A 72,089-nucleotide genomic window follows, 5' to 3' on the forward strand; every position below is an offset into this window, starting at 1 on the left:
GGAAATATGCAGACTGAACCGGGCATAGTGGCACATATCCTAGTACTTGAGAGATAGCAGAAGGAAGGTGGCTACAAGTTAAAGACAAACTTGATCTAAATGGGGAGTTTCCAGGAGATGAGGGCTACATGCTGAGGCCCTGTTTCAATAAAATAAAAACAAAGTCTAAGATGAAAAGTCACACTAAAAAATTACAAACATAAACACATTTGATTTTAGCTATTTCTCTGTCTCTGATCCTAAATGTATTAGAAGAATAACTATATCTATAGTAATCTTTGAATTACATTAACCTGGTACGCTACATTTGTTCCACATATTAATTCATTTCATTACTATAAATTATGATAAGCACTGTTTGGAGGAGAAGCCACTGAGGCCCCATCTTTATCAATGGATTTTTTTAAAATGGTTGACTCCTGTGGAAGGGTCATTCACCTTTGGGGCTGTGGCTGCAGGTATGTTGTTCATGCCCTTAGTGGACAGCCATATACCCACGCACATAATGCAGCTCTAACTTGATTCCTGAGGTTATTAATAAGATCAGAAATAAAGGATCTGCTATTAGGAGGGAGACAGGGTTGGAAAAACTAAGAGGTAATGGGAGAGGTACTGGCAAATGATATGGTTTATATAATCATATTATATAAAAGTATGAAACATTCAAAGAATAAAAGTATTATGTAATATAAGAATCTTACTATGTCTTTTTACTTCTAACTTTTAAATTTTAGTACTTTTTTGTGTATGTGTATGTATGATATGTATGTGTGGTGTATGTGTTATGTGTGTTGTGATGTGTGTGCTGTTGTGTGTGTGTGTGTCCGTAGGCACTGCAGCACACATGTAGAGGTCAGAAGAAAACTTGCAAGAGTTGATTCTCTTCTTCCACAATGCAGTTCTCAGGGACTGACTTCAGGTCATCAGGTCTGACCACAAGTGCCGTTACTCAAAGTACCATCTCTCCAGACCCATGCTATGTCCTTCTAAGAATCATTGAACCTTTCAAAAATCATCCCATCTGTACTTTCTCTTAAATTCATTTTACACAATGAGTTAATTTTTGTAAACAGTATACAGTATTGTGTAGAATTGTTTCTATTCGTTTGTTTGTTTGTTTTAATTTTTAAAACAATCGTATCTTACATACCAATCCCAGTTCCCTCTTCCTCCTGTTCTCTCACTCCCCCTACCTTCTCCCCACCCCACACCTCAGAAAGGGTGAGGCCTCCCATGGGGAGTCAACAAATTCTGTCACATTACTTGAGGAAGGACCTTCCCACTGTGTCTAGGCTGAGCAAGGTGTTCCTTCATAGAAAACAGGCTCCAAAGAGCCAGTTCATGCACTAGTGGTAAATACTGGTTCCAATGCTAGTGGCCCCACAAACTGCCCATGCCACACAACTGCCACCCACATTTAGAGGACCTAGTTTGGTCTTATGGTGGTTCCCCAGCTGTCGTCTGGGGACAGTGAGCTCCCACTAGCTCAAATCAGTTGTTTCTGTGGGTATCCCCATCACAGTCTTGTCTCCTTTGTTCGTAATATTGCTTCTCCCTCTCTATGACTGGACTCCAGGAGTTCTGCCCAGTGCTTAGCTGTGGATCTCTGCCTCTACTTCCATCAGTTGCTGAATGAAGATTTTATGATGACAATTAAGGTAGTTATCAATCAGATTACAAGGGAAGGGCAGTTTAGGTACCCTCTCCACAATTGCTTAGATTCTTAGCTGGGGTCATCCGTGTGGTTTTCTGGAAGTTTTCATGGTTTCTCACTAGCCCCACAACGGCTCCCTTTCAAGGTTTCTCTTTTCTTGCTCTCCCTGTCTGTCGTTTCCGACCCAGCACCACTTGTTTACAGCCCTTTCTCGATTAGTTCACTGCTTCTGTGGGTCGACTTCTGGTATGAGCTATTGCGCTCTGCCGTGTTCTTTGACAAATACTGAAGTACTGAGCAGTGTGCTCAGCCCTCCAACGCTGTTCTCTTCCTTTAGTAGATTGGCTAAAATCCACTTGAAATAGTTAAAAGCTAAGTCCATCTCCCAGATTAATGCCTCCCCAATTTCTCGGGACTAATAGCACACCATTACACCTCAAGAGTCACTTGTCAGTTCCAATTGCCTGAAGGGAAAGAATTCCAAGCATCTGAGTAAGTCAGCTGATTCTGCCTGCTTGCTGTGGCTTCCTCTGATGCATGTTACTGTAATTTCATAACCTCTACTGCTCACCATGATCCCACAGCATCTGAGCAGGCCAGTACTGATTGGGGGAAGTGGAAAAGAAAAGGATTCTTTCTCCCTGGATCTTATTCAACCAATGTCAACTCATGGTGTCTCAGGCCATCAACTTGAAAGTCACTAACTATATTTTATTCACGAGGGCTCTACAGTCACACACACATGCACATGAACACACAGACAAACGCGCACACATACATGAGCAGGCTAGATGAACTCATATCACATCTACAGCAGCAACAGTTCTCTTCCTGTACCTACAGCCTTGCCTGATAATGTTTCTTTGGAGGAATTGGGTCAGGACAAGGGAGGTGGATGGGAGGGGGTGTTTATTTTACATCTGTAAATTCCACTCCTCTTTCCTTCTGAAAGATAACCTTAAACATGAAAATATGATTTCTTTTTGCATTTTTCCTTTTTAATACTCAAAAGGAGATAAATGGGCAGACACATTTATCACATACATGTCCCATGTTTTGTCATTTTCCTTACCATAATGAGTTCATATTGGCTATAAGCCTGCAGTTTTAGCTCCGCCTAATGCTTACAGAACAAACTTCTGTCCTTTGACCGTACTCTGTGTCTCACTCAAATAAATATCCTCTTTGAATCTTTGTAGCAATTAACTTAACCTCACTGTTGGAAATGTAAATACCAAGTGAGGTGCACAGTAGCTGAAGTGTCCCAGAGGAAAGTTTATTAGGTGTCCTTAGAGGCAACCTGAGTGAAGTAGCACCCTCTCTGCCAGCATGAGGAAATGTGACCATAGATCATGTGAAAATTTCACTATGATGGCTTTATAGTGCTGCAATAGCCTCTCTCCCATTTCCTTCTCTTCCTTTATGTCTCCTGAGAAAGTGGCCTGCAACTTATTTTACTGTCTTGGAAGAAAACTGTTAGAGGATAAAATATGGAAGTCATCTGTGCTTTCACTTTTATATGCCCTAAATTCTTAGAAAAAATTAGAAGGAAAAGAATAGGAGAAATAACGCAATCCCCAGTTGAAGGTCATGCTCTGTTGAAGCAGCAAAAAAAGGGCAATTCCTTTAATTTAAAAGCAGTGCTTCAAGCCTTGGTGAAGGGTAGCATCCTTTTGCTCAAGATCTGAGGAAGCTTGCATCCTACTGCAGCTTCAGCTTTGTTTTCAGACATCCAAGAGGAGTCTTCCTGTTCTGGACAGACAGATAGAAAACAAGGTAGAGAGACTTGCAGGGGACTTGCTCTGCAGATCTCAAGTGATTCAGTGGTGGCTATGGTGATTGCAGAAAGAACACGCATACCTAGACCAAGTGGAAGAGATCTTGTAATGAAAGCACCATTCTTCTCCTCCAGAGGCTCAGCATTGGGAATGCTGAAGAGACAGGACTCAGGAAGATGGGTAAAGTGTGCTCCTCTGGGGTATGCCTGTATTCCCTGTAGAGTGTGCAGCAAGTTTACAAACTAATTTGACATAAAGGAAAGAAAGGGAAAAAAAGAAATGCTTATGTTTATTTAACTCTGTGAATGTATAGTTTTACAGTTTAAATGACATACAGCTGGTTGGTGGAATATGATGGCTTGCTAACAACTTCTAACTTTATACAGGAAGTTGTGAATATATTGATGTACTTTACATTCCCAGGTTGACTAAGAATGTTACATTTGTGAAAATGGTGTGCACACGGAGCATACCCGGTGGCACAAATATTAAATAGTAAAATTTGATAGGAGTAGAGTTGAACAGATGTCAAGTTTCCCTTCAAATAACTTCAGAAAAGAATTTATTTTACAAAAGTAGTTACTACAAAATTAGAAACTTAAATGGAATACAATTTAAATATGGTATATAGAAAATGAGATACGCAATTAAATTAATTTAACATAGTCTATTTTAGAAAGTATTTTATAGAAGAAACAATACCAACATTGGCATAATTCTGATTACAAGACTTGCATTAACTAAAGCAGATATTAAGATTCAAATTTTAATTCAAAGAGGTATGACCTCTTATTTTGAATTGTTTGTTTCTGAATGACTAAAATGTATTATTCAAATTATGTCCTATAAAAAAGACATATTCTGTGATCATGTTCTCGTTTTACTTCTGAGTGCAATTCGGAAAATTACTGATTCATTTTGCTTTGTTTACTCAAAAGAAAGAAGAAAAATGATGATGGGGGAAGCAAAGAATGAAAAGAGACAGAAAAAACAGGTAAGTGCAAGGACAGAGATGAACAGACTGTAACAGACGGCTCTAGACCTGTTGGGTCGTTCAGGAGCAGTTTCGGTGATGCTGTGAGTGGGTCTGGTTCTGACTTTCTGGGAGAAACACAGGTACCAGAAGTAAAAGTCAAAGTGTGGCCTATGACTTCAAACTGCCTACTCAGAAGCCCAGCCAGGAAGCTCACAGCTCAGGCTGATACCTTAGCTTTATTGGGTCACTTTCAAGCTACATATTGACTACAGGATATCTTCTCTCTGCCGATTTTGTCTTGATATTTCTTCCAGTATTGCCGACTTATCAATTGAATTTTGCACTCTGAAACAACAACAACAACAACAAATTGATCCAAGTACTATCTGATTGATACTTGAGATGAATATGCAAGTGAAAACTCGTATTTGAACAATATGATTCAAAATGATGTCAAAAACTGTGATTAATGACAATTTTGCCCTTGTTTACAACTGTTGTATTCATAGATCTTGACCTTCCTGTTCTGCCGCTGCCCTATAAGTATGGATGAGCGCAGATTCAATCATCCTTGACTTTAAAGAAAAGTGTGAAACCTCTCAATTTTACTACCGATGCTAAATTTCCACAAATACATGTGTTTTTCAGAATTATGTAAAGTAGTCAAGGCTCGGTTTATGCTTTCGTCTAAGAATTAGCATAATTGAAATTATAACTGATTTTAGCTAAATGCTATGAACTTGTTTAGATGAAACAGAAAAGTGTGGAAGTGTGACAAGAAAGCCATAAGTGAGCTACTCATTAAACATTGAGTGAAAATATTAAAAAACAAGGAGGGCAACTGGATGACATTAGGAGAACAAAGAGGAAGATACTAGGTGGGAGCTAGGACAGCACAAGTTGGGAAACTTTGGCACTGCATAGTAAGATGGGTATGTAGGTGGGTATTATGTAGGAGCAAGTTTGACACAACTTGTTTTCACTAGTCTGAAAATGCCACTCAGTCACTAGTAACATTAAGAATTGTAGTGTCCAGTGCAGACAGTATACTAGGAAAATAAAACAGACTAGAGCATTTACACTTCGTTCTCCTGAAAACAATTGAAAATGATGGACAAAATGGAAAATCTAGACTCTTAACAGCATCAAACCCAGTTCAAATAATTAGGGATTATCTGTTCAAAATTAAGTGAAAACAGGGGCACAGAATCCAGATGGAGTACAAAACCCATGTTTTCCTGATGTAGTTACCAAAACAAAGACACAGAAACTCTGCCTGGGTAAGATTCTATTGTTTCTGGATGCTGCCTGCACATGCCTTTAAACTGCATTCAGGAAAGGCAAGTCTATCTCTGAGTTCAAGACCAGTCTGGTCTACAAAGTGAGTTCCAGGACAACCAAGGCTACACAGAAAAATCCTTTCTTGAAAATCAACAAAGCAAAGCAAAATAAAACAAACAAACAAAAATTATTTTGGACCAGAAAAAAAGCCCAGTAGCACCTGTGGGAAGCTAAGAGTTAACCTTCCTCCTGAGAGAAAGCAGATACAAAAGGCTGTACAAGTCCTGGTACTGGTCACTCAAACACACAACAAACTACCTTCCTGGCCAGTGATGCCTGTGAATAAATTTCCTTTGTTACTGAGCAGAACATGATGCACAAACAAAGGAATCACAAATTTACTGAAGCCTGCTTTTTCAGCCAAGAAAAGGGTTTATCTCGGGATTGTTTCTGTGCATTAGGATAGGCAGTGCAGAGTGCCTTATATATGTCTATTAAACTCAATTAGTGTACAGCGGCATTCAAGATTGCTATAGCCTTGCTAATTTACTGCTTGATTGGTCTACCAATTATAGTACAAGGGGTTGCCCAGCTTCAAATTTCCTTGTGGATTTGTCAATTTCTTTTATCAGTCACTCAGTCCTGCTGCATATGTAATGCTCTGTCTCTGAGAGGAAGGTTGTTAAGAACTGATATCGATTTATGTGGTTTATAGAGTGCTTATTCCTTTCCATTTCAAGCACTCTTTTACAAATCACAGATACCTCTTAACATAAAATCTTCTTTGACAGATAGTAATGTAAGCATCCCAGATTTCTTTGATTAAAATATGCATGGTCAACTTTTAACTATCTTCTTGCTTTTAACTATTTTTTATCTTTATTTATAATGAATTTTAAAAAAATAAAATGAATTTCTTATAGACATATAATTGGATTTTCTTTATTTGTTCAGTTCAAAAATCTTTGACTTAAAGTATATAGATCATTTGCATTTAATACAATTACCAGTGTGGATGAATTCAAGCTACAACTTTGCTATTTGGATTATAATTCTTGAAAAGAAGAAAACCAACAATCCTACAATGAGATAAAATACAGACAGAAAAATCAACCACAACCAATGTGTGATATCAAAAGGGCATAATTGCAGATATTCCAGGCTTTTAAATGATGAATACATTACAAACTCTTTAGTCCATATTTTGATCTAAATCATTTTGTATAATCATGAAGCAAAAATGGGTTTTATTTGCCAAAGTATTTCACAAACTAAGACACATTTAAAAGAAAGAAAGAAAAAAGGAAAAAAAACATACACACAACAAAGAATGCATGTCAAGAGAGCATTTATGGTCTCTAAAACTAAAATCGATATCTGATCCTTTTAGGAACAATTTTGCTGGTGTTGGAGGTCATTCTGTCTATGTGTTGCTTTCATTGGTTAATGAATAAAGAACTGCTTTGAGCTTATGGCAGAACTAGGCCAAGAAAGCTAGGCTGTATGCTGGGAGAAAGAAGGGTGGAGTCAGAGAGATGCCATGGAGCTGCTGCCAGAGTCAGACATGCCAAAACTTTGCTGGTAAGCCACTGCCATGTGACATTACACAGATTAATGGAGATGGGTTAAATTAATATATGAGTTAGTCAAGTGCTAATGGGCCAAGCAGTGATTTAATTAATACAGTTTCTGTGTCATTATTTTGGGGCAAAGAGGACAGGAACCAACAAGTCGCCTCCTACTACACTTTGCCCACTCTTTCTTTAGACCCATAAGTTTAAAAAAACATAGCCAGAGGAAAAATTGTGTGGAAATATTTCTCACCAAATTGAGGAGTGAAGATGAATTTATGTTTAAAGCCATTAACAGAATATTGATTGGTGCTGAGACATTCTCAATATATGCTTGGATTTTGTTCAGTTCCTGGATATACAATTCTTATAGTTTTTGGAATTTCTCAAGAAATAAGAGGATATTTGAGTTCTAACGTTAGGTTTAGTGGTCGTGACCTCAGAGAACTAAAAGGATGAGATTGCTTTGTGTACCAACCCTTGATGTTTTGGGGAGATGTGAGAGACTTGAGGTTTTATTTGATCATCCATGTGTATGAATTCAGAAGAATGACTGTGACCCATAGTGAAACCCAAAAGGTCTATGTTAGTGAGCTTTGAGAGTATTGAACCCATGGAGACTCCAGGAGATTGGCAGAATCCAAAGAGACTTGGAACCATGATCCCTTTATTCATACTTTACCTTATGGGAAAAATTTTTTCCATTCTTTGTAATACTGTTTATAACAAACACATTTAAGTGGTTATTGAGTTTTAGGAGTTACTCTAAAAAATTAATTGAATTCATTAATGTGGTTGTGGGAATTCCCAATTTATAGCCACTATATCAGAAGAGTACATGGCAGTGTACTTGTAGCCAGTGTGTGAAACAGAGATCTCTATAAGACTCAGTATTCAACCTGTGGAATTTGGTATTATCTATAGGTAGTGTCCCATTAAATTGAATTAAAAGATGGGCAGCCAATATCTGAAATACAGGTAGTTGCTTACTTAGTGTGGGAAAAATCTTACACACCTTTGTAACCACAGTATTTAGTAACAATTGTGTTGTGAGACTCTTATAAAACAACCATGTTTTGTTTCATCTTCAAATGCTCATAGATATTAAAATGCTTTCCTAGAACAAAATTTCTGGCCACAAAATCACAATACTTTAATAAAGATCAGAAATACATATTTATATGACAAAATTGACCTTAAACTTGTATCAATAAATCAAGATTTATACCAATGCAAATTATTCATATCTCTATCACCGAAATGACTGAAATCAGAGCATGGAGAGATGGCTCAGCAGTTAAGAGCATTGACTGCTCTTCCAAAAGATCCAGATTCAGTTCTTAGCCCTAGTGCCTACATAGTCCCTATCTGCACCTTCAGTTCTAGAAAATCTGATGCCCCTCTGACCTTTGGGGGTACTTCCCACACATGCATACAGACAAAACACTAATACACATAAAATAAAAATAAGTTTAAAATAAATAATTTTAAAAGACTGAAAGTAATACATATACAACATAGTATATAGCAATACAATACTGCATGGTGGATGCTGCTTAGAATTCTCTAGTTACCGAATATTTTCTTTTTTGCTAGTAGGTTAAAAGAAAGGAAACATGGTTCTTCAATACAAGTAAAGGAAAAGAATTTTGCTTTTTATTTATCAAAATAGAATGAAAAAAAATCTGTAATGTAAAAGACAAGTGTGATAAGATACAACTCCACTGTAATAGTAGGTGAGCTGGAACATTTTTAAGGAGCACAATGTCCATGAACATTTGAAATGTGCACATGCACGTGTGTATACACACACACACATCAGGAACATTTTTCTAAGAATGTATTATATGTAAGCAGATATATAACTTTCATTACATCACAATTTGATCACAAAATTTGAAGAATCACTAAGAGTGCATGTTACAACTACTAAAATTATTGAATGCATATTTATACAAGAAATTACTATACCATCTTCAAAACATTGAAGAAGCTGTATAGGTAAGGACCTCCTACCAATCCAGGCTGATGTCAGGACAGAAGGTCACCCTTTGAAAACTGACAGTGCAGCCCCATTGCCAAGGACAACTTGCACTAAGCTCATTGAATGTAGAGATGTTGAGCTGGTGCAGACCAGGGGCCTTTACCCCTGCGTTCGAGTCTCTTTGGAGGGAGAAGGTACTTTGGAGACTATGGAAAGAGAAACATGACACCAACCTAGCCACAAACCCTCCATGTGTAGTCTGTCACCTGCAAGAAGTGCTGGGGCAGTGGTGGATCAGGACATGTGGGAGTGGCAAGCCAATATCTAACTTAAACTGAGAGCCACATCACAAAACAGAATCCATGCCAGAAACTGCTTGGATGGCCAGAAACTAGAAACTGAATAGCCCAGAGACCTAGGGTAAAACCAAACATGATTGGTCTTAAAAATAATGAAATGATTTCTGATGAGATATTCTGCTATACTCATAGATCAGTGCCTTGTCCAGTTGTCATCAGAGAGGCTTCCCCCAGAAGCAGATGGGAGTGAATGTTGAGACCCACACCAGACAGTATGTGGAGAAAGTAGAAAATGAAGGTTTCTATTAGATCCCTCTCCTTAGAGGGGGAAGGAAAGACTGTAGGAGTCAGAGGGACGGACGACACCAGGAGAATACGGACCACCAAATCAACTAAGCAGAGCTTACTTGGACTCATAGAGACTGCAGTGGCAAGAATGGACCAGCAGGGGTCTCCACTAGGTCCTCTCTCTATATGTTATGGCTGTTAACCTAGTATTTTGTGAGACTCTTAACAGTGGGAGCAGGTGTATCTCTTTTTGCCTGCTCTTGAGACTTTTCCGCCTATGGCGCTGCCTTGTCCAACCTCAATATGTGGGTTTCCATCTTGTCTCACTGTACATTGTTTTTCCGTCTCTCTTATTATATTTTGAAGGTCTGCTCTTTTCTGAAAAAGAAATGGTGGTGGAGTGGATCTGGAGAAGGTAGGTGGGGAGGGGCTAGGCGAAGCGGAAGGAGAGGAAACTGTGGTTGTGATGTATTGTATGAGACATTAATCTATTTTCAATAAAATAAAATTAACAAAAGAAATAACTGACGGCATAAAACAAGATACAGAGCAACATGAATACTATTTATCTCTATTTATGCAATTCCTATTTATCTACCAATAAACCTACCTATGTCTTTCTACACATATATATCTGTGTCTATATATCATATGCATGTGTTTCCTGTCAGTGATTTTAATATTTCTTAATATTACAGACTATAGTAGTATTCTCTTATGAGACTTAAGTGACTAGGAGCAAGACAGAGAGTGTACTTTTCCATGTATATAATCTTTAAGCACTATACATCATACACTTACAAATAATGTAGTAATACAAAATAGTATGAAGCATGTCACTCGGTGGAAAAACAAATTTTGGAAAGTTCCTAAAATATTAAGCAACAAATTATCATCTGTAACATAAATAACCTGTCATGTGACTTGCCAAATATGAAAAACATGACAGATTTTTCTATAGAAAAAAATATATCCACACTAATAATGTGCAGCATTTAAAATTGTGGAGCATTATAGCTTGAGAAGAAAACATGAATTCTTGAAAGTAGAAAAATATGTAAAAATACAATAACATCTAATTACTGCAAGGAGACAATGTAAGCTTGGGGACAGTTCCTGGCAGTTACTAGCTGGCTCTCTCAGGAACAACGCTGACATGACTGCTGTTGTCATGTGTCCTTAAGGTGATAGGAATAAAACAAAATAAAGCTGCGGCACTCCTGTATTTGGTGCTATTTATAATTATTTTTTAGGTCGCTGACAGTCCAGTTAGCCAGCTCATTCCAATCACCCCAGCATAGATAAACAATAAACTTCCCTAACTCCTTTAGAGATAAAATCTAATTGTGGGGAGGAAAGCCATGCTGGCACACTTCAGAGCAGGCTGGCACCAGGTGACTGAGTCTATCACAGATGGTTCAGGAGTCAAACCATTGAGAACTTTAAATGAAACAGCAGCCTAGACAAGCATCAATATGGATAAGAATAAATGATTAATGTATTAACATGGGGAAATGCAATGAAGATATTTAAAAACAGTCAGAAATCTTAAATGATAATTGAAAAAAAGACTCAAATTTAAAATAATCTGTATTTTGAATATGGCAGAATTTATAGGATTACTACATATCAAATATTTTATGTGTCTATAATGATGCAGTATGGTATGGGATTTCTGTGGCTATTAATCTATGCAGGAACTATTTTTTATCATATTTCAAAAGGGTTGCATTTCCTTCAAGGTTGATAAATAGAAATATGAGTTTGTCTAACTTACAATATGTTCCATAAGGAAGCCTATGGTGAGCTTTGGTGTAGATTCCTTTAAAAATGTTTCCTAGGCTGTTACAATGTTTTAAAAATTTACTAATTGTAGACAATTGAAAGCAATTATCCAAAGGTTGCATGGTGGTAGGCAAGACGAAAACCCTCTAATTCTGAAAAGTAGTACAACACAATTAGAAATGGTAATCAGCCCACAAACCTGTTAGCTTGATAAGGATAGTGTGCAGGAAGTCACTCTCAGCTGCGTAAATGTCTTCTGTTCCAGATCCCATAATCCCTTTCACCCCACTAACCAAGCGGCTCTCTCCAGTACCTCAGGTACTTCTGAGCCGCCCTAAGAAACTGGGACAGCTCCAGCTCGTTTTCCAGACACCCTTTCCTTTCTTTTCACTTCAAGGACTATTGCTAATGTTCTATTTTTTTAAACGCTTTTATGTGAAGAAAGTTTGTCAAAATTAGTACCATTTTTAAATAACAATAAAGCATAAAAGTCACTTTTCTTGCTGAAATTTTTAAAAGCCCTGTCTCAGTTCATGTAACTGTGTGTTTTATGGTGATATTTAAAATAATTTGTCAAATAAAATGGTCTGTTTAACCTGGCTAGTCTTGGGACTGAAGAAATCAGATGAATTATGAAAACTTATATTAAAATAGATACACAATTTGAAAAACGTATAAACTTAGTAGGAACTATAACAATGAAATTTACTATATATACATATATGTATATACACACACAAAAACACACACATGTATTTAAATACACACTGACACACAAGTATAAAGTTCTGGAAGTCAGTAGGCAGACATTTCCTGTTTTCTTCAGGAGGTCCTTCCCTATACCCTACTTCCATACAGCACAATGAATTTCCCAGCCGAGAAGACCTACTATGGCCTATGAAGCGTAAGTTGCAGTCAATAAAGTAACTTCTTCCCTTGCAAAATGCTGTTAAAGATCTCTGTGAAGAATTCTTTGTTTTTCCTGTACCTTGTTTTCTATGTTGCTCAATGAATACACTGCAAAGTTCTTTGTTAGGTACAGGAACATAAGAGACAAAAAAGTAAAAATACTCCAAATGTTTGTGTTACTCAGGGATTATTTAGGGTTCTGGGTGCCACAATAAATTGTTATAGGAGGCCACTTGTTTATTCCTGGATGCTCTGCCTTGAAACCATAGTATCTGCAATACTGTTTGGCCAATAGCTTAAACGTATTTCTGGCTAACTCATGTCTTAAATTAACCCATCTCCATTAATCTGTGTATTGCCATGAGGCTGCGGTTTATGGGGTAAAGTTCTGGCATCTGTCTCTGGCAGGGCTACAAGGCTTCTTCTGACTCTGCCTTCTTTCTCCCAGCAATCAGTTTAGTTTTCCCCACCTACCTATATTCTTCCCTGTGCAGGTCTAAGACAGTTTGTTCATTAACCAATGGTATTCACAGCATACAGAGGGGAATGCCACATCAATAGATTATGAAAATGAAGATAGGACAAGCAAAATGGAGCGTCTGGACTACCCATGGAGACACACTGTCAACTCATGCTTAGTGCACAGCATATTAAAGTGAGAAAAATTATTCTCATAAATTCTAGTTGGTTTCTCTGATTTCTTCCCCATCCCTTTTATCATCTGTGTACAGGAGGGCTACTGATTTATTTGAGTTAATCTTGTATCCTGCTAAATTACTGAAAGTGTTTAAGAGTTGTAGAAGTTCCTTGGTAGAATTTTTGGGATCGCTTATGAAAACTATCATATCATCAGCAAACAGTGACAGTTTGACTTCTTCTTTTCCAATTTGTATCTCCTTGATCTCCTTTTGATGTCTTATTGCTCTAGCTAGGACCTCAAGAACTATACTGAATAGATATGGAGAGAGTAGACAACCTTGTCTTGTTTCTGATTTCAGTGGAATCGCTGGGAGTTTCTCTCTTTAGTTTGATGTTGGCTGTTGGCTTGCTGTATATTGGCTTTATTATGTTTAGGTATGTTCCTTGTATCTCTGCTCTCTCCAAGACCTTTATCATGAAGGGATGTTGTATTTTGTCGAAAGCCTTTTCGGCATCTAATGAGATGATCATGTGGTTTTTATTTTTCAGTTTGTTTTTATGTTGGATCACATTGACAGATTTTCGTATGGTGAACCATCCTTGCATTTCTGGGATGAGGCACTTTAGGAAATGTTCAACATCCTTAGTCATCAGAAAAATGCAGATCAAAACAACTCTGAGATTCTATCTTACACTTGTAAGTATGGCCAAGATCAAAAACACTGATGACAACTTATGCTGGAGAAGTTGTGAGGAAAAGGGAACACTCCTACATTGCTAGTGGGAATGAAAGCTGGTACAGCCCCTTTGGGTGTCAGTGTGTAGATTTCTCAGAAAATTAGGAAATAACCTTCCCCAAGACCCAAAAATACCACCTTTGCATATATATCCAAAAGATACTCAATCGTGCCACAAGAACATGTTCTTAACTATGTTCATAGCAACATTGTTTGTCATAGTCAGAACCTGGAAACAACCTAAATGCCCCTTGACCGAGGAATAGATAAGGAAAATGTGGTACATTTACACAATAGAGTACTACACAGCAGAAAAAAATAATGACATCTTGAATTTTGCAGGAAAATGGATGGAGCTAGAAAACATCATATTGAGTGAGGTAACTCAGAAACCGAAAGCCAATTATCACATGTACTCACTCATAGGTGGTTTTTAAACATTAAGAAAAGAAAACCAGTCTAAAACCACAACCACAGAAAACTTAGACAACAATGAGGACACTAAGAGAGACTTAGATACATGGGAAGTAGAAAAAGACAAGATCTTCTGAGAAAATTGGGAACATGGGGATATTGGAGGAGAATTGGAGGGGTGAGGGGAAAGGCAGCGAGGGGAGCAAAGAAAAATGTAGAGCTCAATAAAAATCAATAAAAAAGAGACAAGCCTCACAAAAATCTAGTTGGATTATGAGAGATCCAGAAGGTGATAATAATTTTAGCCTTCTTATTTTATATCAATTAAAAGAGATGCCTGAAAGATAGCTACTATTCCTAAAATTGCAAAATACTCATTTATACCACTAGAACTCAGCAGCTCCCAATGTATTCTGAATTAAAAGACCTGAGCTCTAGTCAGATTTTTGCAGCTGGATGAACTTGGATGAACTGATTGAATTCCCACAGAAGGTTTCACTAAGTTGAGAAAATGAGTGGAGAATTTTGTTTAATGTATTCCCTAACTTCAGGATAAATCAGTAGAAGTCAAATTAGTTAATATAGTAAAACGGACTTAAACATAACTACATGTCTGCAATAATTCTTAGTTCAGAAACACATTCTGGGGTGGAAAATAAATTGTTTCACAGTCACAAAATAAACCAAATAGGCATCAGGCCAGACAGTATAACTTATGCCCATACATTTGGGATCCCAAAACATAATTGTTTGAGAGGTGAGCATGACTGATTATAAACATTAGCCATGTATTCCTACGCATCCACTCATATATTTTCAAATAAATATTCAGCAGTTCTATTTTATTTCAATGCAATGAAAGATTAAATTATATAAGCCATATCTGTGAAGGAAGAAAGATGACTACTTAGATTATAAAAGGCAGAAATTCTGTAGGCTAAAACCAACTGTGGGGTTTAAATACAAAGAATGTGAATCATGTACAACTTCCTGACAAGAGATAAATGAGGCAAAAAAAAAGTTAATTAAATATGCAATACACAGGCAAAAGAAATCTGTGATCTCTGGTGACCCAAATCTAAATTCCTTCAGTCCACAACATTTATCATAACCTAATTCATTTCTATGTGAAGATGGTTCTCAGTCTTGTTTTCCACAAGCGACAGCTCCAGGCATGGCAGTAACCCCATGCTGAGCTCAGCAAATGGCCACTTGAAGGCTATCATTAGTAGATGACCCCAACCTCTTAACCCCACCCCAAATGTCTTCACTGGACTGAAGAGCACTTAGTATGCAATCAGTGTGTGTTTCTTACTTAAATGGGTCGATGGATAAATATTTTATTATAAACAAAGTTTATTAGGGTAAAGAATAGAAAATAATCACAGTAGGAACACTTCTTTTAAAAGTGATTAGAATAGAAATCCATGGTATCCATTGTAAAAATTTAGTTTCATAAGAAGTTATAAAAATTACATATAATAGGCAAGATATTTCAGTGATGAATAAAACATGAGTGTTTTAGTGCTAGCTGTATATATTTGGATCATAACACATTATTATAATCTATGAGAACACAAAGCAATACTAATACTTCAAGATATGCGAAGTAGTATATTATTTAAACTTGTGCTACCGGAATAACTAGTTTTAAATGAAAATAGAGATGTTCCACAGAGTCATTAAGAAAACAATGTAAATAACAAAAAAACACAATTAGGGTCTAGTACTATGAAAAATCAAATAAACAAACATACAAAAACATAACCAATTGGTGAAAGTCAAGCAGGTCACCAAATGTGTTCGCACAAACTTCTAATCTGGCATATGGGGAGTTGAAACAGAAGGATCATGAGCTTGAGGACATCCTGGACTAAGCTGTGAAATTCTGTCTTTGGAAGTGGGGAGGGACTAGGCAATAGATGCATAAATTTGTTTATGAGTATATGTGCATACTCCTATGTATATACACATATGCATAGAAGGCAGAGGTCAATGTTGGGTGTCTTAGCCAATTATTCACCACCTTATATATTAATATAGGGTCTCCTACTGAGCCTTGATCTCATCAGTTGACTACAGTGGTCACCAAAACCCAGAGATCCTCCTACAAACCACACTCCCCATCCTCCAGGTCCTCCAGCCACAGCTTGGATTACATGTAGGTATAGACCACACTCACTTTTTGTCTTAGAGATTATTTTTAAATATATGTGTCTGGGTGTTCTGCCTACATTTATGTGTGTATTATATGTATACCTGGTGCCTGCAGAGGTCAGAAGATAGTATCACAATTACTGGAACTGGAGCTATTTGTGAGCCAAATGTGGGTGCTAGGAACAGAATCTACATTCCTGCAAGAACAACAAGTGTTTTTAACTGCTAATCAATATCTCCAGCCGTAATACATAAATGTTTTGGCTTTTTGTTTGTTTGGTTGTCTTTTAAAGACTAAGCACCTCTCCATGCATCAATGTTGCATAAGATGACCCAATATGAGGAGTAGGGTCCCAAAAGGCAGGAAAAAAGTCAGAGCATTTTAATCAGGAATGACAAGCATGTACGGCCACCAACAGAAAGCTAACATATTTTACTACTTTAGTTACTTAGCTATCATAGTTATCTATGATTCAAAAGATCAAGTGATCAAATGAAAACTTGATGTAAGAGAGATGCTGGAAAAATAAGAACAGGGTGATTTCCTAAAGTTATTTGTAAGACAGAGTACCACTCAGGAGCCCTGCCATGAACAGGACAATAGATGGGTAATGCAGGTGTAATGTACAATGGATGGGAGGATAGAAAGTGGATGTGAATGAATTCTATTTGAAACATAAGAAACTGAAAACAATGATTATGTTAGAGAGGACTTTGATTTGTAATGATAAAAAATTAAGTATGAAAAAATTAAGTCTTACTTGAGGTATCTTATTCCTTGGAATTTCTACTGAGATCAACTCAGCTCAAAAACATTTTAAATCTCTACTGCACAGTAGAGATTATTTATTGCACAAAATTATAACAAGAAATTTGATGGATTCAAAACAATATTGGATGAAGAAAAGCCTCAATAATGTTCTTTCTTGCCAAGTTCTCTTAGCAAGGTGAACTACTCACATGTGCTTGTTTATTGAGCTATGAACTGAAAATCTCATCAAATGAATTTGGAGGAAATGAAAAGAATGGAGAGGTATAAAGACTCTGATTACCAAAATGATTCAAGCTATGACATGTTTTCTACAAAAATTACATTCTATTCTAAAGCAATATTATTCCCATGCACAGAGGCTCTGCAAACAGATCCTGATGTTAATAACATTATAGGTGGCTATGGAATCAGCATATAACCAAATAAGCATGCCTAATCTTACTAATGTTTCCCTCACTTAAAAATCAAAAATTACCCTGGGCCCCTGGGAGCCCCTCTAGAGTCAAGTCTCTTGCCAACCCTAAGATGGCTCCCTTAATTAAGATATGTGCTTCCCTGCTCCACTATCCAACCTTCCTTTATCCCAATCATCCCTTTTCCCCAAGTTCCCCCCATCCTCCCCTTCTCACTTTTCTCTCCCCATCTCCCCTTACCCCCATCCCACCCCACCCCCAAGATCCCAATTTTTTGCCCAGCAATCTTGTCTACTTCCCATAGCCAGGAGGATAACTATATGTTTTTCTTTGGGTTCACCTTCTTGATGTGGGAGTGTCATATATCAATCTGTTGATTTCATTGGTTAAGCAATAAAGAAACTGCTAGGCCCATTTGATAGGCCCACCCTTAGGTGGGTGGAGTAAACAGAACAGAAGGCTGAGAGAAAGAAGCTGAGTCAGGGAGTCGCCATGATTCTCCCATTCCAGACAGACGCAGGTTAAGATCATTCCTGGTAAGCCAGCTCGTGGGCTACAGCAGATTATTAGAAATGGGCTAGTCCAGGTGCAAGAGCTAGCCTAGAAGAGGCTAGATAGAAATGGGCCAAGTGGTATTTAAAAGAATACAGTTTCCGTGTAATTATTTTGGGGCATAACCTAGAGCTAGCCATGTGGGCAGCCGGGTGCTGGGGACGCAGCCCGGCCACTCCTATTTCAATACCTTCTTATTTAGCTTCTTTAGGATCACAAATAATAGACTCAATGTGCTTTATTTATGGCTAGAAACCAATTATGAGTGAGTACATTCAATGTTCATCTTTTTTGGATCTGGGTTACCTCACTCAGGATAATTTTTTCTATTTCCATCCATTTGCATGCAAAATTCAAGATGTCATTGTTTTTTTACCACTGAGTAGAACTGCGATGTCCCCAGTTAGTTCCTTGGGCAGCTGAGGATAGGGAACCAGAAATGGCCCTATCCTATAGCCATACTGATGAATATCTTGCATATCACCATAGAACCTTCATCTGGTGATGGATGGAGATAGAGACAGAGACCCACATTGGAGCACTGGACTGAGCTCCCAAGGTCCCAATGAGGAGAAGAAGGAGGGAGAACATGAGCAAGGAAGTCAGGACCACGAGGGCTGATCTATTGGGAGCTCACCAAGGCCAGCTGGACTGGGACTGAAAAAGCATGGGATGAAACCAGAATCTCTGAACATGGTGGAAATGAGGGCTGATGAGAATCCAAGGACAATGGCACTGGGTTTTGATCCTACTTCATGTTCTGGCTTTGTGGGAGTCTAGCCAGTTTGGATGCTCACCTTCCTAGACCTGAATGGAGTGGGGAGGACCTTGGACTTCCCACAGGGCAGGGAACCCTGACTGCTCTTCAGACTGGAGAGGAAGGGGGAGAGGAGTGCGGGGAGGGGGAGAGGATTGGGAGGAGGGGGAGGGAAATGGGAGGCTGGGAGGAGGCAGAATTTTTTTTTCAATAAAAAATAAAAAAAAGGAAAGAACAAAAGGAAAAATTAAACCCCTTTGAAACAAGAGCTGCAATAGCCCAAAAGAAACTGTAGATGAGAGGACTTCTGCTTTTAAAGTTTAAAGGGCCCTTGGATTTCATTTAAGAAAACTACTTATTTTATAGTAGAAAAAATAAAATTTGTTGATCATGGTTCAATCCCAGGAATAGCCTGAAATCTAGATAGTCTGACTTCTATTTTGATAAGATTCCTATTAAATCAAAAATTCAACTATTAAAAAAAGAAAAACATATTTTGTTTTGATGATGGTGTGTGTGTGTGTGTTTGTTTGTTTGTCCAAAAAAAAAAACAGTAAATTTTGTAATCTAGAATCATTCTGACAGACAAGATGAGTATTTCATTCCAGAAAGACAAATAAATTTTGTATAATAACAGGAAGAGGTTAGCTACAAATGCCACATTAAAAAAGGTATTAAGAGTATTCTTGAAACCACAGAGCCTTCCACAACACAGACAACAGAGAGATAGCTTGATGTTTGCAATAGATTGTGTTAACTAGTAAAGCATAATAAAAGCATATTTAAAATCTACCACTTTTTAAATTATTCACTAATTTTCAAAATTATTTGTATAATTAGATACTAGCATAGCATTAAATAAATACATTATACTTTACTTGATTTTAGAACATAAATTTATACATGTATCTTATTTTACAAGTAAAGTTACATTCCATAACATATTCAAATATTTAATGTGCTGTCATAAATATTTAAATTATTCTAATTAAGATGTTTAACTTTGAAAACAATCAAATCTATTGTTTAAGTACACTGTTGCTGTTTACCAAGATGCACCTGGAAAAATTTAAACATATGGTTTGTTGCTGTCGAACGTAGCTGCTTTTAAATCCTCTGCATTTCATTAAATTTCCATTGACTCTAGCTAGCCCAGCCTCCCTCTGTGGTAAAGTCTTGTTTCTCCATTTTTAATTTTGACAAAACACAATAAGGGGTAAGTGTTAACAGACACCTTTAACTCAGCACTTAAGAAGGCAGAAACAGGAGGACCTTTGTGAGTTAGAGACCAGCCTGGTTCATAAAGTTAGTTCCAGGTCAGTCATGGCTACATAGTAACACCCTTCCTTAAAAAAACACCCACCCCCCTGCAAAAACCAATAAATGTAAATGTTTAATAACTAACTTATAAACAAATAGAAAAAAAAGGAACAGGAATGTTATCTTTAGGAGCATTAACAAGTTTAAATAAAATTTGTGTATATTTGTTTAAAACAATAGCTGTGTCTTTTCATAGACATTGCCAGTTTGCTCACGACTTTAACTGGTTTAATCAACACATTTTTGGTTGACTCTAAGGTTTTGAATGTATGAGGGAGTTCATGCCTGTTCTGTGTAGTTGTTGAAGGCCCATAGCTGAAAGGTTGTAAGAGTGAAACTACCACTATTGCTTTGCTAGAAAGACATGTCATCACACCACATCTTTATCAATTGTGTTTATATTCGAAGGTTAGCAATTTCTTCAGCCTAAAAAGGAGCTTTTGTTTGTAGGGAACAGCAATTAATGCAGAAATGCATAACTGGTTAATATGCTAAGAACAGGTATTAATACGAAACAGACCATTCATATTACTCTCTCTAAGTCTTAAGGAGTATCACAAAAGAGGGAGAAGAGGAATATAGAAGAAAGATAATGGGTGCTAGAGCCAAGAAATACTGTATTAGAGGCATGAAATTTCCATAGAATTTATGAACTCAAAATACCTCAAAGATACTTGAATAGAACCTGAACAAGACTATTAGCATTCAGTCATAGATAGGGGAGAATCTAATGTCCTCCCAACATGAGAGAGTAAGGGCAGTCTAGTGCTACTGGTGTACAAAAGTCAACAGTCTTCAGTGATAGAGACAATGAGAAGTTACTCATGCTCCAGGAGACAGATTCCTACCCATTCCCACACCACTGGTACTGGTTAAATATCGTGGCTCACAAAGAAAAAAAAAGAAAAATTAAAAAGATGGGAAACTAGGATGGGAAACTAGGATGTGGGAGGAATAGTTGGTTGGAGTAGAAGAGGGACAAGAAGAGGGATGGGGGATAAATGTGACCAGAAAGTATAAAATACATCTATGATATTTCTAAGGAATAAGATTTTTTAAACAAAAACATGAAAGGTTTTAGTTAATATGACTCTTAACAGCTGTATAGTACAACAGCTCCACTTAGCATCTGTACAAAGAAAAGACTCATCCTTCAGTGCCTTGGTATGTTACCAAAATATTTTTGCCATTTGTCTCACCACAAATTCAGTGTTTATGAAGACACAAAGGGAAACAAGGGTTTTAACTGAAATAAAACAGAATACCTGGAGTGCACTCACTATTACCGTGAATGGAAAAGACTTGATTGTAGAAGGAGTGGCGGGCCACTTCCTGCTGCCTGGCTTCCGCCCGACTAGCTTTACACCTAAAATAACAACACACAAACTGTATTCATTTAAATACTGCCTGGCCCATTAGTTTTAGCCTCTTATGGGCTAATTCTCACATCTTGCTTTAACCTATATTTAGTAATCTGTGTAGCACCATGAGGTGGTGGCTTACCAGGAAGATTCTAATCTGCATCCATCTCAGAGAGGAGAGCTATGGTTTCTGCCTCGCTGCCTTCTTCCTCCCAGAATTCTGTTCTGTCTTCCCAACCTACTTATGTTATGATCTATCAGGCCAAGCAGTTTTCTTTATTAATTAAGCAATGAAAGCAACAGATAGAAAGAAGACCCACCTACATCTCATGATGAACCCTTCATGTGTTGAATCTTGCATGGGTTCAAGTATCACATACACTATGGTTTGAACTCAGGGATAGGTTTCTGTGGATCTGTAGGAATCTAGATGAGAATAAACTCTAAAGTCTGCACAGCATTTCAAGGAGTAGAAATAGGTTCTGCCATTTAGAAAGCTACCTAAAAGGATCTATGAAAACTAACCACAGGCTTAGTTTGTGACACAGATACCTTCCTCCTGAGAGAGGGTAGCATTTGTGAAGAATATTCTTTTAAAAAAACTCAAAAAAATGTTCATAAAAGCTACAGTCATATTGCCCCAAACTTCAATTTCGCTAAACAATAAGAATAAACAACTAAGATTCTACAGTGGAAATATTATACCTCAATAAAACGTTCTGTCAGAATCTGTACTCTGGATAAGGAAGTGGCCTTTGAGCTCAGTTCTTCACGCTCCACCAGTTACAAAGGAGTGCTTTGCTTCTGGATACATGTTGCCTTGTTTCTATATACTTCTTTTCATTTTTTTACTGTTATTAATTGAGGTATTGTTTCGTACAAGGTGAGGTAAGAGTTTCTCATGATCATGTACGTGACTAAAGGGGGGTTTCAGAGTTTAAGTAATGCTTTTTAGTCTGTATAAAAAGCCATACAAAATAAAGTTTGTTATGCAGTTGTTCACACTCTGCATCCTGTGTCCTGATTTACATGAGACCCTTACCCAGGGACCCCAATGCACTAGATGTTGACACAGGATGGAGAGGAAGTCATGAGAAACTTAGAGCAAACTGAGGAAAAGAGGTTTGGCATTTACATAGGCAAGGGAATTAGAGAACTATTGGCCTGGGGTACAGAAAGTGTGATGTCATAAGATGGGTATGGGGCTATGGATGCAAACAGCCCAACTGCCAGAGAAGATGAGACAAGTGAATTGCTGGAGCCCAGGAGTTTGAACAAAATGGACAGACCTTTTCTCAAAAATGAGGGTAGTGCTATAATTTGGGGACAGACTGGGATTCATTGAGAAGAAATATTGAATAAAGCATTGAGATTTTATAGAATCCTTACTGTTCTCTATAGTAATTGTGTAATTATGGTTGGTACTTTTGGTTAGAAATAAGGTGTTTTCATTTTCCAAAAAGTAACAAATATGATGTAAAATTTATTAAAGGAAAAATTTAAAAGATGGTTATTTATTTTCTGATGGGTAGCACTGGTATGTGTTACATTTGAGTGTTTAAAATGCACATAGAGTATGGGTTTTACTATATGTTGTAGTTTTCAAATAGCAGGAGTCCTGCTACACCTCTAGTTTATAAAAATTACATGGGGAGTTTTATTTATCTCAGTTCTGTGCACCAATATCTTTTCAATATCTATTTTTACTATCATTTTAACATTGTAATATTAAAAAAGCTTGTGTGTTTATTACAACCACATGTGAATTGTGTTAATCAAACTATCTTTAATAGTTTGTTGTGACAGATGCCTTACTATTATTTTAAGGTAGTTATTCATGCAGAATTGTTGGTCTTCTGAATACCACAAAAGACTCTGATATAATCAGAAACAAACATCAAAAGAGCCTTCAAGTATCAGAGTACAGTGGCTTGACAGACAAACATCTCGTCTAGATAGGAAAGATAAGATAGAAAATATCACATCTGACTGTGAAAAAACATTTGCTTCATGTTTATGTGAGCAGATTTTCTTTTAGAAATATGTCGATTTTGTCTTACCATTGGTAATATATATAAACTTGAATGATTTCCTCTGATCTTTTGTGATTAAAATATGAATTTTAGGTGGAGAATGTAGCAGTGTTTCCTCTATACATTTTTAAATGACAGACATTTGGTACACCCAAAAGTTCTTCTCTTTTACCTATTATAGACTGGATTGTATACCTCATTCCAAATTCAAGTATTCAGTCCCTAACCTCCAGTAGCTCAGCATGTGATTGTTTTTGTTTTGGGATCTTTAGAAACAAAATAAATTAGAATGAAGTCAACAGAATAATCCTAATTTAACCTGATTTGGGTCTTTATAAAAGGGGGAAAATAGGGCAGAGATACAGACAAATGTATCATGAAGAAACTAGAAGACGGCTGTCTACAAACCAAGGTAAGAGTTCACAGAAGAAACCAACCCTAAGAATAGCTGACTTCAGAATTCTAGACCCATCTGTATAAATCACCCAATCTGTGTTACGCGGTAGTATGAACTCTGGGAAATGAATATATCATCTTAGCACAAGGAAATATACCATCTCATTTCAAAAGAACACACCAGCAAAGAAAGTGTATCTCCTCTTTAGTTATGTGTTACACTAAGTCTTTTAATACAGCATTTGGTTACGTAGCTCAAGCTAGTCTCATCATGTAGCTCTAATTGCCTCAAAATTAATTGCTTTCTGTCTCAGCCTGCTCAGTGCTGACATTACAGCGAGGTTCATCGTGTCCACACAGAAATACTGATAATCTGTCTCTTCACACACTCATTGGAGGTTTCCCACACTGATCTAACCAGATTATATCAAGACTATCTGACCAACTAGAAACACTAAGCTACATCAAAGAGGAAGGCCAAGAAGCCACACTTCCTCTTGTGTTCTTACCGGTCTTCACAGTTCACAGCCACTCAGTACTTCCTCGGGAGACTGAGCTTTATTTTGCCATGTTTTTGGTTGGAGGAATCAGAAACCTATTGATGATCTGTGGTAAAATACTGAAATAAATGCAAGAATTTAGAGTAAAGGTAAAACGTATAAACCAAGAGAAGACAACAAAGAGAACACTGACCCAAACCTGAAATTGAGTTTCTGGTCCTCCTTAGGGCTGTCCAGTTAACAAAAGAATGACTTTGCTCAATTAGGGTGGTCACCATAACTGCCCCAGTGACTCAACAGTGTGAGTTCAGTTAGAATACCATGGAGAGTATTTTAAAGAGGCTAGAACCTATTCCTCCATTTGATTTTCAAGCCTGCCTCTGTATTAAAACAATCTGTCAAGCTTAAAAATGGTACCTACTTAGTGATCTCTAGTACCATATTGCAATTCTGTATACACATATGCATAAATATTTAGATTAAATAAGACATATTTACATATATTAATTACACAGAATTCATCTGCTGCCAATTCTGGTTTAATTGCCATAATGTAGCTGAGATATAACCTTGGTCTTGGGATACTTAGTAATGTGCCCCACTAGCGATCATAGTACTCATTGCCCTGAATAAGACAATTGAGTGGGTCTCAGGGGAGTCTAAACATTGGTATTTCTTTTGATCAGTCAGGTGAATTCAGTACAAATCAATCCCCTCGTTAACATAATGAATGATCTCTGGGTTATGCTCATTCACGTCACATGATAAAGGTCATTTACATTTACAATATTTAGTGCTTTTTATGCCTTTTTGATATACCTGGTAACTGTATGGCATTTTAAAGTGCACATACATTCATATATAGTTAAATAAGCTTGCTTTTTCATAGACTCCTTGATGAACTAGCATGTACTTTTAGCTCTGTGACTCAAATATATTTGAGGTTTTCCAGTGTGCCCAAAGCAACAGAGGCTGTGTGTGAAACTGGGCTATCATCCCAACCCCGGTGGTACAACGGCCGTAATTATTTCAGGAAGAAGAACGAGCACCATGATGGCACAAAGCGTAATTGCTTCTATGATAGTCATTTAGTTTCCAAGAGCATAGATTCAAACCAGCATCACCATTAGCCTAACAACAATTTCAAAGCGTTCCTTTTCATCCAAGTCTTGTAGGCTTTTCTTTTCTGACGCTTTCTAAAGGGTATTTGAGTGATCTAACATTAACCACCCACACACTGTATTTACCACTATTATTAGCACAGCAGATGATCTTTACAATTTAGTGAGACTACAAGGAGCATTATTAGAGATTTTTCTTTTAAAAGTGCTTCCAAACCATTTGCCATTTCTCCCCAATTTATAACCCAGGCAGAATTATTCTCAAGTGACCTTCAGTTATTTTTCTTACCTTTAGCTTAAAATGGCTACAATTAGGAAAATAGTGTAAGTGCTTGTTGACCCTTTGAATACACTTCCTTCTACATAAATTCAGGAATCTTCGAAGACACAAATCTGACAAGGTGAAGTGTAATAGAGAGGCAATGTCTTACTTTCATGCTCCCCAAATAACCATATGATTATCAGAAGTGGATGATTTGGAGCCACTCACAAGAAACCTAATTACATTTGGGTTGGTGGGAATGCATAGCCCCTATGAAAGTAAATTCAGTTTTAGTCTTTTTCAAAGTATGTCGAGCATGAAGCAGATAATCATTCTGAATCTTCACCCACTACTGATAAAGTCCTCCCTAGTGTTGTTAAGTACTGAAAAATCTTTCATTGAGTAAACACCATATTGTGCTACACAATAATAACCAAAGTGCATCCTGCAGGAAGTACGCAAGGTACTGTGTGTGCAACAGTTGAGAGGAAACTACAAATTAAATTACATTATATGCTCAAAATGCTGTACACAGACCTGCAGGTAGTTATCAGGAGGCGTAGTGAACACTGAAGTGAAGGGAACCTTCTCAGATTCTGCAGGAAGTTTGCTGAGACCATGAACACTGTGTTATTTATGTGAAATCTGAATGGTATTTGATAAGGGATCTATGAAAAGAAAACATGATATTGTAACAACTGTGTAGTCTGATGAAATACCAATTATATTTTGGAACTAATTATACATAAAAATCAACTGCTATCCTGCTATAGAGTTCTGCATTCTAAAACTATCAAATTCTGAAAATGTAAAAGCTTAAATTTCTGTAAATATTAATATATTTTTCTCTATACATTTTACTAATAGATTTTTTAAATTATTATTAAGTGATTTTTGTTTATGAAAAAAAGAGAATTTTAATTCCAAATTTTCTATCAGTAGAATATACCATGTTACTAATACACTGGTTCTTTCTAATCTTTAAATTACATTTTTAAATTTATTTTGTGTGTGCATGTTTCTACATGCATATGTATTCTCTAGAGAATACATGGAGAAGTCAATTCATAGAAGTTGTTTCTCTCTATCTACCATGTGAATTCTGGGACTCACACTCAGGTAAACAGGCTCAACAACAAGAGCTTTTACCCACTGAATCATCTCACCAGTCAAAACAACTGACCCTTATCTTCAATCAAGAGATAGCTGAGTGAATATAATTACCTGCTTTAAAAGGCCATGAACTTAACTTTCTAAGTATGGTAGTTTTCAAGAAAATGACCTGCAAAGGGAGTGTCACTAGTGGGAAGTGTGGTTTTGTTGGAGTAAGCCTTGTGCACTGTGGAGGTAGGCTTTGAGGTCTCAGAAATCCTCAAGCCGTGCCCAATATTTCAGTTCCTGCTGCCTGCAAGTCAAAATGCAGGACACTCAGCAACTTCTCTAGCATCATGTCTGCCTGCACACCACCATGTCACACCATGATTATAATGGACAAAACCTCTGAAAATGTAAGCCATCCAACTAAATGGCTTTCCTTTAGAAGAGTTGCCGTGGGCATGCTGTCTCTTCACAGCAATAGGAACCCTAACTAAGACAATAAGCCTCAAATAATCAATATTGATAAGGTGAAGCAGTATACAGTAATACATTTCATAAAACAGACAATGAGGACAGCCTGGTCTACAAGAGCTAGTTCCAGGAGAGGCTCCAAAGCTACAGAGAAACCCTGTCTCAAAAAACAAACAAACAAAAAAGACTTTACTACATTTAAATATTTAAGCTACAGATAGTTAAATTCTCTTCCAATATTTTCCAAGTGTCTAGAGAAGGAAAAACTAAAATTATATACAATATTAGTCAAAGAAGTATCAGTCCTAACTTGTATTCCTCACTCTTATTTTAGAAAAGTCTTGATTTGCTCTTGGTTTCTGGTTTCCTATGCACAGGTGCTTTATTAATTTTCCATCCCTTGAACAAAGCCTAAGTAGGTTGGGGAAAATTGTAGGCACACAAAAGAAAAACATTTAAGTAAGCCTTTTTCTTTCCTTACTCCAAGGGTTAAGATAGATGAACTATCCTTAATTTATATAAAGACTTTAGCTGAGGATGCTTTTAATGGACATGAATGTGTTGCTGAACAGATCACCTTTTCAATACAAGATTTCAAATATATAAATCAATAGAAGTGTTAGGCAAGCACAGTCATTAAAATTGAGGATGCTATAATATTATGGGACCTTGAAAAGCAGCTTCTATAAGATCATATTGGAAAAGAACCACTATATTACTATATACAGTGTACTTTAGATATGAATAAGTGGCTATCCTCACATATATGCCTTGTCTGTGTACTTGTTAAATACCAGCACCAGCTCTATTTCTATCCCATTCAGCTTACATCCAGATCCCCACACCCCCTGTCTCCCTCCCTCTCTCCCTCCTTTGGGGCATAGCGCCTCCCTGCCAAGCCTGCTAGGACGCTGGGACCGAATCCAAACCGGGAGGACAAAGGGGTGGCCAGTAGCTCCTTTGTTCCCATAGCCTGCCCGCAGCGAGCAGGGTGGGCCCTTTGTTCGCGAGCTAACCAAGCAGTGCGGAGTTTCGATCTGGGCACCTAGTGAAACATCATTGTTGTGAGTGAGTGCTGCGGCAGCTGGGAACATACCTCAGCCCGCCCACACTTCCAGGCCATCCTACAGGGGCTATACTGCCCAAACCGACTCTCTATTTCTATCCCATTCAGCTTACATCCAGATCCCCACACCCCCTGTCTCCCTCCCTCTCTCCCTCCTTTGGGGTATAGCGCCTCCCTGCCCAGCCTGCTAGGACGCTGGGACCGAATCCAAACCAGGAGGACAAAGGGGTGGCCAGTAGCTCCTTTGTTCCCATAGCCTGCCCCAGCGAGCAGGGTGGGCCCTTTGTTCGCAAGCTAACCAAGCAGCGCGGAGTTTCGATCTGGGCACCGAGTGAAACATCATTGTGGAGAAACATCTCTGGGGAGTGACATCACTGGGAAGGTACATCAGTGGGCAAGAAGACCTGATCCTGTAAAAGAAGATCAAAAGGGGAGTATTGGGAGGAAGAGATGGGCAGACGCCAATGCAGGAATTCTCCCAACAATCTGAAAAACAACACGAAACCACTAGAAGCCAGTGACCCCACAACAGGAGGACATGAACACCTTAATCAAGAAGAAGTAGAAAAAACTGACTTCATGAAAGTGATTGACACCCTTAAACAGCATAAAAAAAAACGCCCTTATGGAAATGGATGAGAAATATAATAGAAAGTTTGAGGAATTGAGTAAATCAGTGAATGATACCCTAGGAAACCAAGGAAAAACAATCAAGCAGATAAAGGAAACAGTTCATGACTTGAAAACTGAAATGGAGGCAAAGAAGAAAACACAAACAGAGGGCCGGCTGGACATGGAAAATCTAGGTAAACGAATAGAGACTACAGAATCAAGTATAACCAGCAGAATACAAGAGATAGAAGAAAGAATCTCAGATTCTGAGGATAACATAGAGAAAATAAACACTCTGATCAAAGAAAACAGCAAGTCCAACAAACTCTCATCACAAAACATTCAGGAAATATGGGACACAATAAAAAGACCAAACCTAAGAATAATTGGAGTAGAAGAAGGAGAAGAAGTGCAGCTCAACGGTACAGAAAATATACTTAATAAAATTATAGAAGAAAACTTTCCCAACCTGAAGACAGATGTACCTATGAAGGTTCAAGAAGCATACAGAACACCAAATAGGCTGGATCAAAAGAAAACATCCCCTCGCCATATAATAATCAAATCACAAAATACACAGAATAAAGAAAGAATATTAAGAGCCGCAGAGGAAAAAGGCCAAGTTACTTATAAAGGTAAACCTATCAGACTTACACCTGACTTCTCTATAAAAACCATGAAAGCCAGAAGGTCCTGGATAGATGTTCTCCAAAAACTAAGAGACCACGGATGCAAGCCCAGACTACTATATCCAGCCAAACTTTCATTCACTATAAATGGAGAAAGCAAAATTTTCCAGGATAAAAACAAATTTAAACAATACGTAGCCACAAATCCAGCCTTACAGAAAATAATAGAAGGAAAATCACTAACCAAGGAGTCCAACAATGACCACAATAACTCAGACATCTAGAGACTCTTCACCAGCGCAAATCAAAGATGGAAAACACACAAACCCTACTAATAAAAAAGTGACCGGAGTTAACAACCACTGGTCATTAATATCACTTAATATCAATGGGCTCAACTCACCTATAAAAAGGCACAGGCTAAGAGATTGGATAAGAAAACAGGATCCAACGTTCTGCTGTCTACAAGAAACACACCTCAACCACAAAGACAGGCACGTACTCAGAGTAAAGGGCTGGGAAAAGGCCTATCAAGCAAATGGACCTAAGAAACAAGCAGGTGTGGCCATACTAATTTCTAACAAAGTTGACTTCAAACTTAAATCAATCAGAAGAGATGGAGAGGGACATTTTATACTCATAACAGGAACAATTCATTAGGAAGAAGTCTCAATCCTGAATATCTATGCCCCTAATATAAAAGCACCCACGTACATAAAAGAAACATTACTAAAACTCAAGGCAGACATCAAACCGCACACACTAATAGTAGGAGACTTCAACACTCCTCTCTCACCAATGGACAGGTCAATCAGACAGAAACCTAACAGAGAAATTAGAGAATTAATGGAGGTAATGAAGCAAATGGACTTAACAGACATCTATAGATTATTCCACCCAAAGAGGAAAGAATATACCTTCTTCTCTGCAGCTCATGGAACCTTCTCGAAAATTGACCATATACTCGGTAACAAAGCTAACTTACACAGTTACAAAAAAATATTAGTAACCACCTGTGTCTTATCAGATCACCATGGATTAAAGTTAGAATTCAACAACAATGCTACCCTCAGAAAGCCTATAAACTCATGGAACCTGAACAGTCAACTACTGAACCATACCTGGATTAAGGAAGAAATAAAGAAAGAAATTAAAGTCTTCCTTGAATTCAATGAAAATAAAGAAACAACATACTCAAACTTATGGGACACTATGAAAGCAGTCCTGAGAGGAAAGTTCATAGCACTAAGTGCCCACTTAAAGAAAACAGAGAAAGCACATACTGGAGACTTAACAGCCCACTTGAAAGCTCTTGAAAAAAAAGAAGCAGACTCACCTAGGAGGAGTAGAAGACTGGAAATAATCAAATTGAGGGCTGAAATCAACAAAATAGAAACACAGAAAACAATCCAAAGAATCAATGAAACAAAAAGCTGGTTCCTGGAGAAAATCAACAAGATTGATAAACCCCTATCCAAACTAATCAAACGACAGAGAGAGAACACGCGAATTAATAAGATCAGAAATGAAAAGGGGGACATAACCACAGACACAGAGGAAATTCAGAGAGTCATTAGATCTTACTACAAAAGCCTATATGCCACAAAACTGGAAAATGTAAAAGAAATGGACGCTTTTTTAGATAAATACCATTTACCAAAACTAAACCAGGACCAGGTGAACAATCTAAACAGACCTGTAAGTCGCGAAGAATTAGAAGCTGTTATCAAAAACCTCCCTACCAAAAAAAGCCCAGGACCAGATGGTTTCAATGCAGAATTCTACCAGAACTTCCAAGAAGACCTAATACCTATACTCCTTAATGTATTCCACAATATAGAAACAGAAGGGTCATTACCAAATTCCTTTTATGAATCCACAATTACTCTGATACCAAAACCACTCAAAGACTCAACCAGGAAAGAGAACTACAGGCCAATCTCACTCATGAATATCGATGCAAAAATCCTCAACAAAATACTGGCAAATCGAATCCAAGAACACATCCGAAAAATTATCCATTATGATCAAGTAGGCTTCATTCCTCAGATGCAGGGCTGGTTCAACATACGAAAATCTATCAATGTAATCCAGCATATAAATAAACTGAAAGAAAAAAAACGTATGATCATTTCATTAGATGCTGAAAAAGCATTTGACAAAATTCAACATCCATTTATGTTAAAAGTCTTGGAGAGATTAGGGATACAAGGGTCATACCTAAATATAATAAAAGCTATATACAGCAAGCCGACAGCTAACATCAAATTAAACGGAGAGAAACTCAAATCCATCCCACTTAACTCAGGAACACGGCAAGGCTGTCCGCTCTCGCCATACCTCTTCAATATAGTGCTGGAAGTTCTAGCAATAGCAATAAGACAACACAATGGGATCAAGGGGATTCGAATTGGAAAGGAAGAAGTTAAACTTTCGTTATTTGCAGATGATATGATAGTGTACATAAGCGACCCCCAAAACTCCACCAAAGAACTTATACAGCTGATAAACAGCTTTAGTAATGTGGCAGGATACAAGATCAACTCCAAAAAATCAGTCGCCCTCTTATACACAAAGGATATGGAAACAGAGAGGGAAATCAGAGAAGCTTCACCATTCACGATAGCCACAAACAGCATAAAATATCTAGGGGTAAATCTAACCAAGGAAGTGAAAGATCTATTTGACAAGAACTTTAAGGCATTGAAGAAAGAAATTGATGAGGATTCCAGAAAGTGGAAAGATCTCCCTTGCTCTTGGATTGGGAGGATCAACATAGTAAAAATGGCAATTCTACCTAAGGCAATTTATAGATTCAATGCAATCCCCATCAAGATCCCATCAAAATTCTTCACAGATCTGGAGAAGACAATAATCAACTTTATATGGAAAAACAAAAAACCCAGGATAGCCAAAACAATCCTATACAATAAAGGATCTTCTGGAGGCATTACCATCCCTGACTTCAAACTCTACTACAGAGCTACAGTAATGAAAACAGTGTGGTACTGGCATAAAAACAGAGAAGTCGACCAATGGAATCGTATAGAAGACCCGGATTTTATCCCACAAACCTATGAACACCTCATTTTCGATAAAGGAGCTAAAAGTATACAATGGAAGAAAGAAAGCATCTTCAACAAATGGTGCTGGCACAACTGGATGTCAACCTGTAGAAGAATGAAAATAGACCCATATCTCTCACCGTGCACAAAACTCAAGTCCAAATGGATTAAAGACCTCAATATCAGCCCAAACACACTGAACCTGATAGAAGAGAAAGTGGGAAATACCCTACAACAGATGGGCACAGGAGATCGCTTCCTATGTATAACCCCAGAAGCACAGACATTAAGGGCAACATTGAATAAATGGGACCTACTTAAACTGAGAAGCTTCTGTAAAGCAAAGGACATGGTCACTAAGACACAAAGGCAACCTACTGACCGGGAGAAGATCTTCACCAACCCCGCAACTGACAAACGTCTGATCTCCAAAATATATAGAGAACTCAAGAAACTAGACTTTAAAATGCTAATTAACCCAATTAAAAAATGGGGCACTGAACTGAACAGAGAATTCTCAACAGAAGAAGTTCAAATGGCCAAAAGACACTTAAGGTCGTGTTCAACTTCCTTAGCAATCAGGGAAATGCAAATCAAAACAACTTTGAGATATCATCTTACACCTGTCAGAATGGCTAAAGTCAAAAACACCAAGGATAACCTTTGCTGGAGAGGCTGAGGAGGAACGGGTACCCTCATCCATTGCTGGTGGGAATGCAATCTTGTGCAACCACTGTGGAAGTCAGTGTTTCGGTTTCTCAGGAAATTCGGGATCAACTTACCCCTGGACCCAGCAATACCACTCTTGGGAATATTCCCAAGAGATGCTTTATCAAATGACAAAAGCATTTGTTCAACTATGTTCATAGCAGTATTATTTGTAATAGCCAGAACCTGGAAACAACCTAGATGTCCTTCAATGGAAGAATGGATGAAGAAAGTATGGAATATATACACACTAGAGTACTACGCTGCGGTAAAAAACAATGACTTCTCGAATTTTGCATGCAAATGGATGGAAATAGAAAACACTATCCTGAGTGAGGTGTCCCAGACCCAAAAAGATGAATATGGGATGTACTCACTCATAATTGGTTTCTAGCCATTAATAAGGACCACGGAGTCTACAAGAGGAGAACCTAAAGAAGCTAAGTAAGAAGGTGAACCCAAGGAAAAACATATAGTAGTCCTCTTGGCTAAGGGAAGTAGACCAAATTTCCGGGGAGAAAATGGGATCTTGGGGATGTGGTGGGATGGGGGTAAAGGGAGATGGGGAGAGAAAAGGTAGAAGGGAAGGAGGGGGGACCTGGGAAACAGGAGAATTGGGATAAAGGAAAGGTGGATAGGGGAGCACGGAACCACAATTCTTAGGTAAGGGAGCCACCTTAGGGTGGGCAAGAGACTTGACCCTAGAGGGGCTCCCTAGTGCCCAAGGTGAGGTTCCCAGTTAGTTCCTTGGGCAGCTGAGGATTGGGAACCTGAAATGACCCTATCCTAGAGCAATACTGACGAATATCTTGCATATCATCATAGAATCTTCATCTGGTGATGGATAGAGATAGAGACAGAGACCCACACAGGAGCACTGGACTGAGCTCCCAAGGTCCCAAGGAGGAGCAGAAGGAGGGAGAACATGAGCAAAGAATTCGGGACCACGAGGCGTGCATCCACCCACTGAGACAGTGGAGCTGATCTACGGGGAGCTCACCAAGGCCAGCTGGACTGTGACCGAAAAAGCATGGGATAAAACCGGACCATCTGAACATGGCGAACAATGAGGGCTGATGAGACACCAAGGACAATGGCAGGGGGTTTTGATCCTACTTAATGTGCTGGCTTTGTGGGAGCCTAGCCAGTTTGGATGTTCACCTTCCTAGATATGGACGGAGGGGGGAGGACCTAGGACTTACCACAGGGCAGGGAACCCGGACTGCTCTGTGGACTGGAGAGGGAGGGGGGGGAAGGAGTGGGGGGAGGGGGAGAAGCGTGGGAGGAGGGGAAGGGTGGGAGGAGGGGAAGGGAAATGGGAGGCTGGGAGGAGGTGGAAACTTGTTTTTTGTTTATGTTTTTTTTCTTCTTTTCGCAATAAAAAAAAAATTAAAAAAAAATACCAGCACCAAAGCAAATTTCATCTAACGTCTGTTTTGATAAGTTAGGTACTCTGTGACGACTGTGTATAGTGAGACAGATGTCCTGTAGACTGCTTCCAAGAAGAATCTATTTCTAACAATCTGTGAATTTGTGATCATTTGCTGTTTGGTGACCAAAAGCCTGTATCCCTATGTCATCCTCACTATGCTAAAAGCCCGAGTGGTACTCCTTCTGCACTGCCTTTCCCACTTCCAAAGCCAGGATGTAGTTTTTCTAAGTGTTATTGTGGCTATTAGCTTGGGGAGAAGGAGGAGGTGAGAAGGAAAAGCTTTTGCACAAGACTAAATCAGACACTTTGGCTACCAAAGCCTGCCCTTCATCTCCATCTGTATTGCTGTTTTCTTTGTCATGGATCCCAACATTTTTGCTTTTCTTGTGCAGGCAGCTGCTCAGTTGCTGGGTGAATGAAAACGCCAGTGTAAAGACAGAACAGTGGGCAAATACCCTGACACAGAACTGTGGTAAATAACATCAGGGTTAAGAACCAGCCACCGCGGTACTCTCTTCAACCTGTGGTCTTGCCAAACTACCTCCTTGTTTTCCTTTGAGTAGGATAGACTCATGTTTGTCTCTTTCTCTGAAATGCTTTTCTCAATATTTTTCCCTAAGAAGTCTGTCTTCATGAACCAGGCTGGCTAAAGATCTCTAAGTTTCCTCATTACTAAAGATAGTCTTACTTTGTATTTACAAAGCACTTTTTATATGTCTTCAGTGAGTGTTGCCAGTGTGCTGTTCTTGATTTCAAGTGACAGCAAAAAAAAAAAAACAAAAAAAAACAAACAAAAAAAAAAGCTTTTGTAGTTCCTCTCTATGCCTCCCTTTTTCCAGCCCCTCCCTTCACCAGCCTTATAGCCCAGGGAATTTTTAATCCCATGATTTAGCTGTTTGACTGTTACTCGTTAGTTATTTACTTAGTGTCAAAGAAAGTTTGCAACTCATTTCCTGTGTTAGTAAAACTAATGATTTGGAAGAATTTTAGTCTTCTTTAGAACGAATTGTTCTAAAACTTTATAGCTGAGAAGTTTTACAGAACAACGTAGTCAATTTTTATATCTGGCATGAGGAACAGAAAATTTTAATTGATAACTCTACTAAAATTTATTTCATGTAAACTGTATGTTAAATCTATTGTATACACCACAAATAGTATTTTATTGAAAAAGTATTTAAATTAGTTGTATTTGGACAGTTCATATCACTGGAAAGGAGCATACCATAAACAAATAAACAGGATACATAATACTGATGAGTAAAGTAAGCTAGTGAATTAGCTTTGGTTGATTATTTGGCAGAACTTAACTGGTGAGTATCCTGTTTGTTAATTGTTGGGAACTTTGGATTCCCAAACCCTGAATTTCCTGTCACCCCTGCATGCTGGAGTAAACAACTTATTTTCCTATGCTTGCAGCTGCTCTGAGCAAACAACTTGTTTTGCAGCTTCTCTGAACATGAGACCCTCAGGAGTTTCTGATAGCAGGCGAGTGGTTACTGGTGGGCTTGCAGCTGAGAGTTAGGGTGTGGCCATTAGTCAAGGAAACCCTATGTAAGTTGTCCTGGAACACAATAAAGTGGGCATTCTTGGTGTTACGCACCCTCTCTGTATGTGTGTATGTGTGTGTGCTTCAATTTCCAGCCCCTTGCGCCACTCGCGAACCGAACCATAGCGCATAGAGCAGGCATTGTGTTACACTTAATCCTAGTTTTACGTTTTCAGTCCAATGTCTGATTAATTCCCTACTGTTCCTTATCTTCTTACTAGTGCTTTCGTTCAGCTAACAACTGAGCAGCAGACCACATAGCAGAAGGGACAATTAAGTTTCCATAATGAAGATACTGCAAAAGAGTGAATTAATTAAAATGAAAATTGATTTATTTTTCTATCATCAAGAGTCTTAGGAGTCCAAATGTAACTGACTGCCTTTCAGTAATGGATGTATTCTAAAGAGACACTCATTATCCCTCTCTGGCTATAAGATTATTAAAATAATGAACCCCAAGAAATTAAAATTTCCCCAGAGATCTTCTGCTAAGAGAAGAAAAGACTGGGTCCTGGAGGCATGCAGAGGAAAGACTTGTGTCTGGAAGAAAGATTTCCAACATACCGTATGAACTTTCAGGAGCCGAGAAAATGGTAGGGAAGGGACCACACCTTGGCCTGATTGCTTATTTATGCATCTCTCTCCCTTCCCACTTAAACTCTATCCCAATGTCAAGATGCCATAGATGACCACGGGAGAGGATGTGTTTCATGATCTCTTCATCACTCTTCCCAATACTGCTCCATGGAATAGATCTCCATTTCCTGCTTTTCACTGGTAATTTGACTCTTTTTAATTACCTTATTAAAGATGGGCATCTTAACCTAGATTGTCAGGGTCTTAGATGTGACCCCCATAAGTCTGTGAAGAGCATGCAAGTACCTACATATTGTCACTCTGTCAAAGAGGGCGCTGTCTTTTTCGATGCCTCCATGCACCTCAACTTTATTCTGGCCTATAGAAAGCAAAGGGAGAAGTTAAAGTACAGGCGTTGAGTATTTTAAGGCCAGTACTAAAGCTACTGCCCTAGTTCTGTTCATAGTTGGTTGGCTCAACCCACTGTACTGTGAGTGGGTCAAAGAGGGTAAACAGCAGAATCCGAGGCCACCTGTCTATCATGTGCTTTGGCCAGAACCTGGGTGCTTCAAACCATATAGAAAACTGGAAATTGTGATATGGGGGTAGAACTTTTTTATTTCTATCTTAATGAGACACCATGACTTTCTGTTTTTTCTTCTTAGAAAATAAATCCCAAGTACAGGTCAAGAACAGCGTCAGTCAGTTATGGCAAGTTCTTGAATGCCATAATCCATTTGATGTAAAGAATCTAGTGACATTATTTTCATGACTATTGGCCTAGATTCTACAGCTTGAGAAACTCAGTGTTAAGTTTAAAAGATAACTTTGCTCAATTCTCTCATAAAAGGGTTTTTAAAAAAAAAAAAAGAGTAACAAGAAAATGTATGCCCTACCCATGACATCTGTTGGTACTATTGCATTGACCTCAACTAGCTTCAAAGTCCACCTTAGTGCACACTTAACTGCAATTTAAACTGGATGCCTTGTGCAGAAGTTCAATACTTGTACAGATGTAGGATACTATTTGCAGTAATTCAGGACACATATTACCTTACTGTGATCACAGTAAAACAAGCAGCAGCAGCATAAATCTGGCAATTCAGCTCTCCCCTTAACACTCAAACAAAACTTCTGAAGAGGAGCCAGGAATGGTAGTTGTCTGGTGTGCTTAAGTCAAGGGTTCCTTATCCTTCTATCAGAAGACAGTGTGCTTAACACTAAATACACATACTTAGATTTATAAGGAACTGGCTAACTTGTTCTTGGCCTTTGATTCATGTATTAGGAGACATGCCTGCTGCCTCTTTGCTTCAACTAGACAGTGATGCTGATGACATCTTTCTTAGCTTTACAGGACAAGAGAAGGAGTTAGCCAAATCCTGTCTTTGCTAATAGTGGGAAGGTCTTTACAAGGCAAACTGATCTGATAGCTTCACAGAAGAGAGTTGAGATCTAAGTAAATATGAACCACCTGAGGAAATATGGAGAGAACGAATGAAGAAAAGATGAAAGAAGAATATTCAGTATTTCTAGGTTAAAGACAATGCTTTAAAGAGTTCAAGGAAAGCCTGAACAATTTTGTACAAAGTAAGCCAGTAGAATTTAATGGATAATTAAGAGAGAAAAAATGATGAGCCAATAAACAATACCTAGAATCACATAGAGTCAGGAAGCAGAAATGGAAAAATCTAAAATAGGAGAAAGAGTTGTTAAATGTTCTGGATAGTAGTGAGTTGCTTTCAAAGAGGCCTAGCATCATTTGTTTATTGAGCATTTATTGCATTTTTTTGTATATGCCAGAAACTGCTATTAACATCAAGTTAAGGACAATATAAAGATTTTACCTCAGCCTGCAAGATAATTTATCTCTGTGTAGAATTTTTTCCTGCAATGCAATGGACATGTCATAATATTATTTATGGAACTCTATTGATTTTATCGAAATGTTCCAGCTTTTTTTTATGGACTTCAAGGCACCAGCAATGTCAGTAAGCAAGATAAGGAAGACAGATAGGAACATACAACCAAATGTGTGAGTGTTGAGAAGCCAGGTAGAATTTGGGCACATTCTTCTGTACCTATTGTTTGATGTCTAATATAATCCTCCTCCATACAAACCAAACATGTAATATAGCATGAAATGATGATCCTCTGAGCACATAATTCTACCTCTTCTACTTATTTTACACCCATCATAAACGTTGGATGTAGGTCCTATTAATATTTCTGCTCAAGGTGAGAAATGTCTCTCAAAGATACTAAGCAACTTGCCTAGGGAATATAAAATTAATGCTTAAATATTACAGAAGTCTCTTCTACATATTCAAGTGAAAATCACATAAATTTTAAAATTAAATAAAACAAATTATAAGGTTTCTGTGGCTTCTTATTAATGAATAACTTTTTTAGTTTAATGGGAATTCAGTTTAATTTATTTGATGCTAACACAAAGTGATTAAATCTTCTAAGTGAAAAATTACTCAAAACAGAAACTAAATCTGTCTTGAAGTATAGCAGCATCTTCTACCAGAAACATCCTTTTCATTGTTTCTTTTCCAGCTTCCTCCCTTAAAAGAATCTCACATAGTCAATAATGTGCATTACTGATATTAACTTTATATAAAAAATATTTAGGGAAAAATTCTTATTCTTCATGATTTTTTTCTTATTGAAGTTTTATTACTTTCTCTGCTTATCAGTTATGTTAATTTCATCTCATGTAGTAATAAGAGTGGCGGGCTGCGTCCCCGGCACCCGGCCGCCCCCACGGCTAGTTTATGCCCAGAAATAATTACACGGACACCGTATTCATTTAATCACTGCTTGGCCCATTTCTATCTAGCCTCTTCTAGGCTAATTCTCACATATTAATTTAGCCCATTTCTAAACATCTATGTAGCGCCCCTAGGTGCGCTTACCGGGAAGATTCTAGCCTATGTCCATCCTGGGTTGGAGCTTCATCGCATGCATCTGCCTGGGAGCTGGGAGCATGGCGTCTCTCTGCGGGGTCTGCTCCCGAGAGGAGAGCTGTCGAGTCTGAGCTCACTTCCTCTTCCTCCCAGCATTCTGTTCTGTTTACTCCTCCCACCTATCTTCTAACCAATGAGGGCCAAGCAGTTTCTTTTTATTAACCAATGACCTTCCTCCACCAATCTCGCTACTATAACACATTACCCACATGTTTCACAGTTTAAATTAATAGCAATTAATAGTTAGAAATTCAGACACAGCATAATTCCTTAGCAGCAGCTCTGTTTAGAGTCTCACAGTGCCAAGACCAAGATGACAACAAGTGTGTTTATCTTGCTGGAGGATTCAGCTTAGGGATATGTCCTCCTCCAAGATCCTTCAGGTTTTGTCTGGGTTCTCTTTGTGGTTGACTGGCTGACAGAGTGAATTGGAGGACCCTCTTTTTTTCCCTAGAGCTCACTTACATTTTGTGTGTGTTTCATGTATTTCATATGTGGTATTTCTTATCTCTGAATTCTATACCAAAGGTCTCTGTCTCCAGCAGATAAGGAATTCTGCTTTTAGAGTCATGTGATTCGATTGAGACAATGCAGGAAAATCAGAATGGTCTTCCAGTTTTATAATCAGTAATTTAATTACAATTTCAAAGTCTCTTTTCCTAAATAAACCAACATTCACTTATTTCAGTGATGGGACATGAGCATCTTAGAAAACATGCTGTGTTCCACCTACGTATTAAAATACCAGCCGGGCGGTAGTGGTGCATGCCTTGTAGTGGCACACACCTTTAATCCCAGCACTCAGGAGGCAGAGGCAGGCAGGTTTAGGGCCAGCCTGGTTTACAAGAGCTAGTTCCAGGACAAGCTCCAAAGCTACAGAGAAACCTGGTCTCAAAAAATGAAAACAAAATAAAACAACAACAAAAAAACCCTTTTCTCCAGCTACCAAAAGAAATTCCAGACCTATAGGTTCTGCTTTATCCTTATTTTGTCTTATTTTTATACCTAGGAGATTTTTCTACTATTTCTTACTTTGCTTTAAGTGGGAAGAGAGGTTCTTTTTTATAATTAAGCTAGGATAATAAAACACTATCAATGGAATGGCAGATTTTATAATAATATTCTGAAATTCAAAATTTTAATGAACATTCGGTTATATTTTTGCCCTAGTGTATATTCAGAACATTACACTATAATTTAAGGGGAAGCAAGTCAAACATTTCCTGAGATTTGTAAAATCAAAAATCTCTTTAATGTGATTTATTTTTCAAGGAGTGACTGGGATGCAGAGAGGCATTTCTTGAAGAAATCTTTGAAATAAGAAGAAAATAACTCATTTTAGACAATTTTTGGATTGCTGAAATTTTGCTACAGTGTTAAATTGATAACCCATTTCCTTCTTGTTTTGCTTGGTAGGGTTTTATTGTGGTGGATTTTTTTTTTTTGGTCTGCTTAATACTATAGCTTTAATTTGCAGTGTAACCTGTTCACTTAAGAAAGAAAGCAGTGGTCTATCGCTTACATTTCTTAAACAGGCACAGTGAGCTCCAGGGTCATAGTTTTTCATAGTTTTTCATATCCTCATACCTCTTCTCTGATTTATCCAATGGCTTTTAATGGAAAAATAAATATATTGTAGATCCAAGAGTTTCCAATCCTCTCATCCTGGTTCAAGTCAACATCATCCCCCACTGGGATAATGTCAATAACTTTCTGATTGCTCCACCAACTTTAAGCCTTGTTTCCCTAAAGAGTAGGCCATTCCCTGTGGAGTATTCACCAGGGACTTTCCCAAACATTCACCAGATCTTATAACATCCATTCTCAAAACCTTTTTTTTTTTTGAGATATCCTGTTGCAAATCAAGGCCATTACTGTAGCCATCGAAATTTTTTTATATTTCTGCCAAACTGTTACCATCTACCTTTCAAAGTCACACCCCCCACATGCATACCACTTTGTGCAGAACTCTGAGGCAGGCAACTTCCTTCTTTCTGACTCTTAGAGATAACAAAGCACCTTTTAGTACCCAATGTACCCACCCTTCTTTCTTTTTGTCATCTTGAACTGAAATGTCACTTAAGACAGACTGCACCACCTTGCTTCCTCTCTACTTCTTTACACAGCACTACGATTTTCATAATGTAAATCATTGCACTTCATTCTACTTGGGCTTACTTTTTTGCTGTTTCTTTCCCAATAAGCAAGATCTTCACATCCCCCTAAGACTGAACACTTTGAAGACAGGGAACCCAAATGACTGGCTTGCTGCTTCTGGCCCCTAGTGAATACTTACAGGCTTATTATGCATTTGCAAAATACTACTTTGTGCCTTTCATTGATAAGATTTTGGAAAGAAAGATTTATTCACAACATCCTGAATACCAGTTTGAAGTTCAGGGAATCAAGGTAAACTGACTACTTACATAGTAAGTACTTACAACATACTTACAACAACAATCTTGAAGCCTCATGCATTCATCCTTCCATTTTCTGGAGTGAAAAGACTGAAGGCCAAACAGAACCTTCAAACATTTAGAAGTGACTCTCTTGAACTGAAATCATGAATTGAAGTGTTGGTATACATGGTGCCCCTTTGCTCACTGAAAGAAGAGAAAGTGCTCTTCTTTTCCAAAGGTCTTTAAGCATCTGAAATATGAAGGTTATCTCTAGGGATTAGAGAATCAGATCCCTGTGAACTATAAATTCATCAGAGATGGGTCTGTAGATCTCTCCATTGATAATTCAGCTGTGTTCAAGCATTCTGAACTCCCAATTGATCTTTATACTGGCTCTGGGCTTTCTGCCCATAGTTACAGAAAGCATGAAAGTATCGACTTCTTGACAATAATGTACCAAAATGTTTAATAAGTATGATTTTGCTTCTTGATCAAATCATTGTGTTTTAAAGTATACAAATCACAGATATATTCACAGAAATTACAAATACTCTTGATCTTTTTGATAAAACTATTTGTACTGCATTTTTATGGAAAATAACAAAAAGCTGAATTCATCAAAGATGTAAACTTTTCTTTCCTGCTGGAAGCTGAAGAATGCTCTTCTCAACAATCTGTGAATAACATCGGTGGTAAGCTGAATTGTGCCCCCAAAATTTGTACATTGATACTCTAAAATAATTGATTGAAATGTGAAATTACTATAACCAATTAAGTATAATGAGGCGACATTCATCTCAATGGTCATCTGAAACCTGTGAGAGGCCTGATAGACGTTCCCCTATAGTCCTCAGAAATAACTTATGTTCAGCCTCTAAAACAGTGGTGCTCAACCTGTAGGATTGAGAATCCTTTGGTGTCAAACAACCTTTTCACAGGGGTCACTTAAGACCATCAGAAAACATGAGTATTTATATTATTATTCATAACAACAACAAAATTATAGTTACAAAGTGGCAACAAAAATAATTTTTTGGTTGGTGACCCCAACTTGAATTATTAAATGGTCACAGCATTAAGAAGGTTAAGAACTGCTGCTCTAGATACACAAAATAGTGTTTCCCATGCTTTATAGCACCAGGTGTATGGTAATCGATTATGTCAGCCTAACAAATGACTACAACTACTGTTTATAAATCAGTAATAATGAGGAAACAGTAAGTTTTATTGTTAGAGGACTTTGCAAACCCCCACCCAAAAGAATGGTTATGTAAAGTGCATTTACATGAGAATGAGGATTTTTTTATTAATACATTTATTTCAGACATTATGGGAACAAAAGGATTTCACTATGTTAAAGAAAGCCATGAAAGAAATATGTAAAAATAGCACAAAATGATGTGGGAGTGATTTCTTATTAATAAAGAAACTGCCTAGACCCATTTGATAGGCCAACCCTTAGGTGGGCGGAGAAAACAGAACAGAATGCTGGGAGAAAGAAGCTGAGTCAGGGAGTCGCCATGATTCTCACACTCCAGACAGACACAGGTTAAGATCATTCCTGGTAAGCGCACCTCGTGGTGCTACAGAGATTATTAGAAATAGGTTAAGAGGCTGAAACTAATGGGCCAGGCAGTGTTTAAAAGAATACAGTTTCTGTGTAATTATTTCAGGTAAAGCTAGCCAGGTGGCAGGAAGCGGCCCGCTGCCCCTATTACAACAATAAAAGAATTAAAGACAAGCATTTCTGAGGCAAAGGACATGGTAAATAAGACAAAAGAGCAACCTATAGAATGGGAAAAGACCTTCACCAACCCCACTCCTGACAGAGGACTGATTCCCAAAATATATAAAGAACTCAAGAAACTAGACATCAAAATACCAAATAAGCCAATTAAAAATTGGGATACAGACCTATAAAGAATTTTAAATAGAAAAACCTCAAATGGCCAAAAACCTTTTAAGTAATTGCTCAACATCCTTAGTCATCTGGGAAATATAAATCAAAATGACTGTGAGATGAGATACCATTTTACCTGTCAGAATGGCTATGATCAAAACCATTGAGTGATGTGGGAAGTCCTTCTGTATATGTTGCTTTTATTTGTTAATGAATAAAGAAACTGCTTTGGCCTGTGATAGGGCAGAATAGAGCTGGATGGGAAAACTAAACGGAATGCTGGGAGAAAGAAGGTGAAGTCAGGGAGAAGCCATGTAGCTGCCTGCAGGAGACAGACGCCTCTGCCAGAACCTTGCTGGTAAGCCACAGCTATGTGGTGATACACAAATTAATAGAAATGGGTTACTTTAAAATATAAGAATTAGCCAAAAATTTGCTTAAGCTACTTGCCAAACTATATTGCAATTAGGACAAAAATCAGTAGAACAAAGAAAACCAACCTACAAACCACAATCCCAGAAAACTTAGACAACAATGAGAACACTAAGAGAGATTTACATAGATCTAATCTACATGGGAAGTAGAAAAAGGCAAGATCTCCTGAGCAAATTCGGAGCATGGGGACCTTGGGGGAGGATTGAAGGGGAGAGGGGATAAGCAGGGAGGGGAGCAGAGAAAAAATGTAGAGCTCAATAAATATCAATAAAAAATAGCTAAAAATAATCAGTAGAACAGGTTCAGATTACAGAGGATGTGAGGAACTCAAGAACTAGGAGCAAATGTAACTACTAATCAAAGTAAGAAAATATATAATTTTACCGATTTTAATGCCTCTAATTAACAGAAAGAGATGCTTTCTGACTACTATATAGAGAGATGCAAAATGGTAGGAACTTTCCTATTTACATGAAGATGTATAGCAACTTGAATTTCTAAATGGCATGGGAAAAATAAGAAAGCTTCGTATTTAGACCAATAACAAGTTTTGTACCATGGATGTTTAAATGGAGAACACAAGAAGGAGGCATAGCAGAAATTTCATTTAACCACAGGTGCAGCCTATATACAGTATATAAAACAGCAGTTAGACTCAAATAATTTGTTTAGTTTCGTCTAACTAAAATAAAGATTTTGATGTATATTTAGACTTTCCCACAAATATATTTTCAGATACATATTACTGATAGAAAGTGTATAATGTATATTTATAAATGGTCTTAGACTCTGAGCAGAACCACGATTAGAAATCTTCAGACTATAGAACTTGAAGGACAGTGGTATAGTTAAGTCCAAATTCCTGTGATTTAGGAATCTAATGACATGAGTTCCAGTTTATGGGTGAAGTACTGAAAACTAGGAGTGATGAACAAAGGCAAACAGACAGGTGTCTCAGCTTCAGCAAATGAGAGGATCTGACCATCTTCTAACTTGTTCTCTTTAGGTCGTTGTGAGTTTTTCCATTTCCAGTGGTGAGGCAACTTTCCTTACTCAGTTCAAATTCTAGTCCTTTCCTGGATGGTTGTCAAAAGAAACCTAGAAAGAATATTATAATAACTCTCTAGATGTGCCTTAGCCAAGTCCAAATAATTCACAAAACTATGATGGTGAGGTAATTAACAGTCTTCTGGTGATGCTGTGAGAACAGAAGGCATATAAAATGTTGGATAGGGATCTACGCCCCAGGAGAAGTGAGGAAACTAATGAGATGCCAGTGGGATAGACTTGCCATAATGCAACTAACTCGGAATTCCAACTCACATTCCAGTCCAAAGACATTCCCAATCAATATCAACACGCATTAGTTGCTTAGTGTATAGTTATTAATACCCAAGTCCACCATGTCTCTAAGTGTGATATTCCATAGCACTCACACCTAAAGTTCAACCCCTACCCAATCTCAGAATGTATTTGACCCACAGGCACTTCAAGTTCAATTTTTCCAGTAAGAACATAGTATTTATATATGGAATGCACTGTGTGTATATACATATATAGGCACAAAAATATCTATGTTCAAAAACATATGTAAAGTGAAACAAATATATAATATAGCTTCAAAGATGTAGTTACATTGGCAAATCATCAAAATATATTATTGATTGATGTTTGAAAGGTCATAGGAAGTAAACCCTGATGTCTACTCTGAGTTGAGCACCCATCAAATTAAAGGGAAGAAATTAAAATACATTTTGTATGGCAGGCTGCCCAAAACTGATCAAATAGCAATATTAAAAGAATTTTTGTCTCTGCAAAAAAAGATGCTTATGCAACATTACTGCATATAGGAGAGAAAAGTGAAATCACAAGGAATTCCATGTTCACTAATTAATTGACAACCACAAACTAAAAGGTATAAATGGCTTGCCATTCCTTAAGTCTCTCTTTCCTCCCTGTGAAGTAAGCATAAAGTGGAACATTTAGGGAATATGTTTTTTCCTGTAAAACAAAGTAGTAAGGAATAAATTTTCAGTAAGCCCTGACTCCAGCAATTTTCCATGGTATCCCACTCCTCTATTGGTGCCTTCCTATTACAGGCATTTCCTACCTTAATGACATGCTGTGCATAGAGGTATGTTATTGTTTATGTCCATTTGTATGCTTGACTTAAGTGCCTTTTTAAAAGCCTTTAGGTAAATTATAATAAGCGTTGTTTTCCTTATGCAACTTTCCTAAGGACATTAGAAAAATATGAGATCCTATAAAACCGTGATGTGCTATTATGTCTAAAAGCTCACAATGATTTTAATAGATGAGGTTTTATGAAATCCCAGAAGGAAAATTGTTAAATAGAAAATAAACAGCAACTGAACTTGGTAGGAGCTTAAGAGAAAAAAGGAAGGAACAAATAATGAGCATTGTAGTTTACCTACTCATGGGTATACAATACAAGATAAATCATCTATCCTTTTCTATCTTTTGAAACAGTAAAGGACTCGACCCTATATGGAGACCTACACCGGTAACTCAGATCATCATTTCTAGCGTCATCATTCTTATGTTTCGCGAGTCCCCACATGGCATTTTAAGTTTCTTATTTAATGACAGAATCATGCATATTTCATGGTCATGATGCTTCTTCCTTAGCATGAGTCACAGGGGGATGGTTGCCAAAAGTAACTCAAAATTGACAACAATATAATTTTTTTAACTTAATTGTGACATGAAAGATACTCTAAAACTGGCATTGCAGAGGAATCAGTCCCTTCTCAGGGGCAAGGAAGGACAGAAAAAGAAGATACTTACCAATATAATCAGAAATTACACAGAAAGGCTGGCCAAGAGACCTTATGTGAGGAGAAGAATCACGAAATTGGATACATCTAATGACATTGGTTAAGAAATGGGGAAACTGAGGAAGAACTAATGGACTAGGGCTGTGGAACATCCCACTGAAGATACAATGAGACGTATCAAAATACATCTGTGAGAACAAATTGCTTTTTTCGTAAGTGCATCACATCTTTGTGTTTGTAATGTATTATTGTTCTACCTACACTTACATAAGTTATTAAATAAAATTATTGAACTCCTGCAGCCAAAATATATGAGATGTAGGTAGACTCATAAAATCTGGTATGATCATGTCATGTGGTTCTATGTCTAACTCATATTCTTATACTTCTTGAATGTCAAGACAAATCAAATCAAAGATAGAACTGTGCAGTGTAAGATCTATGCCCTGCTCGATCCCAGGTATTGACTGCACAGCAGGAATTCAATGTACAATCAGAGTGCTGTAAATTCTGGAAACTTGAGCTACAAAGTCCCAAGGGAGGAGAAAAATGTTATGGGGTTTTCAGATAGGCTGTCATTACTGAAGTTCTTGTGTGTGAGCATTAATGATAACATAAAGTTTACAGTAAAAGGTTTATCACAAGATACTACATGCCAGCAGTTCTTAACCTGCAGGTCATGACCCCTTTGGGGGTCAAACAACCCTTTCTCAAGGGTTGCCTAAGACCATCTGCATATTAGATATTTACATTCAGATTCATAACAGTAACAAAATTACAATTATAAAATAGCAACAAAAATAATGCTATGGTTGGGGGTCAATACAACATGAGAGATTTTATTAAGAGGTTGTGAACCACTGTTATATGCTTATTAATTCCAGTAGTCCTAGAAGTCTTATTCTTGCACAGCTCGTCTGGCTACAGGGGCTGTTCTGACTGGTTGATGTCAAGATGTCACAAACCAGAGTTATCAGAGAAGAGAGCACTACATTTGAGGAAATGTCTTCATAAGGTCTCTGGGGTTTTGTCTTAATATCATTTATATGGGAGGGCCCATCCCACAAAGGGTGTGGCCACATAGTTCTTGGTGCGATCAGAAAATAGACTGAGCAAACCACGGGAATCAAGTCAGAAAGCAGCATTCCTTCCAGGCTTCCACTTCCATTCCCATCTCCAGATTCCTGTCCTGACTTCTCTCGGTGATAGACTGCTACCTAGAAGTATAAGATGAAATCATATTTGTCCTCACCTTGTTAGTTTTGGTTATGGTGTTTTATCCCAGCATTATCTAAGACAGGCACAAACTGAAGTGTTCATTTACTCTTTACTGGGCACAAACTTAATCCGAGCTCTCCTCTATTCCAAGAAGGGAGAAGAAAAGGCAATGTGCAGTATTTAAGAATGTGCAGTGTTAAGCACTGTGCAGATACTTAAAAAAAAATTTCACTGGGGTAAGTTCAGAGACTTGTTACTTGCCATGTATTTTTGGGACCAGAAACATGATGACCACGTAGGATCTTGTTAGAAATCAGTTGTTTAACCTACTCACAAAAGAAATACTGAATCAGAATCCACATTTTAACAATTTACAGGTGACTTCTGAGCATATTAAAGAAATCTTATTCTGAATTTACAGAAAACTATTACTAGTCATTTATTGTGTGAATCATAGAATTTCTGGACACTCAATATCACTGCTAGAAGATAAGGATCCCACAAACTGTTTACTTTAATACTGTAAGATGTTAATTTCTATCTTAGAACCATAAATATTACTAGATCAGGATTGGTAAAAAGTCTTTAATACTTAAAATGAATAATGTATTTCCATAGGATGAACAGATAGCAATCATAATAACATATTAATTTTAAGACTTAGCCAGAGAAAATCTCTGGGAAATGAACACTGCTCTCAAGCTCCCTGGGGAGGGACTTGGACTCAACTGGGAATGGGTGGGGTTTATTGTTGCCATAAAGAGGGGCACCTGGATGTCTACTTCTAGTTTTTGCACTGGAAAGAATTCAGAAATCTCCCTGGCTCTCTTGAGTTTTCCTATGCCCTGACACATTGGTCCCTTTACAGGCTCAGGGGTGGATTCTCAGGGGAAAGAGCATGTTTCTGTTGTGGTGAGCTCAGGCTGTTTACCTAGGGCAGAAGGGGCATGTGCCAGCAAACAATCTCGGTCTTCCACCCTTCCTCACCATATAGTGAGAACCTCAATTGAAATGTCTCCTGAAACATTTTTTTTCTAAATTTGAGCAGTTTATGGGATGGCCATGGAACCAGTATTTATCCTTAGTGCATGAACTGGCATTTTAGAACCAGTTCCTTATGGAGAAATACCTTGCACAGCCTAGGTACAGAGAGGAGGGCCTTGGACATGCCTCAAAATGATATGCCAGACTTTGTTGACTTCCCATGGGAGACCTTACTCTTTCTGTAATTGGACGGGCGGTGATGTGGGGAAAAGGTGAGGGGATTGGGAGGAGGGAAGAAAAAGGGAACTGAGATTAGTATGCGAAATAAAAAAGATTGTGTTTTTTTAAAAAAATAAATGTTAAATTTTTTTCAAAAAATACTGTAAGAAACACATATTCCAATATAATTTTCAGGACTATATCTAATTGTATAATGAAAATGAGCAAGGCTACATACAGGTATTAAACACAGTGAAGAAGCACAGATGGAGTTCACAAGAAAAACCACTGACAATCATGTAAACGGAATAGCAACTGGGGAAGTGATGCTGTTCATCATAAATTTAACAGATGCTTTCTAATAGATAGATGAAAAACCCAAGATTCAGTGGTTTATTGTAATAATAATAAGTTCTAAGGTTACTACAAATTTATATATCTTAAGTGCTCTATAAATGTTTTACTTCTATTGTCCCAATTACCACATAGTTAACATAGGAAAATTATTGACAAGCTCATTTTCAAGACTGAGACAAAGAGTGTGCTACTAATGTTCCTGATGTCAGTACAAAGTGAGCAACTTGTCAAATTCTTCTTTGTATTCTGATTCTAGAGCTGCCTGAAATTATTGAATGCTTCGAGATGGAGAGCAGAGGCATTATCCCTACAGGAAAAGGCAAGAGACTGGAAATAGCTGGAGGACAGGAAGCAAAATGGCATGAGTAGAGTCAGTGGTTTGACAAGCGTGTGATTTTGAAAACGGTGAGATATAAATCAGAATTCCAAATTGAGCAAATCTGACAAAATCAGATGATAAACCATAAGTGGAGAAGCCAATTCCTGAGCACATTGCCAGAATGACCATTTGTGGGATCTTGAACACTGACCTCCCTGTACCTCTACCCCAACACCCACTAGGTAATAAGTGTCTGGAAGCACTCACTAGCTTAGAGCTATTTCATCAGCATTGTTTTAGTAGGAACCATCACTTAAATAGCAAAATAAAAAAAATATAATAAATTTGTATGAGGTGACAAAGTGACTCCACTTGAAAATCTAAGTTCTAACCAGATCAAATCTGACTATGTCAAAGTCTTAGCTGCTCTGTGTAGACGCCCCCCCCCCCCACACACACACCAACACTCTCATCTAAGAGACATTTCAAGTGGGCTTCTGTCTTGTAGATTTCTGAATATTTGAAATAGGTTTGGTGAAAAGGCAATGCTTGTGCAGAAACCCTAATCACACCAAAAGGTTCCTTCTGTTCACGTGGCTCCCTGTGCAGAATTGCATATGTGGAAATACTATTAGCGTGGGATAATTATAAGTCATGCAACTAATGTCAGAAGACTATTATTGTGACATTCTAAAGACAGTGTTTTCAAAGCATTTTTCTATCAAGTCGATGTAAGTTAAATATAGAACTCTGGCTTGGTTCCACATAAATTATGGAGTTGGTCAGTCATGGAGACAAAATTGCATTTAGAGTTCCCTCTGGCATTATAAGAGGTGAAACTGAAAAGGGCATTCTCACACTGCATAACAGGTGCCCCAGATTCTTAATGTTGTTGTTTTCCAAATTGAATCCGACTCAGGAGTTTCAAAATGAGCCCCCAGAAGCTTGAAAGAATTGAGGCAGTGGACTAATAAGTCTCCTATTTACAGAGCACTGTGGTTTGGCATTCTGGCTAATTAAAAAATGATTGTATTTGAGATCCAATTTGAGGTCTAAACTCATAGCTGCATTTTGTTTAATATCTTCTTGTCATTCATTTTAGAAAACTTCCGTCCATCCTGGCTGTAAAACTCTCATCATAATTGGCATTTCCTTTCATTTTCTCCTAAGAAACAAATTTGTCTTCAGCAGTAAATCATACATATACTGGAAATAATATGTATTTTAATGAAAATATTTTAAAACTTACTATATTTAAACTAATATTTCATTCATGATTTATTATTTAGGAAAACTAAAGGTTATTCAAATGTTATTGGAGACATTGATTCAGCCACTGACTTACAGTGATCAGGTCAGCTTTTCTTGGAACTGAAATGAATTACAGTGCAGCCTTTATCCAAGCATTCTGAAGCCAACAAAGCAATTAGCTTTGGCTAAGGACCTGGATAGAATCACAATGATACAGCTTTCAACCTGTCTTTTAAAAAAAAGAAAGAAAAGCATAATTTTGTCTCATTTCAGTTCTTGTTTTCTTTATTTGAAGTGTAAGTAAAGAAGACAAAAAAGAATTTAAAATGAATAGCTTACTCAAAAACGAGTTCATGAAACATTTACATTCTTTCTTGTTTTCTCTAGTAGAATGAACAACTCCTCAGAAAATGATTGCCAAGACATAGAGCGAAGAAGGCGGAGTAAAGATGAGAAATGCAAAGCAGCCTATTGACTAACAAAATACATCAGTTACTCTTGTCCAAAAGAAGCATTGAGGATCAGAGTGTATGCTTTCTGTTTTTAATCAAGTCTTATTAAACAGGTAACAATTAATCTTCTGGCAAAATGAATTTAATGTCATCTAATTTGTTGATTTTATTTACTTATTTCTTATTTTACATGAAGAATAGAAATTATATTTATATTTAAAGTGTTGAGCAATAAATTATCACCTAAAATCAGAGAGAACACCATCCTTCTCATAGAATAAGAACTCCGCCTACTTGGAGATGGGAGCAGAAGTGAAAGCTCAGTTCTCTGGGATCTGATCCTAGGGAAGCAAGTCTGTGAATTTCTTCAGTTTGCTTAAAAGGACAGTCAATTTTAGGTTTTGTTTTTGTTTTTGTTAAATTAGTGTTGTGCCTTATGATATGCATGTGGTTATTGAAACAAGGTGAGGAATAATCTCAGTGTATTCACAAACCCCTCGAAATTACTGTAATAGTGTATTCTTTGATCCTCTCAACTTTGTGTGTAAAACTACTGCAACTGGATAGCTGGAATTTTTGCCCACCCTTTCCCTGTTTTGAATACTTTCAACTCATAAGAAATAACAAACAAATTAATAAATTCTATAGATATCTACCTTTCATGGACCAAGGTTTGGAAGGGAACCACACTGACATACTTTTTCTGCTTGTTCTGGGCAACATGATAGGAGAACAAATAAGCATGCAGAAGGCACTATCTATGCAATTAGCAGCCTATACTTATGTATTAAGTGTTCCACAGTAGGTCTGAGTGTCCCACTTCTGTAGCCTGTCTAGAATTATACAAAACATTTCTTATGATACTAGAGATTTCCTATAATAAAGGATGTTACCATGACAGAGCAAGATTGTAAGGTTATATTTTAATCTGAACATATTTATACCGTGTCTTGACCACAAATGCACTGATAAACATGTGAATAAAATGTAAGTATAGGATGCTACATCTTTCCCAACAGAATTTTGAATATAACTCCGTGATATTTTAACTCAGGCTCTTTATAATCTCTGCCTTCTCTATGAGAGAAACTTAACCCAAATAGGGGTTGTTGCTTCTGCTTAGGCAGCTGAATAAGAACAGAAGTGGAGCTGACTGCAGTCAACAAGATATAAATAATATGTGAAACAGAAAGAATACGTGTTTGTTCTTGTAAGCCATTGAGCTTTAGAAGTTGGTTTGCTATCACAGCAAAATGGACAGCATAAAGTGAAACCTAACACTGGAAATTTGCTGTTCAACAAAATAGTACTGGACCAAGAGCCTAAAAATGTCAATAACCCACACACTATGGAGACCTGGAATACAGAGAATGCATGTCATGAACTTGAGATTTTGAAGCTGAATATTACTGACATGGATTGATTTCTTGTCTTCATTGGATAAACTTAGAATCACTCTATTTGCATGTAGATATAAAAAAATCACAGACACTCTGAGAAGAGCGGAGTTTGAAAATAGAAGTGCCTGTCATCTACCACGAGTAAAAAATATATAAAAAGAGAAATGCCTTGTGCCATTATGGCTGATTGAGTCTTATGACAGATAAGACTACTGTTCAGGAAAACATCTCTTATGGAAGCCTTTGCTTATTTTAAGATATATTTTCGATACATGTGCATATATTTTTAAGATGGAGATAAGAGTATGGTTATCGATTCATGGCCACTGATGAAATCAGAGCATTCTTTTCCATTTTTGTTTTAAAGAATTGCTTTGTCCTCTGAGGTCCATGGCTCCCCTAGGTTTCTAATACCAGGTGTGATTTCCCTCTTGTTGAGCAAACCTTAGGTTCAATTAGAGAAATGTTAGTTATCTCTAAGATATGAGCATTACTATTGTACCCATAAATTCAATCTCATGCTGGTCATCACTGTTTATAACTGGGTAGTACTCTTGGTGGTTTTCCTAATTTGGAAGCTTGCATAGCATTTTTCTGGCACCATGAAAGCTAGTCTTCAAGGATGAAGGTTACATGACATATCCAATTTTTGTCCTCCTGGGTCTTGTGTTTGAAGTAAGCACATGGTTTCTTCAGCAACAGAGACTTACCTTCCACCTCCAGGAGATTTTGAAAGTCTACTGCCACTTTCATAGACTAGTATATTATTAACTGTCTTTAATATGTTTATTCTCATAACCATAAATTAGTGTTGATCTCATTCCTCATCAAAGAAGCTTCTCTTTGCAACAGATGGAAACACTTGTAGAAATCACAACCAATCAAAATGCAGAGGATGAGTGAATGTGAGGTGGTCAATCCAAGAATATGTCTATAGCTCAATTCCAGCATCTAGGGCTCAGGAAACATTACAGAAGATTTGGCAGGAGACTATAAAAGCCAGAGAACCAGGTAATCCAGTGTGAGATTTTGTGCTCTAGATATGACAGGAAAGCTTCAGCCAAGAAATAGTAACAAGCCTTGAACAAATACAGCATCAACAGACATGCTAACATGGGCCTGCCACAAGGTCTCTCCTATAGACAAAAAAACCACAGGCAACTCAGGAATGCTGAGTGAAAGAAATAGTCTTCCCTGGATATGAGCCCTTAATTGGTTATCCAATATGAATTAATCAGTCCTGAAGTTATAATAGGTTCAAGAAACACTAGATGAACTGAGCAAGTTGTTTTTATATATTTAGGAGTGCATGTGGGCACACGTATGTGTTTGTGTGTATTGGCGTATGTGTGTGTAAAGACCATAATTTCAAAAAAGAGCAGGGAGTTAGGGGTACATGGAAAGGATTAGAGGAAGGAAAGGATGGAAGTTATATTTTAATTAAAAACAAAATAATTTTTAAGAGATCTGTGTTGTCTAAGGTGCCATCATCCCATGGGTACTTATTACTAGGCTCTGAGACGATTTTTGCGTTCTCAGCTGTCTAAGCCAGAAATTGTGCTGGGAAATTGGATTATTCTTCCAAGAATGTTTTCTTCTCCAAATTTGTATCATCTGGAATCAGGAAAAGAAATAGAAGTAATAAATAAATTAATTAATTAATTAATAAAAAATAGTCCTTAGAGTAGATCTAAGAGCTGTGGGAAGTAATGGATAGGAGAGTAGTTTTTTTCAGGGAGAAGAATGAGCTAATCAAAGAGGATCTACCACATCAGTTTGTCCTTACACTATTTTTCCGAGGTGTGTGTGACAGGAGAGGTGACTGTGTGCATGGCGCATCCACATGCAAAGGCCAGCAGAGGATAACCAGTGTCTTCCTCTATTCCTTGCCACCTCATTGTCTTGAAGCAGGGTTTGTCCCAGAATCTGAGCTTTTGGGAGCCACCTATCTTCCTCCCTCTCTCACAATGCAAAGGTAACAACAGTAACTGTGCGCAGGTTTTTGTGTGAGTTGTTGAGGGTTAGAGTTCCATTGTCATGCATGGATAGACATCGCTCTTACTGACTGAGACACCTGTCCATTCTTCCTTACTTATCGAATCTGTGGAATTTCCATTTTCCTATTTGAATGGAAATGTTTATTTTGACTGTTTGCCTGATATTGTCATATACAATTATGGCAGTAAATGCTAATTGTGTTTATTGGTATAAACCTGAATTATTTACTTTCTTCAAAAATTTTGGAAAGCAATTTATAGATCTGATGTAGTCTTAAGAATCTTAGAGTGTCATATTTGATGTGTGTTTGTGTGTGTGCGTGTGTATGTCATATGAAAATTATTACATCATTTTAGAGCTATTATATTTCTAATGTTGCTATTTATGTCATAGAATTAGGGAATAAAATAGCACAATAGATTTAAGCTTTTATGTAAGGTTGAAGACACCTCATGGGTCACATACAGGTTGATCTTCTGCACTGTCTTCTGTGGTCTTGCATCATTCCCAAGGATGCCTTTAAGCACACTCTGTTACACCCAGTCTGTTGTGTGCATAGAAAAGGAGGGAGATAACACTTGTGGGTTTCAAAGACTTCAATCAGTTATTATATAAGTGAGTTTCTCATCGATCAGGGCTGCAAGACAAGGACTTGGAAGTCTCACTTTTCCTGACAGTTCAGAGCAGGAGCAGAAATGGCGTTTATAAGCACAAAACCCACAAACACACCTGTATCAAATTGTAACATGAGGGCCAGCTTGTTGGGGCTTCTGTCCTGCCTGGTACCCCACAGCCAGCAAGCCCCCAAAAAAATCACACAGACATCTCTATAAGTTATAAAGCTGATTGGTCCATTTGCTCAGGTTTCTTATTAGCTCTTATGACTTTCATTAACCCATTATTCTGATCTATTTTAGCCATATGGCTCTGTACCTTTTTCAGCAGGCAGGCAACATCCTGCTTCCTCTGCGCAGGACTGGAGGGAATCAACATTTTCCTTCCCCAAATTCTCCTGTTCTCATTGCATCATTTCTAATTCCTGCCTGGTTTTCCCACCTATACTTCCTGTCTGGCCAATCAGTGTTTATTTAAAACATGATGACAGACAGAAGACAGACAATTCTCTCGCACCAACAAATTACAGTTACATTTTTCACTAATCAGGTTGCAGGGATTATGGACTTTCCCTGTGTGTTCCATCATTGTCTACCAATGCAGAATTGTCAACCAATTGGATGCATTTGTTCTTTATTTGCATATAATTCTATCTGGATTGGAGGTCAGAAGAGGCTCTTTACAAAGGAAGTTGAATCAGCCATACTATTTTAGGAAAACTAAGGGGCATAGGAGACTATTTCTATTGTTCAAGAAGGTCAGCTATCAAAATGTTTTCATTCTCCTCTTGCAAAGCTGAACTTTGTTTCCCCCTACAGGTAAAGGGAGTCTGAAGTCAAAATGATAGTACTTAGGACAAGGTGCTTTTGTCTGCTCCCTTCAACTTCTTTTCCTTTTCTGTGAAAACTTCTTAATTGTAGACACTTCTTTTTTTTTTCTTGGCATAAATCACCCCATTATTCCCATAGAGTAAGACATTTTATGCCTTCAGTCTCAGAAATTTTCTCAGATGCCCCTTTGCTGGTGAAATGCCTCAAAAACAAGGAAAAACACATTAATACCCTCAAGATAAACATAAATACACATAAATTTTGAGAAGAGGTGGGTATAAAAATAGAATAAAATACAAGCCTCATGGGAGAAAAAAAAGCTATGTGCAAATGTGTTGGGGCACAACTATGATCAAAAACAATTTACTTCAAATCTTTGCTTATTCTGGCCCCATCAACCAGTACTTAATTAGTTTATGTTTCCATATTCCAATCTGTTGGTCATAGTCAGCACATAATTATTTATCAGTATTGGAGATCAGCAGAGGCTCTTAACAAAGGAAGTTGAAATGATTCTTCGACCCAGGCTTCAATGCTTAGAAAATTGGGTTTGTTTACTAAGAAAACATTTTTACTTTCACATCTTAGAATATGTAAATAAAACATATTTTATCCTCTTGCTTAATATAAAATTATAGCAGTAATAGAGGCTATTTCTAGACGAAAATATAAATCTTGAAAAAGGAAATAACTACAAATTATACTGATCTTTCTATTTAAAACTAGCAATAAGTACTATAAAACCATTTTTATTTTACTCTGCATTAGTTTTTTATTATAAAGCATAAATTATTAATTTATGTGTTTAATTTATTTAATAACCTAATTACTCACTTAAACATTCTTAATATAATAAAGCAGTATATTTAAACTATGTCATTCAAAGGAACAACTAGTCTAAGTAAGCTTTAACTATCACTAATAGTTTATAAAATATGTATTTGTGGGTAATGGCACACATATTTATATTCTCTGAGAAACACAAGGATAAAATTCTATGTTCATTGTTCAGGACAAAATGAATTGTTCCTAATTTATGAGAGTGAATTTTGACTGGGCTGGTTACCATGAATGGACATAAGTGATTTCTTGAGAGGCATTAGTATTTTAGTTCTTTTTAGAAAGCTGTAGAAATAAACAATAGGCATGAGCAGTCTGCATGAATAGAATCTTCTATCAAACTCTACAGAACCTTCAACTCTGTCCCCTGTGTGGCACAGACCCCTGGAGATTTTAGGTGAGTAAGCAGTGATTCTTACTCACAAGTCTCATAGTCCAATGCAAAAGACAACAATCTCAGTCCAAATTGATGGGTACAATGAATGGAATTCAAGATGCCATGGCAGTAAGGAAGAAAGCTCTCCAGCCTGATGCATATCCTCAGATTAGATAAGAATGAAGACAGAACTTACCAGGGTAAAATGCATACATTCCAAACTACAGAACACATGTACTTACATACAAAGGGGTACAAATGGAAAGAATTGCTTCAAAAAAATTCTCACTGGTATTACCCTAATTTTTCATTTATGATTTAATTTCTGCCACAAACTTTGCAAATTACAGAATTTATATAGCTTCTCACTGTATTGGGAAAATACAAATATTTATAGTAACCTAAGCAACCAATAACTTTGGAAGCATTACTTCACGAAGGACTAAATATTAAACTGTTATCATTGAATAGATGGGACCTCCTGAGACTGAGAAGCTTCTGTAAAGCAAAGGACACTGTCACTAAGACAAAAAGGCAACCCACATACTGGGAAAAGATCTTCACCAACCCCGCAATTGACAAAGGTCTGATCTCCAAAATATATAAAGAACTCAAGAAACTAGACCGTAAAAGGCTAATCAACCCAATTATAAAATGGGGCATTGAGCTGAACAGAGAATTTTCAACAGAAGAACTTCAAATGGCCAAAAGACACTTAAGGTCATGCTCAACTTCCTTAGCGATGAGGGAAATGCAAATCAAGACAACTTTAAGATACCATCTTATACCTGTCAGAATGGCTAAAATAAAAAAAACACCAATGATAGCCTTTGCTGGAGAGGTTGTGGAGAAAGGGGTACACTCACCCATTGCTGGTGGGAATGCAAACTTGTGCAACCACTCTGGAAAGCAGTGTGGCGGTTTCTTAGGAAATTCGGGATCAACCTACCCCTGGATCCAACAATACCACTCTCGGGAATATACCCAAGAGAGGCCCTATCATACAACAAAAGTATATGCTCAACTATGTTCATGGCAGCAATGTTTGTAATAGCCAGAACCTGGAAACAACCTAGATGCCCTTCAACAGAAGAATGGATGAAGAAAGTATGGAATATATACATATTAGAGTACTACTCAGCAGTAAAAAACAAGGACTTCTTGAATTTTGCATACAAATGGATGGAAATAGAAAACACTATCCTAAGTGAGGTAAGTCAGACCCAAAAAGAGGAACATGGGATGTACTCACTCATATTTGGTTTCTAGCCATAAATAAAGGACATTGAGCTTATAATTCATGTTCCTAGAGAAGCTAAATAAGAAGGTGAATCCAAAGACAAACACATAGGCATCCTCCTGAATATTAACCTTCATCATGCGATGAAAGGAGACAAAGACAGAGACCCACATTGGAGCACCGGACAGAAATCTCAAGGTCCAAATCAGGAGCAGAAGGAGAGAGAGCACGAGCAAGTAACTCAGGACGGTGAGGGGTGCACTCCCACACTGAGAAAATGGGGATGTTCTATCAGGAACTCACCAAGGCCATCTGGCCTGGGTCTGAAAAAGCATGGGATAAATCTGGACTAGCTGAACATAGCAGACCATGAGGAATACTGAGAACTCAAGAACAATGGCAGTGGGTTTTTGATCCTACTGCACGTACTGGCTTTGTGGGAGCCTAGGCAGTTTGGATGCTCACCTTACTAGACCTGGATAGAGGTCGGTGGTCCTTGGGCTTCCCACAGGTCAGGGAACCCTGATTGCTCTTCGAGCTGATGAGTGAGGGGAACTTGATCGGCGGAGGGGGAGGGAAATGGGAGGTGGTGGCGGGAAGGAGGCAGAAATCCTTAATAAATAAATAGATTAAAAAAAATAAACTGTTAATTTCTTTAGTCCCATAAAAGAATGCATTAATAAATTACAAATCCAGAAAGAAGAACAGGTTCACTGGGGGTTTGTGAGTTAGTCAACTAGAATGCATGGGAACTGTACGTAGAGCTTCCCTTTTGCTAAAAGAACTAGATGGAAGTTAGAAAAGGTTGCAAAAGAAAGAAACGGTCAAAGACCAGGCTCTCCACTGCCATCCTTTATGTTCCTCAATGGCTGTTCCTGTCTGTTATTAATCTACAGTGAAGAGAGAATGTTGAAAAGAATAGGGTTTTCCCTACTAGATCCCATGAAAAATAATAATTGCCAGACACTGTCAGGAGCCATCTCCCGCTAAAAATCATTACAGGAACCATCACCCTGAGGAGTTTGCAAAGAGCTCCACACCCTAACAATTGTTTTATTGGCAGAGCCTACCCCACACCCAATTATCTGTTAATAGAGAGCTATCTGTTAGCGGAACCTGCCCCACATTCCAATTATCTAGAGAACTAGGTGTGTCAACTCATGACTTCCTGACCGAGGAATCGTGACCTGACTGATCGTAACCTCCTGGCTGACGACCTCGTGACCGGCTTGGACCACGCTACAAGATCCCTTCCTGCTCTGGTCATGCCCCTGCCCCATGACTCTAATAAACAGAGGCTTCGACAAATCTGCTTGGCCTCCTTCCTTTCTCCTGCCCGTATCTTCCAGATAGCGCCTCTCCAGAACCCTGGATCAGCCAGGAGGGTTACAATCCCTGCCAGGCGGTCTACAAGACACTCTCTTGTTCTCTAGTAAAATGAAGAAATTCCAGAGCCCCAGTGACAGTAACTTAAAGAAATATGAGGAATCATAAAATCATGAGGAAGTCAAAAAAGACAAGAGGACTCGATAACCTCATTGCATTTACTTACATGAGAAAATGCATATGTTAGGATTTTCATATGCATTCCAGTATTTTCTCTTTTAATCTAACTTAATTATTTATTTCACATCCTAACATAAGTTCCCCTACCTCCTCTTCTCCCACTCTCTGTCCCCAACTCCCCTCTGCCTCCTCTGTTTCTGTTAAGATAGAGGCAGGCTTCTCATGAGTATCAACAAAGCATGGTATATCAAATTGTGGTAAGACTAAGCTCCTCCCCTTTTATTTAGTCTGGGCAAGGCAATCTAGTGTGAGGAATAGGTTCCCAAGAACCAGCAAAATATCCCAGTATTTTTCTTTTAAATATCATTTTCTCATTAAACATCAAATTTCAGGTAAAGGGCATTCATTCCTCATGCTCAGGTATGTAAAGGTCCCTTAGAAGTTTTGAAACTGAAGATTCAATCATACAGTGTCTTATTAATTATGTTTAGCATGGTGCATCATAATAACTTCAATTAGCATGGAAAGTCTCTCTTACTGGTGCATGCATTGCCTTTCATTTTGAAGAAAAAACTTTCATATTCTCATTTGTTGCACTTGAGTAATACCTCATAATGGCATAGAAAAGGCTTGTCAGTGAAATTTGACTTGAAATTTTACTACATCAAAATTCAGCCTTGATTCTTATAAAAATACTATCAATTGACAAGTTTTCTTTTAAAAACACCACAACTGCTTTGACCTTACTTAACTTGTAATTTTGTCTTTATAAATCTTCAATGAGTCATTTAACTCCTTTCTGCTTGGATTCCACTTCCTGGTCTAATTAGTGAAGTCCTAGCACTAGGTCTTTGCACTCAAGAGAGCAGAAACAGCTTTCAGCCATCTGTAGTGAGCAAAGTCACTTCTTCAGTCCTTTCAGCAAACCACATTTTCTAAGCAGACAAGAAAGTTTTATTTCGAATTTATGTTCACCGATGAGCTCCCATTTGTACCAAAGCCATAAATACACATGGTGAAAAGTTCTCTCTTGATGGCTGTAATTCTGGGAATACCGGGCCTCTACTGGTCTTGACCTCATTCATATAGCACAGAAGAAGCCCTTAGCCAGATGGTTCAGTTAGTCTTAGAGGAATGAGATATTATTAAAAGCTGGATCCGAAAACAGGCTTTTGTTGGTGTTTGTTTGCTTTTGGTTTGGTTTGTTTTAGTTTGGTTATTGCTTGACTGCCCAACATTCTAACCAGGCAACTTTCAAGGACTAAGCTAGGAAAATCAGAACAAGAACTTGTCCATTGTGTGTCCCTTCCTCACACATGAGTCTTTTCCTAAACTACTCTGTGGGTTTCCTGACTAAAGTGTGCCATTCCCAACTACAACTACAGTTAAGCTTTAGTGTTTATCCTACTGTTGTCATCTGGTATCACTTCATAACTCGGTGGCTAGATCTCACATTTAATAAAGCATTTAACATATTAAAGGTGCTAGCGAATAAAAATATTGTCATGCCAACAACTTTGTACTTTCTCTTTCCTTACAATTGAAAACTAGATTTATGACATTACAGCAAAAACCAGGCAATTCCTCAGTGTTCAAGATTAGAAACACATTCTACTTACAAGTAGAAACCAAAAAGATTTGATTTTGTTGTATATAGAATATGCTTTTGTGAAACAATTCTTATTTTTTTTAGGGTGAAAAAAATCCCACCCAAAGTCATATACTGAAAACTGTGTGCTATGATATGCACAGATACTCAATAGAGGAACACTTTAGTCTCTAGCAACAATGGCATACAATTCTTATGCTGTAAGTAATGAATATAATAAAATGCTAGTCAATTAAATAATTTTAAAGCATCATCACTTATGAGTGCCAATTTCTAGAAAGAATTAAAAAACTGATTCAGTTATCTTTTCAGTATTAGAGATTGTAACCTACACTCCTCTTAGCTTCAACACATATGCTCATCAAACTCTTGTCATAGATTTTATGATGGAAAAAAATAATTCAGAAAAAATTTAATCTTACTAGAAACTTCTTGGTCACAAGGTAAACTCACTCTATATTAAAGCTGAAAATATCTAGTTCTGAGCTAGCTCTTCTCTATTTTATGAATGTTAAAACTATAATTAAAAATATTGTGTCCTGCCTATGGACAAAGAGAATTACATTTAAGATTAGATATCAGTTTTCTTATATCTAGTTTTAAAGAAAGAAAGAAATCTTCCTATTATCCAGTGATATTAATGTAACTGTTGGGTTTGTTTGATTACAAAATTAGAAAGTAATCACTGTTTTAAACTTTATAACTGTTTCTAGTAAGCAATGCAGATAAAGGCAACAGAATTCTGACACTGGAGCTGCCATACTCATCATTACATGCTACCTGAGAACTTACTGAACAGCGGATTATACTGAATTATGCATTGCATTAAGTAGCATAAAATTCAATTACTGTTTCATTAAATGTATGACTCTCCCTTGCTAATGAATATACTTATTAACTGTAGCCTGCCATATTCTAAAAACACTATTATTCGTGTCTGAGGAACAAACTAAAATAAATCTGACTACAAATATTAAATAATGTTAAATAAGTGACAAATATAGGATGAAGGTTTTCAGTAATAAGAGACGAAAAATATACAGAGCTAGTTTGGGGGGCATTCTATTTTTTCAGTAATGTTGTTTAAACATTGAGACAGACCTGGAAGAACAGATGGGCGGCTATTCTGGGAGGAAGTATGCCGTCAGAGCTCTGCCTAGTGTGGAGGGTGAACATACTGAGTTCACGGACCAGCCTTGAGACCAGCCCTCATCACGGTACTCCTACATCAAACCACAGCAAAGCCTCCAAAGCAATACTATATTTGAGGGAAAAAAAGAGCAAATTGAACAACTTATCATAAAGGTTTTAAAAATGTAAGACCTGGATATCAGATATCTTCAAGGCCCAGTTAAGAATTCAAGGCCAAACCCAGCGTGTTGCTAGATGTTAAAGATAAAATTCAATTTTATTTCACAAAGTCATCTTTATGTAAGTACCTGGGCTTTCAACTCCATAGTTCAGTTATATAAGGCTCAAAGTCTAAAGGACAGATATGGACTTCACAAGAATCACTTCAATAAGAGATGGACTCTGCTTCCAAAGGGGCAGTCGTTTGTCCCTTATTTCCATCAGGATCTTTGTCCTCAGAGTTTCTGGACATTTGTACCCCTTTAGCACTCCTTTTTTTATGGCTATCTCCTCGCCAAACTTCCTTTCTAGAAATCTCAGGGCTTTTCTCACTCCTTTTCTACCTGCCATGCTGGATGCCAAAGTCTACACTCTACTTTCTCTCCTAATGCCTTTGTCTATTAAAATTAAAGGAATTCTAGAAGGTAATACTTCAAAATTAGAAGTTGAACTCAGTACAACTCAATCTATTTTTGAATCAATATACAATTCCTGATTATTTTTCTTTCAAAAAGAAATGTATCAATCAGTTAGTTCCCCTATGTCTCTCTCTTAGAAGCAGAATATGGGACAGGATTTGGGGATACTTCTGACCTATGATGACAGAGTTGTCAGAAGGAAGAGGACAGAGAAATAAGGAAAGGAAGAGAGCTGAGCATGGGCTCTCTCTGGAGGCTGGAGCCAGTTTGATCCATAGGATCTCTGCTTAAAGAAATAGTGACAGAATTGGGCCAACTTTGAAGCTAGGAACTTGTGTTACATACCTTCACATCTGTTGCTGATTTCTCAGGAAGGGCACACAGTATCTTAACAAGGAAGCTCCCACATCATCAAGAACAATCTATTACAGAAGGTGGCAGCTGTGAGTTATTAGTGACAAACATAGAGTCAGCAGATGAGTGTTTGAGTCCTCCAAGTGGCATCTGTATGGAACACCAAGACAGTCCACCACCATATTCAAGTAAAATTGTTGATTACAGCACAGTGTACTTCACTCAGAACTTGGTTGTAATGAAGAAATACAATACCATTAAGAAACTAAATTCTTAGTTTTGCAATGGCTTTAGAATCTATTGCTCTCAAGAACACACTTCTATCATGCATCCACAAAGTTCATTTTAACATATATTAACAAAATATATTTTCACTATACTGAAACATACACAAAAATATCAGCCACAGTCATAAATATGTTTATAGTTGTATTTTAGATGTTATAATATAGGTCAAGTTTCTTTCTAAATTCTAATTTTCAGAACATAAAAATATATACAGGGCTGGGAATGTAACTCAGCAACAGAATCTAATCATGTGACTGTATCTCTGCAATGTGTGTGTGTGTGTGTATGCTCAAATGCCCTGCTTACCATTATCTTTGACATTACCATCAGTCAACATAATGAAGTGCTTCTTACATGTTACACACCATGCTAGATACTCTATAACTGTATCATATTGCTCTTACTAAGTGATTATTGGGTCCTTTTCCATACATCTACAATACGGTGTTTCTTCACCACTGACCAAGTATCAATATCTAAATCCTTCCCCTTAAATATGAAAAGATTTGGATTGTTTTAACAGAGCTTGGTAGAGGTAGACTATATGGTTTCCAAAACAGGTTTATATCAGCTTTTTCTCTCATGCTTCCAAGAACAGGCTATGATGAAGCCAGGCCATAGGAAAATGATAGGCAGACTAGTGAGTAGTATTAGACTTGCAGTCAGCCCATCCCTGGTGCCAACCCTGGGAGTGAGAAAGCCGTGAATTCATTTCCAGACTTTGAGTCTCCCAAGTCCCAATATTGTCAAATAAAAACTAAAACATCTTGTTGTATCCTATTCAAGTTCCTGACCAGTGAATTGGTGAACATCCTAGAGATTACTTAAGGTGCTCAGTTTTAGAGTGATTTGCTATCACAATGATAATTAAAACACAAATGATAATTTTAAAGTACCTGTAATACTTAAACTGAGCTGGATTATGAATCTTAAGCCAGTTTGTAATTAGTATTTCTTAAAAGCATTTATTAGCAGCTAATCTGAAAACCACACAATGAGTGGCTTCTAGACATGTTGCGACAGTAAATGTCCTCATTCTGTAAGAATTTCAGGGGAGTGGATATCTGTGTATCAAAAAGCATTCCTATATATCTTTCACTTAATTTTATATTCTATTCAGAAACCCACAATTTTGTCAGTCCCAAAGGTCAGATTTTTCTAAACTGATTAACCCTTCACCTTCTGAACAGTCTTAAGTATATCTAGGCTTTACCTGGAATTAAATGATTCTTGTTTAAATTACTACTTGGGAAAGTAAAACAATCCCTGAAAGTCTGTTTTATATAATAGAGTATGCATTTATAACAAAGTTTTTTATCCTATCTAAAGAATAGGTTGAAGTATGCTTTTAATCACAACTATATCTCCAACTATTTAGCAAATGTAATTTAATTATGATGCATTGATATATACTTCGTCAGCTGCAACGTTAGGTACACTTTCACGCTTTTAGCCATGGAGGATTGTAGGGAGATGTGATTAAGTTTCTCGAGAGTTCATTGTAGGAATGATAGTTGTTTTTACGCTTCTAGATATGAGCAGTGCCTTCCTAGGAGTTTGCCTAACTTTAACATGTTTCCTGGTTAATTCTGGCAGAAATAAGCTATATATGCTTTCCTTTCGCCCAATAACCTATCATTTTAATGACTGATTTTACATTTAAGAAATGCCTTATTCGGAACAGAAGTGGTATGGGTGGACAACAGTGTGGTGAAATTCCTGAATTAACATGAAGACCAGATGGAGCTGTAATGATGACAGAGATGTAAGAGAGTAAATATTTTCTTCCCAGACTGAGAACTAAAACTGGATTGCAAATTGCAGTGAAGCAACTAGGACAAAAGACAGGCGGAAGGTAAATGAAACACTTCAAAATCAGCATTCCAGGGTATGCTATAAAAGGCAGCACCAGAGCTCGAAGGAATGGGGTCGAATCTGGAGCTGAAGAAACAAGGCAGCAACAGTCTGTGCAGTAATAAGGCCCTTCCCTCTTTGCAGCTTTAGCAAAGGTAGGGTTACAGACACAAAACTACAAGTAAGATATATTTTCATTTGCTTTGAATTTTAAATCTATTTTGTATACTGATTGTCCATGTGCTGTCTTATGCCAATCACTCAAGTATTTGAGCATGATGTTCTCTCTGTATTTAGGGAATTCCTGGTCATAAGAATCCCTCACCACACATCAGCTTCATGTGGCAGTGTCAAAGGAATCATGTTTTGAAGGGTACACAAGGAAAGCCCCAATTAATAGAAGTGGACTTTCATTCTGAGCCTACGCAAGCAAAATGAAATAAATAACCATTTAAATTTTGTAATCTTAATTCTTTTAGTAACATTATTAGTAACTCATTAGTAAAATGAGTACTAGTTTATTCAAATACTGCTCTGGCTGTTCTACTCTTCAGGGGATAACACTTCTTACCTTGGCCCTATACTTACAGCAAAAATCATTGTCTATTTGTCTATTACTTCCCAAATAGGTGATATACTAAATGGCTGCAACTTTACTGCTTAAGAAAACAAAAATTTATTTTTCCAATCCTGTGGAGACTAGATACTGCTGACTGGGGAGATGTTTTAGTGGTTGGGTACACTGGCTGCTCTTCCAGAGGACCTGAGTTCAGCACCACATGGCAGGACACAACTGTTCAACTCTAGCTCCAGGGTTATATAACACCTTCACACAGGCATATATGCAAGTAAAAAAAACGTTATACACTTAGATAGATAGATAGATAGATAGATAGATAGATAGATAGATAGATAGATAGATCATTAAAAATAATAAGCTATTATGAGGTCTGGACTTTTTTGGAGGCTGTGGTGGAAATTGACCTTTTTTCATCTTCCTATGACTGTCCATATTCCTTGACACGAGGCTACAATATTCTGATTCCTGCCTTCTCTTTTGAGTGTCTATGATAAATACCTTTGTCACTGCATTTATTTTTCAAGTGGTCAAGCAAAAATTGTCTTATGTTGTTAATTCAAATAAAGACTCTCCTTTATAGATGTGTTCCAGAGATAACGGCATAAGCATATGTAGTCAGAAATGTACATTATCAATACATGGTTGAAGCTTTGCATAAATCAAATCATTGCCATATAAAATAAAAATAAATAACTAAAATTATTGTATTCACTGCAATGAAATTATAAACTGAATATTATTTTCCAAAGAAAGGTAATGAGCAAGCAAAATAGGGAAACTCTAGAATCCATGGAGGACTCCATAAGTGTAGTCTACTAACATAATAAATTTTCTACTTTGATCTACAGTAATAACTTTTCCTATAATCAAATCATGTCAAATTTCTTTATTTAAAAATTGATAAATGGTGCTGAGTTTAGATCTCATTTTCTCATATCCACCTGTTAATGACATTGTTATCTGTTATAAACTGGAGATTTGTCAAGCTACTTATCTTCTTTCCCCTCTTCCATCTCAAGTCACCTACAGAATCCTGTGGCTCTTACCTTCTAAATCCCTTGGGATCTATCAGTTTCTTCCTTCCTTCCCTCATTCCTTCCTTCCTTCTTTCTTTCTTTCTTTCTCTGTAAATCCTGTACAATTTTACAGAAATATCGAACATTTAATGAACTTATAAATGCACGAAAATTATTTGGGGGTTACAAAGAATGTCAAACTTGACTATATGCTGAGTCTTGTTCTTTCTGCCGGGTTGGAGAGAAAACACGAGTCGCATGGCAGTCCCACGTGGGTAAACTTTAATGGGGGAGGGGGATGACGACAGGTGAGGGACGGGGTGAAGAGACAAAAGGGGGCGAATTATGGCGTTCCCCATTTTTAAGGGGGATCCCGGTGCTTCTGGGGGAAAAATGTCCTGCGCATGCGTGGCTTTCCGTAGTCCAGTGGGATGCTGTATCCTCTACCGCTTCTGGGAATTGTAGTCCAATGATCCTTCTGCGCCTGTGCAGCCTTTCCGTCTCCAAAAGGAACAACACTGAGTTCTAAAACTAATGTTATAAAATTAACACACCTTAAAGAGACTCAACTTCTGAATTTATAAAACCATCTCCATTTCATCTACAATGCACAAATTCCTGGTACTTACAAAGTTCATAACTCTAGTTTGAACATGAACACTCATGCCTATAGTCCCAACACTCGGGAGGCAAAGGCAGGAGAATACCCATGAGTTTGAAGCCAGTCTTGGATACTATTGCCCCATGATATGTCTGGAGTGTCTTTTTGGTTAACAGTAAAGAAAGAATAAAGAATGTGTCTAAAAATAAAGAGGTAAAATGCATTGAAGATAAAGAATCTGCCAAGTTTGACACTGAAAGAAATATTTACCTTGAATACTTTCTCACAGTATGAGCAAGTACAGATCTACAGAATAGTTTTTGGACCTACATAACAATGTGTGTGTGTGTGTGTGTGTGTGTGTGTGTGTACACATGTGTGTATTCCTGGAGAGTCTCTAATAAATATAAATTATAACAGAAAAAAAAGGAGTATTTTACTTTGGTGTAACTTTTATTGTTCCTCCAAAGTAAAGTATTTAAAATCATAAATCACTGCAATATGTTCTTCAATAAGAATGGAGCTTTATCTCCAAAACAGTTTTTTTTTTAAACCAAAGAGCACGTCTGAGTTCTTTCAAGCCACTGAAGCTTTGCTCTCTCTGTTATTCATAATTTCGAAATTGCAGAGGAAATGAAAATGGCCGAGGCAAATTTAGCAGTTCAGTAGTCGGAACCCAGATGCTTTGTCATCAAAATAAAGCGAACTATATTGGTGGCCTTACACTTGAACAACAAAATGCCTTCATCTTGGCGAGGTGTGCCCTTTGGAGTTGAACTGGAAATCCGAAAAAGCTTGTAAAAATGCACTATTTCTCCAGCTAAAGTTTTAATCTGAATAACAATAACTTTAATCTGTCATCACCAAGGCCTCTAAAAGTATCTGAATCTCTAACTCATAGGCATGCCATCCCATTTCTTAGAATCTTACGAAACACAAAATGGGGAAATCAGTATTAGCCTGTGTAGGTCATAGTCATTTCCTAAGTAATATACAAATATTCTACATTCTTTGTAGCCAATATCTTGTCTTACTCTAAGAGCGACATTTTCCATTTCTTCCTGTGTCTAGGGCTTGGCAGAATGCTCACAGTCAGAAGGTACATTACATCATGTCTACGGAATGAATCAATTAAATGAAAAACATTCTAACATTATACTCAAGTGGTACTTCTAGAGTTCGAACAAAGGGCCAACTCTAAACTTTATTAAGGTGTGGGCCCATGTTTCATACAAAATATTTACAGGCAGGCTTTCTGGCCATGCTTAATTTCCAAGGCAGCTGCAACCCTGCCAAACAAGCTAGCCACCTAACAAAGACTCATGATGTAAGGCACCTTCTCTTTTGTTATTATGTAGATTGCCTGGGGAGAGGTGTTGATTCCAAAGCTGGTGACTTAAGTTAGTAGTCCTGCATCCCCCACAAAGAGAATATTAATGAGTATCCACCTTGGTTTTCCTGGGGGATAAAAAATGTTTAAATAATAAACGCGGGTAGATCTTCAAGAATGGATGAAGCCTGAGATGCCATTTCGATATGACTGTGTAAACTGTGTCTCATTATTTCTTGTGCCTCCATACCGGTCCAGTTAAGAAAAAATAGTCTCTATGTTGGTGCCATGGACCCTGACATTAAGGGATTATAAATACTGGAAAATTACAGAGAGGTTTTTATTAAATCTAAAACGTGTGTGTATACATATAGTTGTGATTTAAGACTGAAGATAAGCAGTCTAACACCCTTATTAATAAGAGCCTTATATGATTTTGAGGTCATTTTAGGGCCATCATATCAATGCAGGACTAATCAGGTACATTCACGAGGATGAAATACATTGGCCTCATGAGATTTCTATATAGTATGATATATTTGTTTATGTATTTGTGTGATTGGGGGCTGAGTTTAATTACTGTAAACTATCATATTAACTTAAAATACATTTTTATAATTAAGAGAAAAATCCAGATCTTTGAACAAAACTTAAGTCTTTTATTATCAAAGAAAGGTAAACACTAAAGACTGAGAATTGTATTGTTCAGTTATTACCTTGGAACATCAACCTAGCAAAGTCATAGACATTGTAAATTCTAAAACTGAACTACCTGCTATCATAAAACAGCATAAATGCAAGAATACCATGAAGCAGGGAGATGAACACATGTTGCAGGACTCTTTGGTGTTCGAACAACATATGGAAAAGAAGTATGGCCATTGCCAAAGGTGCTTCTGAAAAGAATTGACTTTCAGAAGGAAATAGGTGTAGAGACAGAAGCACAGGGAAGAGGTCTTGGAGCACAATAATTCCAACTGAGTCAATAGTCTCGGGCAAGTGGACTGCAAAATGCTTCCAGTGGCTCCAACTTAAAAAAGAAAGGGCACTGGTATTTGCAGGCTACACACTAGTATGGCTGAACTATATAATGATAATTGCTTCTGGAGGGCCTGCTTTGAATACAGAGAAGAAAATTATTTATTAAGCAATATCTTATTATGCCTAAGAAGACTTAATAAGAATATACAGAAAAAAAGTAAACTACAATCATGTCCAAACCACCAAGGAATCCTTTTGCTTTTGTTTGAATAAGCTATACATTGTTTTCCTAAGTATATTTTATATGCTTACTTTAAATAATAAAAGGATTTGTAATCTTTGAAAATCCCTCACCTTCCCAGTCTACTGTCTTGTAATGCATAGAGAAGCAGTTTAATGATTTTGTTTCTCTTTTAGAGCTGATCAATACATC

Source organism: Microtus oregoni, unplaced genomic scaffold, assembly GCF_018167655.1.
Source record: "Microtus oregoni isolate MIOR12 unplaced genomic scaffold, Mior012 000030F_ref0000283, whole genome shotgun sequence".
Classification (NCBI taxonomy): Eukaryota; Metazoa; Chordata; class Mammalia; order Rodentia; family Cricetidae; genus Microtus; species Microtus oregoni.